Source organism: Panicum virgatum, chromosome 2K (genome assembly GCF_016808335.1).
Source record: "Panicum virgatum strain AP13 chromosome 2K, P.virgatum_v5, whole genome shotgun sequence".
NCBI lineage: Eukaryota > Viridiplantae > Streptophyta > Magnoliopsida > Poales > Poaceae > Panicum > Panicum virgatum.
In genome coordinates, this window is record NC_053137.1 from 64,053,706 (window position 1) to 64,121,471 (window position 67,766).

The 67,766-nt window shown below is 46.9% G+C and overlaps 7 protein-coding genes, 1 long non-coding RNA gene and 1 pseudogene across 14 annotated transcripts; 5 read left to right on the forward strand and 4 right to left on the reverse strand.

The window, feature by feature from the left end:
• Window positions 1-15,537: 15,537 nt before the first annotated feature.
• Window positions 15,538-20,673, reverse strand: LOC120694485 (3-oxoacyl-[acyl-carrier-protein] synthase II, chloroplastic-like). The gene is made up of 13 exons (XM_039977614.1): window positions 20,091-20,673; window positions 19,228-19,433; window positions 18,914-19,117; window positions 18,527-18,637; window positions 18,342-18,437; window positions 18,195-18,240; window positions 18,023-18,102; window positions 17,720-17,788; window positions 17,507-17,591; window positions 17,251-17,405; window positions 17,093-17,173; window positions 16,332-16,391; window positions 15,538-16,154 (listed from the first exon to the last, which is right to left on the reverse strand). The coding sequence occupies exons 1-13, from the start codon at window positions 20,278-20,280 to the stop codon at window positions 16,038-16,040; spliced, it is 1,500 nt and encodes a 499-aa protein (XP_039833548.1). The 5' UTR covers window positions 20,281-20,673; the 3' UTR covers window positions 15,538-16,037.
• Window positions 20,674-24,211: 3,538 nt separating this feature from the next.
• LOC120694486 (peroxisomal (S)-2-hydroxy-acid oxidase GLO4-like) lies at window positions 24,212-29,300 on the forward strand. 4 transcript variants are annotated; one of them, XM_039977617.1, is made up of 13 exons: window positions 24,222-24,412; window positions 26,145-26,212; window positions 26,415-26,565; window positions 26,641-26,765; window positions 26,850-26,896; window positions 26,989-27,066; window positions 27,152-27,276; window positions 27,531-27,594; window positions 27,709-27,771; window positions 28,194-28,263; window positions 28,347-28,447; window positions 28,635-28,739; window positions 28,860-29,300. In XM_039977617.1, exons 3-13 carry the CDS (start codon window positions 26,420-26,422, stop codon window positions 29,037-29,039), a joined length of 1,104 nt encoding a protein of 367 aa, XP_039833551.1. In that variant the 5' UTR covers window positions 24,222-24,412; window positions 26,145-26,212; window positions 26,415-26,419; the 3' UTR covers window positions 29,040-29,300. The 4 variants fall into 4 exon arrangements, with proteins under 4 accessions (XP_039833552.1, XP_039833551.1, XP_039833550.1 ...); XM_039977616.1 differs by lacking the exon at window positions 26,145-26,212 and having other exon boundaries at window positions 24,230-24,412; XM_039977615.1 differs by lacking the exons at window positions 24,222-24,412; window positions 26,145-26,212 and adding an exon at window positions 24,562-24,589.
• Window positions 29,301-30,469: 1,169 nt separating this feature from the next.
• LOC120694487 lies at window positions 30,470-33,061 on the reverse strand (annotated as a pseudogene).
• Window positions 33,062-35,721: 2,660 nt separating this feature from the next.
• On the forward strand, window positions 35,722-36,985 carry LOC120694490. Its single transcript, XR_005683514.1, has 2 exons — window positions 35,722-35,757; window positions 36,318-36,985. It is a non-coding gene; the product is annotated as an uncharacterized LOC120694490 (long non-coding RNA).
• Window positions 36,986-37,455: 470 nt separating this feature from the next.
• Window positions 37,456-40,571, forward strand: LOC120694488. Of its 2 annotated transcripts, none has more exons than XM_039977620.1 (5): window positions 37,456-37,639; window positions 37,943-38,788; window positions 38,873-39,073; window positions 39,652-39,847; window positions 39,965-40,090. In XM_039977620.1, exons 2-5 carry the CDS (start codon window positions 37,982-37,984, stop codon window positions 39,967-39,969), a joined length of 1,209 nt encoding a protein of 402 aa, XP_039833554.1. In that variant the 5' UTR covers window positions 37,456-37,639; window positions 37,943-37,981; the 3' UTR covers window positions 39,970-40,090. The 2 variants fall into 2 exon arrangements, with proteins under 2 accessions (XP_039833554.1, XP_039833553.1); XM_039977619.1 differs by lacking the exon at window positions 39,965-40,090 and adding an exon at window positions 40,112-40,571 and having other exon boundaries at window positions 37,458-37,639.
• Window positions 40,572-41,382: 811 nt separating this feature from the next.
• On the reverse strand, window positions 41,383-44,905 carry LOC120694491 (ethylene-responsive transcription factor ERF073-like). Its single transcript, XM_039977621.1, has 4 exons — window positions 44,548-44,905; window positions 44,382-44,413; window positions 42,892-43,074; window positions 41,383-42,567 (listed from the first exon to the last, which is right to left on the reverse strand). The coding sequence occupies exons 1-4, from the start codon at window positions 44,649-44,651 to the stop codon at window positions 41,810-41,812; spliced, it is 1,077 nt and encodes a 358-aa protein (XP_039833555.1). The 5' UTR covers window positions 44,652-44,905; the 3' UTR covers window positions 41,383-41,809.
• A 1,147-nt stretch (window positions 44,906-46,052) lies between these two features.
• LOC120694492 (serine/threonine-protein kinase EDR1-like) lies at window positions 46,053-51,390 on the reverse strand. 2 transcript variants are annotated; one of them, XM_039977622.1, is made up of 8 exons: window positions 51,074-51,390; window positions 48,413-50,638; window positions 48,247-48,324; window positions 47,787-47,939; window positions 47,320-47,631; window positions 47,075-47,197; window positions 46,673-46,760; window positions 46,053-46,596 (listed from the first exon to the last, which is right to left on the reverse strand). In XM_039977622.1, the coding sequence occupies exons 2-8, from the start codon at window positions 50,489-50,491 to the stop codon at window positions 46,421-46,423; spliced, it is 3,009 nt and encodes a 1,002-aa protein (XP_039833556.1). In that variant the 5' UTR covers window positions 50,492-50,638; window positions 51,074-51,390; the 3' UTR covers window positions 46,053-46,420. The 2 variants fall into 2 exon arrangements, with proteins under 2 accessions (XP_039833556.1, XP_039833558.1); XM_039977624.1 differs by having other exon boundaries at window positions 48,413-51,390.
• Window positions 50,975-56,967, forward strand: LOC120694493 (probable LL-diaminopimelate aminotransferase, chloroplastic). 2 transcript variants are annotated; one of them, XM_039977625.1, is made up of 10 exons: window positions 52,667-52,833; window positions 52,919-53,004; window positions 53,281-53,348; window positions 53,419-53,535; window positions 55,039-55,101; window positions 55,231-55,335; window positions 55,413-55,463; window positions 55,642-55,962; window positions 56,140-56,346; window positions 56,423-56,967. In XM_039977625.1, exons 1-10 carry the CDS (start codon window positions 52,736-52,738, stop codon window positions 56,714-56,716), a joined length of 1,410 nt encoding a protein of 469 aa, XP_039833559.1. In that variant the 5' UTR covers window positions 52,667-52,735; the 3' UTR covers window positions 56,717-56,967. The 2 variants fall into 2 exon arrangements, with proteins under 2 accessions (XP_039833560.1, XP_039833559.1); XM_039977626.1 differs by lacking the exons at window positions 52,667-52,833; window positions 52,919-53,004 and adding an exon at window positions 50,975-51,125.
• Window positions 56,968-57,664: 697 nt separating this feature from the next.
• LOC120696228 (dirigent protein 1-like) lies at window positions 57,665-58,249 on the forward strand. Its single transcript, XM_039979358.1, has one exon. The coding sequence runs from the start codon at window positions 57,719-57,721 to the stop codon at window positions 58,247-58,249; it is 531 nt and encodes a 176-aa protein (XP_039835292.1). The 5' UTR covers window positions 57,665-57,718.
• The last annotated feature ends 9,517 nt before the right edge of the window (window positions 58,250-67,766 follow it).

Sequence of the window (67,766 nt, forward strand, 5' to 3'; positions counted from 1 at the left end):
CGACCCGGCCCAAGGCCCAGTGGACACTAACTCTGAGCAGCAGCCCGCAGGCAAGCCCCGGTGCACATCCTTTTAATTCAAACTATGACACCTATATTATGTTTCTATTACTTGTGCATTAGGTTCAGGAATTATTTGAAACCCTAGTTGCATGATCCCTAGGTCTCCTCGAGTTATACTAATATGTAGATGACGATAGAAATGCTATGCTTAATACAACTCGGTAGAAGACGAGTGATTTCGGGTCACTCGCGAGGTATAGGATATCTCGTTATTTTGAGTATATGGAATATTGGAATAGGTTGGATAAGGAAAAGAAAATGGAGACCGGGCGGGAAAAGGCTAGCCCGCCTGTGTCGGTTAAGGACCGTTCGTTGCCTGGCCCTGTGATCGAGTTTGAATTGTACTAACTGCATGCCGGGAGTAGGAGGTAGTCGAAACCGGTAAGCCGAGTACTGCCTTGCTTCGAAAGTACAGGAACCCGCACCCAACTCCTGGGGCGAGTCGAGTAGTCGCGGAGAATTGGGATGCAGATGTTTACTTTTGGTGGTCTCACGTTGAGCTCGGCTGACCATATGTCGTTGGGCTGGTTCCTGTAGTTCGAGGCGGGGAGGGGAATGGTTGGCATGTATAGTCCGACGGGGCAAATACGTGCCGTGTTGGTTAGGTCCACCTTGCAAGGTTAAATCGGATCGATCCGCCGTACGTCGCATCTCGGATATGAGCACCTTGATCACGGCACCACATCGTAGTGATGCTATATGGATTTTAAGTGATGATTAGTAGAGTCTACCAGAAATTATTACTCCATGTTGTTATGATTGCTTAGCAGGTGCAAATAATAGTTAATGATTTATGAATATATAATTTGGAGCTAAAAGAGGGAAAATAAGGACTCATTTCTAGAACTTTTTCTGCAAAAGTAACCAACAGCCAAAAGCCTTGCATGTCTAGTTACGTGGGCTAAGTTATATCCACTGGTCGGGTAAGCCTTGCGGAGTATTAGTATACTCAGGGTTGTGGCTCAAACTATTTCAGGTCCGGATGAGATCAACTTCTGTCCTTGTTGTGCTAAGTTTATCCAGTTTGGAGCGGATGGTTGGGAGGTGGCCGGACCAGATGTTTAGCCTTGCTAGTTACCAAATCACACACCCGTGGGCTGAGTGTGTGATTCGATACTGCGTATCATGTATTATAGACGTCAAGTTTACTATATCGGACTTTGTTTTAAAGTAATGTTGCTCCTGTATTTTAATTATGTAATTAAACCAGGTTGTAGAACTTAATGTACGCTACTCGGTATTGTAATCGTATTTTTATGTACTCGTCATGTTTGTACTGCCTGCGCTCACCTTCGCGTGGGACTACTGGTGTTTGTTTCGATCGGAATGTCGGTTTTCGAAAGGACTGTCAAGTTAAACCGTTAAGCCAAATGCGCCTGATGTGTTCAAATGATGGCCATTTAGCTTAATTTGAGTTTTAATTTGGCGGTTCTGTCACAGCTGGTATCAGAGCCGAAATACACCAGGGGTAGTATGGATGTGACTATTTTCTAGATTTTCAAGATTAAAAATGAATTTCTAGGGTATAAAGAAAAATCGTTTCAGTCGCGCTTTACGATTAAATCCGTATTAAGCCCTACATAGTATTTGGTTATTATAAATTGGTGGCAATATTTATATTCACTGACTTCCAGCACATTTCTTTCGGTTAAACCTTAATTTCTTGCACAACCCTTACTTAATATTGTAACGACGCACCTACGCTGAGGTAAGCAAGGTGAGCAATTCTTGGTAGTCTTTAGAATAGCCCACGTGTTTCATACGTGCGCGGGTCCCGTATGATGAGCATACGAGGAGGTGATAAGGCTCCATTCAAATGAGCCTGTCGCTATCTGCCGCCTGATATGGAGCGCGGACTTCCCACCGTGTGATTGTGAGCACGGCCATCTCGTAAGGCAATGTTACGAGATGTAAATCTGTCATGCGATTGGTTATGACCGTGTACCTTGGGACACGTGTACCCTTGGGTGTCCCGTAAGGCGATTTGTACGGGAAGTGAATACGTTGCCTCGGTAACGTATGCAGCGCTGTCCATGCAGCGTTAAACGCATGGGCGCCATCTCTATAGTAGATGGTGATGTATGTGTGAATATGTGGGCAACTGCATATGCGTTACCTATGTGGCGTAGGACACATGGGGGCCGTTCGTGTGTGCTGGCACGAAGGGTCCAGTCGTGGATATATGCATATATCTGTATAGCATGTGATTTCTGCAGGTACACTAACAAACGAACGCGTAAGTTAAAGCGTGTAGAAATCGATTATATAATTGAGAGCGTATGTTGCCACCGAAAGCTCACGTATATTGCCCTATTATTGTCGGCAAATTTTGTTGGAAGGGCGACGTAGGACGATCATGCATAATACCATTCATTGCATTATAATAGTGGGTTAGCGAGTGATTTGGGTTGTAAACTTTTGTTGGAAGTTTGAAATTAAAAGAGTTTTGTTTTTCCAGAGTGTTGTAAGTATTTACCGTTTTATAAGTTATGAGTTCGTATTTTCTTTTGGGAAAGTTCCTTACCGCTGTCGGCGTTTTTCGCAGATGGCAGCCTTGTCGGACTTCCACTTTGACGAGGACGGGTGGGTGCGTTCCACTTGTCTTCACCGTGAGGGCCTTCCCGTGTTGCTGTGGGAGGTGCTCCAGGAGTTTGGCCACACCGAGCCTCCCAAGTACTACGGTCGCGTGTCTTCCGAGGGGGCCATCTCTGGTTGGGAGGCTCGCCTGCGAGTTCCGGCACGTCTCGGTCTCTTTCCGTCAGACCCTTGGGAGGTACACACTGAGGGTGCTGAGATTTTGAGCGTCTGGGATCGTGCAGCTGCGATGGCTATTACCCAGTTTTGTGAGCAGGAGCCCATTTTTGCGAGTTACTCTGCTTCGACGGTGGGTTTTCCTGTCAGAGTGACTTCTGAGTACTCGAGGCAGCGGTTCTCTCTTCTGTTGGACTCTACTCTTCCAGGCCACGTCCCAGCTTTGGCCAGGATCGCCCGCTACGCCGCCGGTATGTTGGGTGTGTGCGACCAGTTTAGGAGTGAGAACACACTCTACCGGCAGGGACTTCGGACAGCTCACGCCACAGCACAGGAGCAGACTCAGCAGATCTTAGGACAGAGCCAGCAGCTCGCAGAGCAGAGTCAGCAGGTAGTGGGGTTGGCCCAGCAGTTCTGGGAGCAGGAGCAGAGGATAGTTGAGCAGGCTCAGCAGATTTTGGAGCAGTCACAGCAGCTAGAGGAGCAGTCACAGCAGCTAGCGGAGCAGACAGAGCAGCTAGCGGAGCAGGCTCAGCAGATTGAGGAGTTGACTGAGCAGGTGGACGACCAGGAGGCTCTAGCTGACCACTTGCAGGACGCGCTTCAGGTTGCACTAGGGAACGTGCACCAGTTGCAGCTTCAGCAGCAGCAGGCCGCAGCCCCACCTGAGCCACCACCTCAGGTGTCAGGTGTTGAGTCAGGAGTTGGGCCTCAGGAGATGTCCGATGCAGCGAGTTCCGTCGGTCAGAACGACGTTCCACCTCAGGCAGGGTCCACAGCCATCTTAGTGAACGAGCAGAACGTGGGACGCCTGCAGGAGGAGCTACGCGCGCGTGGGATCGAGGTTGAGCGTGTCTTCGAGTACCAGCCGCCGCGTTGAGTAGTTGGACTTTGGATGTAGTTAGGGTTAACATAGTGTTGTAGTTTGGTAAATGTATGAGAGCCAACTAGATTTGGTAGTATGACTAGAATAACTCTGATGTAAGATAAGGACTGTGGTTTGTATATGTTTGGACTGAGTTTGTAGGTGTGTAATCCCCTTTGTAAAATATCATCTTAGTGTTCGACTTATGGTAATTCCGAGGTTTAGTACGTAAAAATTCGTGAAGTATGATCTATGCGGTAAAAGTTTTCGTAGCATCGAAGTTTAGTACGTAACAATTCGTGAAGACAGTCCATGCGGCAAACGCGCGTTATACAAAAGTTGTAGAGTATTTCGATAACCACTCACTAGCAAAAGTTATGAATTTTTGGACGTATAGTTTGGGAGGTACTGTCAAATCTATACCGCGAAGATTGGTGATATTGAGATTTAGTTGGGGCCTATGTTGTCTTCACTAGTTGATGCAAAAACGGTTGTACCTTCCTCATACATGATCCAGTCATTCTTGTTGCAATTATGGGGCATAAAAGTGGTGATACAATTATTGAGTTATTTAATCAGTGTTCTAAATTCAGCATTTTTCATGAATTGAATATTAGTTGCTATCATGATTATTTAATTTAATCAGATATTGGGACTAATCAATTCATGATTAATTGCAGAATGCCGAACACCGATAATGACTCCTCTGCGCCCAATAGCGCTAATGCGCTGCCACCGCCTCCCAATTTGGTTGAGGCAATCGCGGCCATGTTGACTGGGCGCGATGAACAGACGGAACTACTCCGTCAGCTCGTTCATCAGGGTGCTGCACCGCGGCATGGAAATCATAATCATCACCAGCCGCCTGTCCCTGGGTATCAGGAGTTCTTGGGTACTCAGCCACCGCTTTTCCATAAGGCGGATGAGCCACTGGAAGCTGACAGTTGGCTCCGGACCATTGAGTCCAAGTTCACTCTATACCAGTATAATGACAATGACAAGGCATCATTTGCAGCTCAACAACTCAGAGGTCCTGCACGTACGTGGTGGGATAATCACGTAGCTATGTTCCCTGCTGGCACTCGGTTTTCTTGGGATGAGTTCAAGGAAGCTTTCAGGGCACATCATATCCCTGCAGGGGTGATACGCAGGAAGCTCAATGAGTTCTTAGCGCTGAAACAAGGCAATAATAATGTGACACAATATGCTCAAGCTTTTAACACCTTGTCTCAATATGCTGGGTATCATGTGGAAACAGATGAAAAGAAACAAGCGTGCTTCAGGCAGGGGCTTAGCAGCAAGCTCCAGGAACGCTTGATTATGTTCAAATTCAACACCTTTAGTGAGCTGGTCAATGGGGCTATCACTCAAGAGGACGCCCGTATAGCTCACCAGGCAGAGAAAAAGAGGAAGGCACCAATGGGTGGGTCTTCCAGTCAGGCTAATCAGAGGTTTCGTCTGATTCAGGCCGGACCCCCTCGTGCACCTTATCAGCATCGGCCGGTGTACCGACCAGTACAGTATCAGGCCACATATCGGCCTCCACCACAGCAGTCGGGTTATCGGCCAACACAGTATCAGTCGGGATATAGACCACCTCAGTACCCACAGCCTCTGGGGGTAACCAGATCTCCGGTGCCTCAGCAGAATGTGCAGAAGACGGGGTTGCAGCCACAGGGTGTACGCCCTAATCTTCCTCCCTGTTTCAACTGTGGTCAAGTTGGTCATTTTGCACGTGAATGCCCTATGCCACCTAAACAAGTTCAGGGTTCTAATCAGCACAATCAGAAGCCGAAAGTGGCTCATTTCAAGCCTGGATGCGTGCATTATACCACACTAGAAGATGTACCTGAGGGAGTTCAAGTAATGGCGGGTATGTTTTCAGTTCATAATCAACCTGTTACCGTATTATTTGATTCGGGTGCATCTCACACGTTTATTAGCAAGGAGTGTGTCATTAGACTGGGACTGAAAATAGAGAGCATGTCCAAGCCGTACCATATTCACTCACCTGGGGGAAAATTAATCACCAATCAATTTGTTAAGCAAGTGCCCCTACAGTTGCAAGGGAAAGTTTTTCCTACGGCCCTTATAATTCTACCAACTCAGAGTGTAGATATTATATTGGGCATGAACTGGATGGATGGTCGAGGAGTTCTTCTAGACACTACCTCACGATCTGTGCATATTAACTCTTCCATTCATGGTTTTATGACTTTGAATCTGGTGGACCATATACCTTCGGCATCCACAGTGAATCAGGTTGAGGCCAAAAGTCTGGCTAAAATACCAGTGGTGTGTGAATATCCGGATGTTTTTCCGGATGACTTACCAGGCATGCCACCTGACCGTAAGATAGAGTTTGCCATTGAATTGCAACCGGGAACGGCACCAATTTCCAGAAGACCTTATCGTATGCCACCCAATGAGTTAGCAGAACTAAAGAAGCAATTGCAGGAGTTGCTTGATAAGGGTTATATCCGTCCTAGCACTTCACCTTGGGGCTGTCCAGCGCTCTTTGTTAAAAAGAAAGATCAAAGCCTCAGGTTGTGCGTGGACTATCGGCCTTTGAATGCTGTCACTATCAAAAACAAATATCCACTTCCCCGAATTGATATTCTGTTTGATCAGTTAGTCGGGGCCAAGGTATTCTCCAAAATTGATCTTCGATCGGGCTATCATCAAATAAAAATTAGGCTCGAAGATATTCCAAAGACGGCTTTCTCTACACGATATGGGCTTTATGAATATCTCGTTATGTCATTTGGGTTAACAAATGCCCCGGCTCATTTCATGTATCTCATGAACTCGGTGTTTATGCCCGAGTTAGATAAGTTTGTCGTGGTTTTCATTGACGACATTCTTATATATTCCAAGAATGAAGAAGAACATGCGGAGCATCTTCGCATTGTTCTCCAGCGTCTTCGGGAACACAAATTGTATGCCAAATTCACCAAGTGTGAGTTTTGGCTAAAGGAGGTTCCATTCCTAGGTCATGTCATATCAGAAGATGGAATTTCTGTTGACCCCAGTAAAATCCAAGATGTTTTGAATTGGGAAGCACCTACATCTGTTCCGGAAATTCGGAGTTTTCTTGGGCTAGCAGGATATTACCGGCGGTTTGTTCCGGATTTTTCAAAAATTGCTAAGCCCATGACTGAGTTGCTCAAGAAAGGGGTGAAATTTAATTGGAACGATAAATGTGATCAGGCTTTTCTGACCTTGAGGAAACTATTGACATCTGCCCCTGTTTTAGCCCAACCTGATATTACTCGACCCTTTGATGTATATTGTGATGCATCGGGTACGGGTTTAGGTTGTGTCCTCATGCAAGACCGTCGAGTAATTGCTTATGCTTCATGAGCACTCCGACGACATGAGGAAAATTATGCCACTCATGATTTAGAACTAGCAGCAGTGGTTCATGCTTTGAAGATCTGGCGTCATTATCTTCTGGGCAATCCTGTTCATATATATACGGACCATAAAAGTCTCAAGTATATTTTCACCCAGAATGAACTAAACCTACGCCAAAGGCGATGGTTGGAATTGATTAAGGATTATGATTTGGAGATTCACTATCACCCGGGTAAGGCCAATGTTGTTGCAGATGCTTTAAGCCGCAAGACTCAGTGCAACTGCCTGTCTATTGTGCCTTTCAATGAGACCCTTTGTTATGAACTAGAAAAATTAAACTTGGGGATCATCACACAAGGCAGTCTTGATAATTTGGTCCTTTCATCTACTCTTCGAGATCGGATTATTTCTGCCCAACAACATAATGTCGGGATGGAAAAGATTCGCCAAAGACTTGCGGAAAATGACCCGGGGGTGAAGTGTTTTCATTTAGATGAGGCTGGAATTCTATGGTTTAAGGATCGTTTTGTGGTACCTAAAGATTTAGAGCTCCGAAAACAAATCCTTGATGAAGCTCATCTCTCTAGGTATTCTATCCACCCGGGCAGCAATAAAATATATCAAGATTTGAAGCAGCGATTTTGGTGGACAAGAATGAAGCGGGAAATTGCCAAATATGTGTCTGAGTGTGACATTTGTAAAAGAGTTAAAGCGAGCCACTTGAGATCAGCTGGTCTTCTTCAACCGCTGACTATTCCATCAGGAAAATGGGAAGATATTAGTATGGATTTCATTGTTGGACTTCCCAAGACTTCTAAAGGATATGATTCTATTTGGGTTATTGTGGACCGTCTCACGAAGTCAGCTCATTTCCTTCCCGTAAAAACCATCTATAGGGCACAACATTATGCTGAGCTGTATATCAGCCGTATCCTAAGTTTGCATGGAGTACCCAGGACTATCATTTCTGACCGTGGTACCCAATTCGTTGCACGTTTTTGGGAGCATTTCCATGCAGCCCTTGGTACTCAACTCATTCGCAGTTCAGCTTATCATCCTCAGACCGATGGTCAGACAGAGAGAATAAATCAGATTCTTGAAGATATGCTTAGAGCCTGTGCACTCACCTATAGTCATAAATGGGATGAGTGTCTACCTTTAGCTGAATTCTCCTATAACAACAGCTATCAGGAAAGCATTAAAATGGCTCCTTTTGAGGCATTATATGGACGAAGGTGTAGAACTCCATTGAATTGGTCAGAAGCCGGTGAAAGAAATGTATTCGGCCCTGATATGGTCAGTGAGGCGGAAGAACAAGTCCGGGTTATACAGGAGAACTTGAAAATAGCACAATCCCGGCAGAAAAGCTATGCAGACAAGAAACGTCAAGCGATCTCGTTCCAAGTGGGAGATCATGTTTATTTACGGGTATCTCCAATGAGAGGAGTCCAACGGTTCGGTGTGAAGGGAAAGCTCGCCCCTCGTTATGTTGGGCCTTTTCCTATCATCGAACAATGTGGACCAGTAGCATATCGCTTGGAACTTCCTGCCCAATTATCCGCAGTTCATAACATATTCCATGTCTCCCAGCTCAGAAAATGCCTCCGTGTTCCAAACAAAATAATGGACATAGAGAAGTTACAAGTGGAGCCTGATCTTGTCTATCCAGAGCATCCAGTGAAAATTGTTGATCACAAGGCTCGGGTCACTCGAAATCAAACCAGCAATTTCTATAAGGTACAATGGAGTAATCACTCAGAGCGAGAAGCTACCTGGGAAACAGAGGAATTTGTTCAGTCCAAATGTCCTGAATTGCTCCAATTATACCAAGGTATATGATTTTCCGACTTCCTTTCGATTCGGCACTTTTCTCCTAAATCTCGGGACGAGATTTCTTTTAGGGGGAAGGATTGTAACAATCCAAAAATTTGGATTCAAATTAAGAAATTTCCTTACACGTGGACCCCACCTGTCATACACCCACCTCCCATCTTCCTGTGCTGCACGTCGCAGTAATGGCGCCGACGCCTTCCGAAGCCTCCCGTCGCTGTGTCGTTGCCGTCGTGGAGGCCGATCCCGGTTTTCCGGCCGTCGAGCGACTCCAAGTCGACCGCGCTCATCTCCTGAGCTCGCCACCTGCCCCGCTCCCTCCTGCGTCTCGCTCTCCTCACCTTCTCCTTCCTCAGTTTCGCCATGGGTGACGCATGAAGCTCCTCGCGCTCGCCAGCCCGAATCGCGAGTTTCCCTCCATGAATCCCAAATCCACTTGAACCGAAGCTCGTCTATCTTCCTAGCCTCCTCCTCGACCTCTCCTTCGCGAGCCCCCTCGACCAGAGCACCGGGAATCCTTGGTTTCGCGGCCGTCGGTCACCAGTGAGCCCGAGATCCACCTCAACGCCGACCACCCACCTCCGGCCGTGGTTTTCTTCGTCCAGTAGCTCAAATCGAACCTAGGTGAGGTGCTCTTGCTCGTGCGCCTCTTTTTCCTACGTTTCTTGCTTCACCGACGCCGGAACGCGGCCATGCCGCCGCCGGCCGACCCGCCTACCGCCGCCGCACGGCGCGGGCTGCGCTCAGGCCGCCCCACGCCCAGCATGCGCGCGCACCGAGGCCGCCCAACCCCGCTAACGCTCTCACCGCGCCGCTCCGCCGCCGCCTGGCCTCGCCGCCGCCGGCCCGAGCCGCGCCGCCGTCTCCTCTGCCTCGCGCCGCCGCTAGGGCACTGGAGCCGCTGGCCACCCCGCCGCCCTGGGTCGCGCGCGCGGGCCCCACCCCGCGTTGCTGCTGCGCCGCCGCGCGGGCCGCCGCCGGTCGCCGCCGCCGCAGGCCGCTTGGCCCTGCGCCTGGGCGCCGCCACGCGCTGCGGTTCGCGTGGCTGAGTGGGGAAGAAACCCCTCCCACTGACCAGTGGGACCCGCTGGTCAGTGGGGTAAGGGGGGGATTTTATTTATCTTGTGTTTATTTCGACTGTAAATTGTAAATTCCATATAAATTCAAGGAAAAATGCGAAAAATATGAAATAAATTTTGTTGGATTTGTTAGAGTAAGATCTATAGAGGAAAAATATCCACAGTGGCAAAATGACCTTTTTACCCCTGCAATAATTTAGATTGTGTTTAGTCTTGCTTAATTAATTTCTATAGATCTGTTAATCTAAAAATTATGAAAATTTTGCAGTAGCTTACTTTAAGCATGGGTGATCCACCATAAAATTTTCATACTCATAGGACCTAATTTAGTATATGAATATAATATGCAACCAAACTTAAATATGTGTATAGGTATAATAGTATTTATTTCACATGCAAATTTTTATACAAATTATAAGAGGCAAATAATATTGTCTTTGCTAGTCATATTTTATTTTATAGTGAATCATGTTCTAATTGATAATTTGGCCTTTAATTATTTCTAGCACTAGGGTTAAAGTTAGTTATCACCATACTTGCATCCTTTTGAGTAAAATTGTTAAATTGTTTAATGCTTATCATCTAATGGCAGAGTCATGTTGGCATTTACTCGTTGTATCATATGCATGACAGTTACTCATTGTTTCATATGCATACATATAGAATCCGCGACCGAGGAAGTCGTATACGAGGTGATCGCGGAGCCGCAGGAGCAGACGGAGCCAGTTCCGCAGGAGTTTCGTGACGACCCGGCCCAAGGCCCAGTGGACACTAACTCTGAGCAGCAGCCCGCAGGCAAGCCCCGGTGCACATCCTTTTAATTCAAACTATGACACCTATATTATGTTTCTATTACTTGTGCATTAGGTTCAGGAATTATTTGAAACCCTAGTTGCATGATCCCTAGGTCTCCTCGAGTTATACTAATATGTAGATGACGATAGAAATGCTATGCTTAATACAACTCGGTAGAAGACGAGTGATTTCGGGTCACTCGCGAGGTATAGGATATCTCGTTATTTTGAGTATATGGAATATTGGAATAGGTTGGATAAGGAAAAGAAAATGGAGACCGGGCGGGAAAAGGCTAGCCCGCCTGTGTCGGTTAAGGACCGTTCGTTGCCTGGCCCTGTGATCGAGTTTGAATTGTACTAACTGCATGCCGGGAGTAGGAGGTAGTCGAAACCGGTAAGCCGAGTACTGCCTTGCTTCGAAAGTACAGGAACCCGCACCCAACTCCTGGGGCGAGTCGAGTAGTCGCGGAGAATTGGGATGCAGATGTTTACTTTTGGTGGTCTCACGTTGAGCTCGGCTGACCATATGTCGTTGGGCTGGTTCCTGTAGTTCGAGGCGGGGAGGGGAATGGTTGGCATGTATAGTCCGACGGGGCAAATACGTGCCGTGTTGGTTAGGTCCACCTTGCAAGGTTAAATCGGATCGATCCGCCGTACGTCGCATCTCGGATATGAGCACCTTGATCACGGCACCACATCGTAGTGATGCTATATGGATTTTAAGTGATGATTAGTAGAGTCTACCAGAAATTATTACTCCATGTTGTTATGATTGCTTAGCAGGTGCAAATAATAGTTAATGATTTATGAATATATAATTTGGAGCTAAAAGAGGGAAAATAAGGACTCATTTCTAGAACTTTTTCTGCAAAAGTAACCAACAGCCAAAAGCCTTGCATGTCTAGTTACGTGGGCTAAGTTATATCCACTGGTCGGGTAAGCCTTGCGGAGTATTAGTATACTCAGGGTTGTGGCTCAAACTATTTCAGGTCCGGATGAGATCAACTTCTGTCCTTGTTGTGCTAAGTTTATCCAGTTTGGAGCGGATGGTTGGGAGGTGGCCGGACCAGATGTTTAGCCTTGCTAGTTACCAAATCACACACCCGTGGGCTGAGTGTGTGATTCGATACTGCGTATCATGTATTATAGACGTCAAGTTTACTATATCGGACTTTGTTTTAAAGTAATGTTGCTCCTGTATTTTAATTATGTAATTAAACCAGGTTGTAGAACTTAATGTACGCTACTCGGTATTGTAATCGTATTTTTATGTACTCGTCATGTTTGTACTGCCTGCGCTCACCTTCGCGTGGGACTACTGGTGTTTGTTTCGATCGGAATGTCGGTTTTCGAAAGGACTGTCAAGTTAAACCGTTAAGCCAAATGCGCCTGATGTGTTCAAATGATGGCCATTTAGCTTAATTTGAGTTTTAATTTGGCGGTTCTGTCACAAGCAGCTGCGCAACCCGTCTGGGCAGTGGGTTGCCGCCGCCGCTCCTGCTGGTGGCTACTACTGCCCATCACCTGTTCGTCGTCCTTATGATCTCACACCACTTGAGGCGCCCACCGCCATGGGTGGCTTGGATCAGTTGGCTCGCAGCCTCCCTGCGCAGCCACTAGGGCTGAACCTTAGCTTCCAAGGTTTTGGTGGCTCCGTGGACGGTGCCAAGGTCTGTGATGAAGATCTCTTTGGCGTTCCGTCGATCCGATTCCGATCCTCATCGCCAGCCGCCTCGTCGTACTCGCCTCCGGCAACGGGGATGGCGAGCGGCACGCACGGGTCACCGGCGGCGCTCAGCGCCGCGGAGAAGTACGACCCGCCGCCGGTGGATGCACCGGCTGCGTTCATCGCCCCGGTGCTGGACGACATGGAGACGCAGTCGACCGGCGAGATGCAGCAGGGCGTGGCGTGGTGGGGCGAGGCGGCGAGCAAGATCCTCCTCGAGAGCATGGAGGGCGGCGGCGGCGAGGTCGCGGCTGGCTGCGTGGCGGACGTCGTGGCAACGGCGGACGCGGAGGCGGCCGGTTTGCCGGCGGAGTGGCGGTGGCTGTGCGAGGCCGGCGTCGGCGCGGTCACGGGGGGCGCCGATGATAAACCGCCGGACGTCCTGGAGACGATGCACGCGGACGGCGGCGGCGATGGCATCGCCTTGCCCTGGTAAGATCTTGCCGGTGATCGGAGCTCAATTAGTTTTAGTTTCTAAGTGTACGACAAGAACCTTGGACTTCTGGTTATTGTTTACACAATTACAATATTGATGATGAGGTTGAGGATGATATGCTGAGATTGATTGCTTTGTTTCTTTCAGCCTGGACGACATTGAAGGGTGGGACGGTGAGTGGTTCTCATGCTCATCGTGATCACAACACCACTTCAAGACTCGGCTCCTCGATCGATCACCTTTACGTTGTCCGCCGCCCATTTCTGCACACAAATCATGCAGTATGTGATTCGATTCGACAAGCAACGTGATACCAACTCCAGAGCAAGTAGTAACACACATCAAACAACCAGAGTACCTGTCTAGTAATCAGACCAGTTCTCACAATTCTTCAGTATCTATACGTTTCCTGTGCGAAGCAGGGCTGCCAACATGTTCAGACAGTTGAATGACCCATCCCCACTGTATTGTTATATGAGTCTAGTCAAGCTGCAAGCCTGCAACGGCAGTTCTTAGCTCCTGAACCCCGTCAACAAGAGCAGATGGCATTCAGTTAATCTGCCTGTGAATGAAGAAAAGGAACAGAGAATGCCTCTACTCTGTAAGCTGCTGTAATGCTTGCTGGACCCACTCCGTAATGTTTTAGGGCGTTGGCTAGCACTTCGGATCGATTGCTACTTGTTTCTTTGTTTTTTTTTGTTTTTTTTGGAAAGATGATTGCAAGTTTCTGCATTGCACTTGCAAGCGCCGACATGTTCAGGCAGCAAGCATTCAGTTATATGCTGTTGAAATGTTCAGAAGCTGTTCTTTGCGAGGAAGGTACCCACCGAACGATCACTGACTGGTATCGATGAAATGAAACCGATCTGATCTGCCCTGCTGAACCCACGAGTGGCATACTGGGCGTAATCCATTCCAATAACAAGTGGGTTACGGCAAATCCAAGTCACTGTAATGCCGCGCCAGGGAGTGTGAGAGAAGAAGAGGAACAGAGATTTCCTAGCGAGAGCTCTGTCTCACCTCTCATGGCACTATGGCAGAGCTAGCAGCACCGGACAGTTTTCGCACCTGCGGTCTGCAGCAGAGCGTTCAAATGTTCAATGAGTACCGTGTTACTGGGACATCTGACGGCAGATCTAGCCTCCGGGCGACCAAGCTCCGCTCGGCGACGAACCCGCGCTCTCGTTCACTAGTGGAATCCAACCATAAACTCCGTCGTGTAAGCACACGTGTGATGTGTCTGAGCTCTGAAGCAACGACATGCCCAGCGTACCTAGGAGTAGAAAGGGGACACAAGATCATGCTGTCATGAACTTTCAGATGTAAAACTCGTGTGCTCGTCTCGTCCAGGAAAACTTTCAGAGTATGACGCCCATCTTCAGCTAAAGCTTGCAAGCCTTCGTCAGCAGATTCACTGAACTAAGGATCAGCACAGAAAAATTCAACAATTTTTTTTTCAGTTTCGGGACCGATGCGCCCAATCGGTTTGCTCTTGAATGCTCCCTCTCTCCTTTCGGCTCCGGCAGCTGTAACTTCCACCAAATGCAATGGCACCTACTGCTTGGACGCGGCGAGCCACACATGGGAAGTGGCCCTGATGTCAATGGCAGTGGCGGCCATGTGAAAAGAGGAACTCCGAATGATCCCTCACAGATTAAGACGTGTAATAAGCACTAAACAGTACTCCCTCCGTTTCAAAATATAGGTCGTTTTGGCTTTTCTAGATTCATAGTAATTGATATGAATTTAGATATAACATATGTCTAGATACATAATAAAATATATGAATCTAGAAAAATTAAAAAGACCTACATTTTGAAACGGAGGGAGTACAAGCATAGAGGCATTGTTCTGAAGGGGAAAAAAAAGACTTTGCTTTCAGGTCTGGGTCTCCTTGTTCAGTACATCATGCAGAGTCTGAAGGATTTTGGGACTTCGCTGCAGGAGACAACTCGGCATCTTGTTCTAGTTTAGGACTTGTACATGATAGGATTTACGCATTGCTGTATTGTCTCGTGTGATAGTAGATTCTGAATTAATTAATTTAATCCTGCATTTATGTGGAAAACTTTATCATAAGTTGTCATCTGCAGTGGTAAATTGCATTGTCTTCAACCTGCCTTAGCCTCCCAGGCAGCAACTCTGTGCGAGCTGCCAGGCTAGCGGACCATATCACATACTCAGGGCCGTTTAGTTGCGAAAGAAAAAAAAATATGGGTGTCACGTCAACAGTTTGACCAGATGTCGGGAGGGTTTTTCGAATACTAATTAAAAAATTAATTTCAGAACTCACTTGGAAACTGCGAGACGAATCTTTTGAGGCCTTTGACCGCAGCATTAGCACATGTGAGTTACTGTAGCACTTATGGCTAATCATGCACTAATTAGGCTCAAAAGATCCGTCTCGTCGTGTACATCCAAACTGTGTAATTAATTTTGTTATTTAATTACATTTAGTGCTTCATGTATGTATTCAAAAGGAAAGTCACAAATTTCGAGATGAAAATTTTTGGTAACTAAACGCGTTTTCAGGAAAAGGCAAGTTCAGACATAGTACAGAGAAATGGCCGACCAGCGCCGAGACACCAAACATTTCGATTCGCAATTATAGGACTTCAAACATCAACTTCGCTAAAATGGCATTTGATATGTTGGTGCTTCGATATGCATGACATTTGGGGTACCAATCACATATCTTTTAACGGAGGAAAAGCAGAAAAATGGAGAAACTGAAAATGCCAAGCAATTCTTACAGCGAAACCAGCAATTCATAGCTAATAACGACATTGTTCACAACATCAATACAACATAAAATCCCAGCACCTCCGCAGGGAGGAGGATCATCTACAGGACTCCGCCAAATCTAGGAAATAGTACTGACTGGGCAGACACGGTGAAGGCCAGATACAGTAAGTCGTTTGATAGATACCATATATTTGCGATTTTGTGATATAGTTGAACCTTGCAGAGGCCTGATGTTTTCGCCTAGTTATGTGTATGGCACATCGTTCTCCCCTCAGTTTGGACCTCCATGTAGTATGTGTGGTGTAGAGGAAGCCACAGAGTCCACTAGTCTTCTATATGCAGGTCCAGATGTATGAAGCCGTCGGACGAAGATGGTAGTTTGTCGGCCACGTTCACTTGAAGGGTGCGAAGAGAATTGATGAGTTGTGCCCACCAAATCCGAATGAGTTGGATAGTGCCACATTCACTTCACATCTCTCCTTCTGTGGTCCTACCAAGACGCCCACATCCTGTATCAAGATCAACATTGATACATTCATATTAGCTCCATATTGAGTTGATATTTGAAACTGCACGCCATTCAACTTATAGATTCCTGTAGATTCTGCTATTTCGTATCTAGCTCCTTTATTAGAACTAGAAAGCAGAAAGATGTCATTAAATCTTGCATCACTAAAGGAGCTTACCACAATATCCTCTGGATTTTCTAAATTCAAATTTGGATGGACCCAACCAGTTCTTATAGCCTGCAATGAACAACAAAGATGAGGCCCACGCTTGCATTGAAACCAATAACAAAGCACATGCATTGGCATGCTTCTATTCATGCGGATTGTAGCCAAAAACACCCAAACAGAAGGAGTTATGGTAAATGTAAATGGCAACAAAGAATGAGATACAGTTCATGGCTATATGAGAATAAACCCGAACACCTCATGTTTATTGCAAAAGCCCCATCGTATCTGCTATATCATATTTAATATCCTTGGTTTAGGATAATTGGAGTAATATCCAAATGACCAATGCCTATGAATCTTCTAAGAAAAGTATCTAAATAAATAGGAGCAAGAAAAATATATATACTTGTCTGTAAATAATTTCATCCAGACAGCCACAAAACAATCTACAAACAATGCGGATGTAGTTGAAGATAAATTTAGAATAACTTAGCTTCAGTGCCACTACATCAAACAATTATTTCAATTGAAGGGTAATATTAAGTGATGTGCTTGTTTTCCAAGGAAACAAATTGTAGCGGGTGATGTGCCAATTTTTCTTCAGTTACAGAGTTTTCGTCTTCCAACAAATTACCAATCGCACTGGAAATTACTACACTGGATAAACAGAAAAATACAATGGACATGGAGAACTCAACACCATAAATGCCTTGTGATACAATAATACCGAGTAAATATGGCCCCTGTAAGAGTAAAAAAGAATTCCTTACTTGTATAGAAGCAACTGCTTCAATTCCACCAGCTGCACCTATAAGATGGCCAGTCATTGATTTTGTTGAGTTCACCCTTAGCTGCATCCCAGAAAAAAGAGATTTAGATAGATTACTTTATAAAATTACTGTAAAATCGCTGGCACCAGGTGGCATACTTGAGGATTCTGGCCGAAACAACGCACAATAGCCTCGTACTCCTTCAAGTCACCCGATTGTGTAGACGTTGCATGTGCATTCACATAGTTGATTTCCTCCCTTGCTACCCCTGCATCATCTAGTGCCTTTTCGATGCAGAGAGTAATCCCTCTTCCTGATATTGAATTGACGAAAATGCTAGCATCAGAGTCCCATTACATTTTTAGGTAGAAAAAGAACAGGAAGAGCATGGCAGAGCCAAGATATACACTCCACCTTCAGGATGTGGCTCAGTCATATGGTAAGCATCACATGTAAAGCTTCCACCAAGAAATTCAGCATATATTTTTGCACCTCTTTCCTGAAAGAATATGCAAAGATCTCAGGAAGAATATACACTTCACCTTCAGGATGTGGCTCGGTCATTGAGCTGGAAACAAGCAACAGAAGGATATATAAAGAGAGACAACAGAAATTGTATGTTTAAACCTTAGCATGCTCAAGTTCCTCCAATACGAGGACACCAGCCCCTTCCCCCATAACAAAACCATCACGGTCCTGCAACATGAAAGAATAAATTATCTCACACTAGCACAATAAATGGACCGAGCCAGCAAGTTATTTAAACCAACATGGTGCTGATGTGCTTATAATAAATTATGGTAACAATTATCAGCCAGCAAAATTTTGTCAAGAAACTGACCATTTGAATCAAATCAGTAGGGAGAATGCACGTGAAGTAAATCATTCAACTACCTTGATAATAAGATTTGCACAGCAAAATATACTAACCATATCCCAGGGCCTGGACGCTTTTGTTGGATCACTGTTTCTCTGTGAAAGAGCCCTGCAGGCCACAAAACCTCCCAATCCTGCATTACATAAGGTTAAAACACTTGAAACTACAAAGATCAAGATATTACAGAAACCAGAGTTAGAAGAATGATGAACTGAGGCCACGAACCAATTGGAATAAGAGGTGCATCAGATCCACCACAGAGCATAACATCCTAAAAAATCATAAATAAGGTCACAAACAGAAGTTAAATCATAAATAAGGTCACAAACAGAAGTTAAGTCAAACAGAACATGGAAGGTTTAAGTTACTTACAGCTTCCCCTCTTCTGATGTGGTTTGCTGCATTGAGGATACAGAAGTTACTGGTAGCACAAGCAGTGGAAATAGAATAGTTTGGTCCCATCCATCCCTATAAATCACAGAAAGTATGAGCTCTGGTAATCGCTGTTATCCACAAATAGATTATACAAAAGAATGGATGGAGAGATCGTGTTGCACCAGATCCATTGCAAGGATTGCAGAACCCATGTTTGTTGTTGCAAAGGGAACACAAAATGGGTTCATTTTCTTGTAAGAGACCCTCAGTGCTTCAATCGCATCATTAAAAACCTGCATGAGAGTCCAGCATAACTTGTATGAGATTATAAGAAACAGGTATCTCTATGAGATTATGGGAAACATGTATCCATGGATAGTCAGAATCATTGGGATATAAATTGGGTCAGTTGGATCCATGACACTACAATTTCACGATTTTTGATTTCATGTTGAAATCCATGCCATTGAGTGGCATGATTTTCAACGTGAAACCCAATTTCACGGAGTTGTGGTGGCATGAATCGAATTTTCCCATATAACTAATACTAGTATATTGAGAATACAAACCTTCATGCCGCCCATCGCAGAACCAATGAGAACACCACATCTGGTTTTGTCCAACTCATTCCTGAGTTCTTCAGTGAGTCCACCATTTTCTAATGCCTTCTTTCCAGCAGTTATCAAATACAGCATAAACTTGTCCATCCGCTTAGCAAGCTTAGGTGCTACCCAACCATCAGTAGAAAAGGATTTTATCTCTCCTGCAATTCTCTGTATTATAGTCAAAATATCAACCATTGTGTGATAATATTAGACCAAATTGCAAAACCAACCCAGACACCACTCCCCAAAATTGAAGGAAATCATGTTCTCTGTATTACCGTCGGGAAGTTGGAGCAGTCAAACCTCTCTATCTCACTGATTCCACTAACTCCATCAAGAAGGTTGTTGTAAAACACATCGGGGTCATGGCCCAATGGTGTCACTACACCCATGCCAGTGACAACCACCCTCCTTTGTTTGATATCAGGTTTCTTCTTTTCGATAACACTTCTTTCAGCTTGTAAGGCAACAGCCATGGCCATTCCTGCAAACCATAACCAATTTTGTTGAGATGTCTGCTTGAGTGAAAAACAAACGGCAGCCTGAAGATGTGTGAACAAACATGCAAACAGTATAAAAACTAAAGGACCAAACGGAGGGAATACGTTTGCTTGATAGAAGATGGGGCAAACAAATGTGACTCTCATTGTTGATTTTTTTTTAGCATTTTGGAGTCTCCACGCCCACCCTTTCTGTTTTATATAGCAATGAGCAACACCCATTCTATCTCAATTTTCAAGTCAAACTCTGTGCTAATAACAAACGAAATGAGAACAAGCAGAGCCTGACAAGCTGAAAGAAAATTATGTTGAAGTCACCAGTTCAGCAGTAGACACAAGCGAATGCATCCCAAGCCGAAGCAGGGGAACCAGACAGCGATGCCAAAACCAGAAGCTACTACTCACGACACCAAGAATCCAATATCCTCAGCACAATCCAAGGAATAATCCTACTCCACACGCATTACGCATCGAAAACGCGTAATGACAGCCCGGAACGGGATAAAAATGGCACATTTAGCCCGGGCGATACTACCGATGCTCTGAGATTACGCTAGGATTCGAACGTACGGTCATGCAAGGATCCAGCGAAGCGAACAAAGGACATACGGCAACCGAATGCTGAGTGTGTCTCATCTCACCAGAGCGCGCCGCGCCGCGCCGCCGCGCACCGAGGCGGCGGCGCTCACGGCCCTGGCCAAACATGGCGCCGCCCCCAGCGCCGCTTCCGCCAGGGAAGCAATGCTTCTGCTTGTGCTCGTCGGCGTCGCATGCCGCGGACAAGCACGCGGCTACGAGCCACGTGCAGATAGGAGTCACCACGGCCGCCATTGCCCGTCCCCCGGTGTGTGGCGCCGCTCCCGCTCCCGCTCACCGCCTGCTGGATCCCGCCCACAAGAAGGGGCCGCACGGGTCACTCAGATTCAGCGGCGCGGGCACCGGGGCGCGCGCCAGTCCAAGAACGGCGGAGGCCAAGAACCCGGAGCACGACGAGATGCGGCGGCGAACGGGCGATGGCTCGGGGCCGAAGAAACGAATGAGGAGGGAGAATGGAGCACGTGGAGGGGGCGCGTCGATCTCACGAGGAGAGGAGGAGGCTGGCGCGCATCGGAAGGGCGTGGGCGGGAGCCGCCATTGGCAGTGCCAAGTGCTCGACGGGAGGAGTGGAGGGACGGGGACGACTGGAGGAGGAGGGGGTTGGGGGAGTTTAATATAGGAGGAGGAGAAAAATGGGAGATTTTTCGGTGAATTTTAAAATCTTCTTTCTGTTTCTTTTCCAGTATTTCTCTCAGCATTCTTGTCCTTTTTCGGCCCCTTGTGCTTTTATTATTCTTTGTTCCTTTGGTGGGCCCCATTTGATTTGATTCTGAGATGTTTAGGCTTGGACACGCCAGTTACTTAAGTCCAGTGTGGGATGGGATCATGAAATAGAATAAATAGGTTTTAAGGGGGGAAGGAGCTTGGGTTTTTGTTTTCTCCTGAGCGATTTCTTTTACTTTTTTTATTTTTGGTTTGGGTTTGGTTGGTGAGACTAGAGAGGGACTGTGGGTGTGCATGTGTAGGGGAGAGAGAAGGAGAAAGTTTTGTTTTCTTTGGATTTATTAGTAGTAGTTATTTTGGATGGAGGATGAGGACAGTTATTTTGGAATTGGATGCCCAGCATTTTTGGCGCAGCTCTAGCGTCACCCAAGAGAGAGAGGAGATTTGAGGTAACACTGGATTTCATGCCTTCATGGGTAAGTAAGAGTACTCCGACTCGATTTGTAGAAGATGTATGCAAATATTTGTATCTTTAAATATATTTATTAAAAACTAGATCAAAGATTTTGCTAATGATACTAATTATGTGCTATAAATATTAATGTTTTTAAATATATAACTAGCTAAAGTTGTTTTTCAGGAAATGAAAACGACAAATATTTAAGGATGGGTGGAGTAGAGGTGATAGTTTTCTGGATCCATCAGGTCAGACAGGCAAAAATAAATAGATAATGTTGTTTTCCGTATGGAGACATATTGGGTACACAAAACCCATTCGATACATCTGCCCATGAGTTATAGTTTGAGGTAACTTTCTATGAAAGTTTTTAGGAATTTTTCTTCTAATATAAAATTCGTATGGCCACGACAAATATTTCGTATTTTTTTATGTGGGTGGTGCGTATGCGCAGCAGATGAAGCGTCCGCCCTTTTGCCTAGTCGATCTGAATCACTCTTGCGGACCTTGCTAACCCCAGATTACGACTGGGTTGCACAGCCCACAGAATGGGCTTCGGCCTGCTCGGTGCTCGCGTGCTGGTGGGCTGATGGCCTGTTCAAAGTCGTCAGTTCGCTGTCTTGATTTGCCAAACTCTTATTTCGGAAACTTCGAAATAACAGCCTCATTGACTGGACACCATGGAGTCTTGACGAGAACCAAATTGTTGACGGGGAAACTTCGGAAACGCACCGTCCACGGTGACTCGGCGAGCGCGTCACGTGTAAGGCTCACCTCGACTGAACCAACCGTACGTCCATCGGCGGCTCGGCGCGGCGCCACCTGCTACCGAGACGGGCCAGACGTGGCAGTTGTGCTCGGTCTGTAGCTCAACACGTGGCGCCGCGGCTGCCTCCGATCTTCCTCTCCAGGCTCCGGCGCCGCGTTCCCGGCCGGCACGAGCGGCGCTCGCCGCCGGCGGTCAGGGGCTCAGGGCGGAGTGATATATCAATGGGTCTTACAAAATGCGGAGTGATGTTTGCAGTGTCATTAATCTATAAGGCCAAAAGGGCTTCCCCCATCTATAAGATTAGTACAATCTAATCTTTGATTAAGCTCGGTGCGCCGCAGAAAAAGAAGCCAAAGACTCGTACCAAAAGGACAAGAAGCCACCTAAAAGCCTTACAACAACTGGTGCACGTCAACCAACATTCCTAAATGTTACTGTTACGGTACTGTTGGCACCACGACCACATCGGCAGGACGGCAAATAAAATCATCCAAGCCAAAGTAAATAAACCCATGAAAAGTGAAAGCGCAGGTACCAAATTTAGTAGTGTGTAAATAATTTGATATTGCTAGTGCCCAGTAATAGTTATTATCACTGTGTCATCACAACCAGTGAGCAGCAGTACTACTAGTACTTTTTTTCGCCCAAAAAAAAAAGAAAAACCAAAATGCGCAGCGCTACTGTTGCAACTGCATTGATCATGCGAACCTAACGAAGCATGTTTTCAAGCAGCAATCAGTGTGTGCTGTGCGCATCCACTCCAATCATGGGCCAATTACTCTTACCGCAGCAGCAACAACAAGAGTCTCGAGGGCCTGCACTGAGGGCACAGGGGCGGCTGCGCCCCTTGCCGAGAGAAGCGTACAGGGATGGATTCACACTTTTCACAGGCCTGATGATCCTCCCAGCGAACCCCAGCAGCCCACATGCTCCTGCGAGATGCCAAGGTACAATCTCCCATTGATGCACCCACGTTGCTTCGATGCGAGCGCGCAAGTTTTGTGGGATCGAGGAGGATATTTGTTGTGGTGGGCTGTAATGCTGCATTATCCATCGATCCTTCATCCTTGGATTGGATTGTTCATCCCTTCCTGTCGCGGAATTGATATGCATCCGGATCAAACGTGCTTGATGCTAACTGCTAAGCCTTGTACACGATAGATTGTTTGATAGATTGCTAAGACATACCAACGAGATCCAGCGGAGAGTTCAGCCAGTCCAGTAGAAAGCTGATTGTTGGGTTTGGGCCTCGTTTAGTTCCGGATGTAAAGTTTTTAAAATGAAATCTTTTCACATTTGAAGTATTAAGTATAGATTAATCACAAAATTAATTACAGAACTCGTCTGTAAACTATGAGACGAATTTAATAAGCCTAATTAATTCGGCGTTAGCAAATAGTTACTGTAGCAATTTAGTGTCTAATCATGACCTAATTAGACTCATTAGATTCGTCTCGTAATTTACATGCAAATATACAATTAGTTTTTTATTTTGTTTAGATTTACTACTTCATACATATAAGATTTCCGTTCGATGCGATAGATTTGGAATTTTGAATTTTACAATTAAACAAGACCTTGATAAATTGCTACTGTTGATATGCAAACATCAACAATCGCAATTGGCAGCTTTATCAGAGCCCATCTTTTCTAGACATTTCTCAGATACGTACAAGTTTCAGCTAGATCTGTCCTACATTTCGGTAGCAGTAGTAAATTTCAAGGTAGCAGAAGAACACGGCTGGACTCTGCAGTCCCAGGAAAGGGAAATGATTCGTCAATGGTAATGCTTCTGACTGGTAGGAGTACTACAATTCTCCTGTTCAAAGGACATGCTTCTTAAAGTTCAAAGTAATGAACGGCAGGCACACGATATCAGCACCGAAGCATGTACAACACTAATCTACTACTTGAAAAGAAATTTGTCAACTGAATATGCTGGTTATTTAACTAAGATATAAGTAACTCCTTTTTGCTTGCACAGTTCCTTGTCTAATGATACATGATCCACTTAATACTTGCCCATTATAAATGCTGGCTATTCAGCTAGAATTCATTCACAGTATTTGACAAAAATCAGGCGAGACAAAAGCAAAGCCATTCTCGTTACATAATGTCTGGTATTCTTAAAAGAGTGATGTCACCAACTTCCAAGCACCGAAGCACGGTACTAAAAATAGGATTTTGCATGACCAAGCAAGACCTTTTTTTTAATGGCATGTTAGGAGAAAGAGTAAGATCGGTAGGCGGAACATGACTGTCAATTTGATTCCTAGTGCAGGATCAGGCTGTGGCCAACACTGGGGCGCTTTGTCCTCTATCGGAACTTCTGACATAACAGATCACACCGAGGAGGCAAGGAGTCAAGGACCGAGGACTGCTCATAGAAGCAGCTGCCTCTCACTCATAGCCACATCCGCTACCTCGACGGCGGTCCTTCCTCCTGACCTCCTCCTCCAAGTCCCTAGAGGCTAGAGGTAAGGTGCTGCGACTCACTGTTGTTTCATCAATTTACTCACATAGTATGAGGATTTTGCTCTCAGTTTCCTGTTTCAATCACGTGGAGAGTCCCTGTGCGCATCTTCTTGATTTTTGCGGAACCCTAGGTGGATGGCCATGTTAGACGCTGCTGCAATCTTGAATGCTCCCCAACTGTAAGTAATTAAAGGGATTGCCATGCTAGAGGGCCTGCCAATTTTGTACAGTCCGCACCACTGTCCGCCGTTCCTCCCATTCGGGCTTATCTTGAATTCAGTGGGGCACCGTTCAGTTCTGTTTAGTCAGAAAAAATATATTTCAGTTGTGCTGTGGACTTCCAATGACCACCTTGGTCTTCTAATAATCGCCGCTTCAGTTTACCACTTTGGACCTGACTATTTTTGGGACGAGCGATCAAATCGAACGATCTTGGTTTCCCTGTGCTTTGTGCAGATGCTTAATTCTTTCTAACTGTATCTGTAGTCCTGCACACGCTTAGTCGTTTCTAATTATATCAGTTTTTTAGCCTTTGCAGCAGGATATAGCAGTATGTGTATAAGATGTCTGCAAGCTTTAGTATTTTTCGAAGGACAGGTGTCTTCAAACTGTAGTAACCACATCAAGTTAAGCTAGATCTGAATTAGCTTACTCTTAACTATCTAATTGGGCCTTCAAGGTAGAGAGGAAGTTAACTCAAAGTTCAGAAAGAGTAGGTCCTCTGATGCAACTATTTCTTCAGCTAAAATCCTTCTGTTCATGTCAGTTGTCAGACACTTGAATGACGAGAAATAAAACTGTGGCATTTTGTGTTCCAATTACCACTGCTTCCCAGCAAGCTTAACCCATGTTACCCACCTTATTATTTATGTGGGGTCTGGGGGACATCTCTTGTGAAAATGGAAATATTCCCTTCCTAAGTCTTTACATATTTGACATAGCAGTGGTATACATCAAAATATACGTATTTAGCATGTCAGTGCACTTGTCTGTGAAGTATGATGAAGAACTGAACAGACTGGGTTCTGTTTCAGTGGAGATGAGTAGGACGGGTACTAGATCATACAGTGGTTTCAGAGTCATTTTAGTTTGCTTATTGCCCTTTTATTTCCCAACTGTATGTTGCAGATCATGACTAGATATCCTCATAGTCAGCCATTTTTGCCACCTTTTTGTGTCTAGTTGTAGCCGGAATCGCAACGAAAGGTATAAGTTGCAGCAGTTATTTTCGCAGTACAAAATACCAATGCAAATTAGAATGTACTGTCTTCCCTGAAACCATATGCAGATCAATCGGTTAGTATGTCTTGACATCTGAAGGCTGAAATTTTCATTTTCAATACTAAAGTCTGCTGACTTCATTGAAGCTTGTTCACAAATTTTGAGTTAGCTTCAAAACATTAATGGATGGTTATCAAGCGTGGTATTACTAGTTTTGTAACATGGCACTTCCTATTGCAGTGTTTCGTATATGTCTGTTAGTTTGCTATTGTCTTGAATTTGCATTTACAGGAGGGTTCAAATATTTCAGTTAAATGAACATGTCCTAGTGTTCCTAGTTGATAAAAGTAAGAAAGTGGGAATCTTGCATTTTGTACCCAAGGATAGTAGTTTGGTTTGGCCACACTTGGTTGCTTGTCTGAAAACTTCTTATTCCCAATATGTAGGGGTTTTTCTTGATCTATTATGTACTCCTAGAGAAAAGCAATATTGTAAATTCTAGCATATCTACAGGTTCTGGATTAGTTTGAACGGCTGAGGAACAACATAAAGTGCTAAGTGTCTATTCTAAATACTAAAAGGCAAGATCTACAATGCATATACTACTATTGTTATCTTCGAAACATACAAGTATTCCAAAGTTTTGATATGCGTCCAAAATGAAATGTTGGAGGAGTGTACTGAAAAATGAACATCTTGATGCTTTTGTTTCTAAATTTTCTGTATAAGCATAACAGAGATACTTGCAGTGTCGAGAATGACCTTTTTAACAATTTAATGTAGCAAAAATGGAGGATAATCTACCAGTCAATGTCCGGGAGTATCAAGAACTCGCCAAGAAAGCACTACCAAAGATGCACTATGATTATATCAATGGGGGAGCGGAGGATGAGTACACACTGAGGGAGAATATTGCAGCATATGGAAGAATTCTGTACGATGCATGAAACCAATAATTTTAAACCCCATTAAGAAGTAGGACCTGACTTTTTTGGTATGGATCCCACAGGTTACGGCCAAGGGTTCTTATAGATGTCAGCAAGATAGACATGTCTACAACTTTGTTAGGATATAATATGTCATCGCCAATAATTGTCGCTCCAACAGGAGCACACAAATTAGCAAATCCAGAGGGTACAAAACTCAAGTCAATCTAAGTTTTAAATTGTCTAAGGACTGGTGCTATCTCCATAACTCTTGGTTAAATGTTCATCTTAGGGGAGGTGGCCACAGCGCGAGCAGCAGCAGCGTGTAAGACCGTAATGGTAACTACTGATTGTTCTTCTAATCATAACCTGATGTACTACTCACCTTTACACCCTCCGTGACTGTTAAAACTTTCGTATATGTCATACAGGTTCTTTCCTTTTCATCCAGCTGCAAAATCGAGGAGGTCGCCTCCAGTTGCGACGCCATTCGCTTTTATCAATTATATGTATGATCTTGACATTGATGTTCTTTGAGTAAATTTCTCTTTCTGCATCTACTTTGAATTCTTTTTTTTTTGGAGTGAATCTTAGGTGTACAAGAGAAGGGATGTTTCAGCAACATTGGTGCGACGGGCTGAAAGTTTAGGATTTAAGGCAATTGTTCTGACAGTTGACACGCCTGTGCTTGGTAGGCGTGAAGCTGATATCAGAAACAAGTATGCTGCGCTGGTTATCTAACCCGATTTTCCTGAACATTCACTTGAACTGTGTTATTTTACAAATTACAATTCATTACTGTGGTAACCTATCGCTACAGAAGGTTAAATTTTGATAAGCTACTGCCTTCACATGCCATATCTTAGATCGTCAAGATATTTATGTAGAGCAGTTTGCCGCTTGAGGGTCAGGGTGTCACAAAAATTTCCTTTCTTTTGGTGATGTTCTGTAACTGAGCTGATCGTTGATGCAGGATGGTTGCTCCACGGATGCCAAACCTTGAAGGCCTGATGTCATTCGATGATGATCTTGACAGTGTGAGTGAAACATTAGCTCCGGTTACTGGTTAGAACGGCATAGGAATCTGTTGATTGTGGATGGACTTCTTTTCCTTCTGGAAGACTGAACCATTATCTTCTTATGATCATCAGGAAGGCGGCTCCAAGCTGGAAAGATTCGCGCATGAGACGCTGGATCCATCCTTGTCATGGAAGGTATGTACAGAGAACACAGCTCAGCCCGTAGCCATGCCATAAATTCCATAAATCTTGGGTTCCATAGCATGTGCCTACAGTATACTTGCCGAGCATATGGAACAGTTATGGGATGCAAAGGACGCGTCTGCATCAGGCATCATCAGATCTGTACATCGGATCCTGAAAGCCTGCTCTGAGAACAGTGTATGGCTCTTAATACAGCTTGCTGGTATAGAAATGGCGGCCTACCGGCGTCCTGCTCCTGCCCCATGGACACGTAGACGTACTGCTCTTTTGAATTGCATACGTCAGTACTTGGCTACAGCGACCTTGAATGGCCTGTTCCGGCGATAATGGCGTGATGGGGCAGATGTAGTGGTCTTGCTAGCAATTAAGTGGCGAGTGGTTGATGCTGTGTGTGTCCTGAATTGTGGTTGCAGGACGTGGAGTGGCTCAAGTCCATAACCAGCCTGCCGATCCTGCTCAAGGGCATCGTCACCGCCGAGGACGGTAATGAATTTGAATTACCATAATACCATATTATTATCTGGTATGGTCACTGAACTCGCTGACTCTGCGGCGGCGTTTGACAGCCAGGAAGGCCGTGGAGGTTGGGGCGGCCGGCGTGATCGTGTCCAACCACGGCGCCCGGCAGCTGGACTACGCGCCGCCCACCATCTCCGTGCTCGAAGAGGTAACGGCGCCGCAACTGATGATCAGCCACCGGCGCGGCCGATCGCCGGCCGCATTCATCTCCGGAGTCCGGACACGCGGCCCACATGCACTGACAGGGCGCGGCGGCGTGCTGTTACCGCCGCGACGTACGGTGGTCATCTGCGCGGAGCTGCCGGAACTGACGGTGGGCCGGGGTGTCGTTGCAGGTCGTTAAGGCGGTGGCGGGGGCCGTGCCGGTGCTGGTGGACGGCGGGGTCCGGCGGGGCACCGACGTGTTCAAGGCGCTGGCGCTGGGCGCCACGGCAGTCATGGTACGACCCGACCCTTGCCGAGCTAGTAATTCCTGCTCGGGACCATGGAAAATTCCCTTGGGAAGACGCGCGGGGACCGTGGAAAATTCTCACGAGGATCGGATCGGATTTGCTTTGCAGGTGGGGAGGCCGGTGTTCTACGGGCTGGCGGCGCGCGGGGAGGCCGGGGCAAGGCACGTGATCGAGATGCTCAACCGGGAGCTGGAGCTGGCCATGGCGCTCTGCGGCTGCCGGAGCGTCGCCGAGGTCACCAGGCGGCACGTCCTGACGGAGGGCGACCGGATCAGGGCCCTGCTGTGAGCCTGCCTTTGACCCATCCAGTCAGGGACGGTTGCGATGTGAGCGCATGCATGTGACATTGATTGATCGCTCCAAAAATTTAAGCCATTGTGCATTGAAGGTTGGCAGAATCTGTGCTGGATCAAGCTCTCTGTTCTGCTTCTGTGAGAACTTGGTCATTGTATCTTGGGATCCACCTCTGGAATAACATGAGAACATCGTGAGGCAAATAAGCAACTTTCAAACACCAAATTCTGATGACAAGTAACTCCATTCAGCTCATCGGTCGTGAGAGCAGCTAGGCGGGCTTCAGCCATGGTTGTTCACAATGGATTCTATTTTCTTTTTTCTGAAAGCCTGAACCATCATCTTTTCATCTCGATCGTCAGGAAAGTGGCTGAAGGATTCGCACGCGAGACGCTGGATCCATCTTTGTCATGGCAGGTACGTAGAAATAACACGGCGCAACCGGTAGCCGTGACATAAATGTTCTTGAACCCCATAGCATGTGCCCCGGCATCCACAATACTTGCCAAGTATCTGGAAGAACAGCTATGGGATGCAGAGGACGCGTCCTGCTCCTGCACCCACTGTGTAGAATTGTTAGGCCAATCTCAGTGAGAGCGTCATAGGAGTGTCATGGACATTAAATTTGCTAACATATACTAATAGTATAAGGAGAGAGTAGAGATAAGTGTCATGAAATGTGGGAGGAGTGTTATCACCATGACACTTCAGTGGTACAGTTCTCAAATTTCCAGTCTTGGTAACTGTGTCGATGACACTTCCACTGGGACTGGCCTTACACGTCAGTACTTGGCTACAGTAACAGTGGCCTTGAATCGCCGGCGCCGGAGACGATGGCCGATGGGGTCAAGCACAGTAGTTTTGCCGGCAATTAATTGCGATGCGTGTACTGAGCTGCGGTCGCAGGACGTGGCGTGGGCGTTGCCGGCAATGGCGAGGACGGCAGTGAATTACCACCATAGATTATATCAGTGTTGGATTTTGCTGAAACGGTGCTGAATCGTAGCACTGGTAATTTGGTAGGGTCGACTCTGCGGCGGCGTTGGACGGCCAGGAAGGCCGTGGAGGTTCGGCCGGCCGGCATGGTCGCGTCCAACCACGGCGCCCGGCAACCGGCCAGTGTTCTACAGGCTGGCGGTCCGGGGTGAAGCCGGCGCGAGGCATGTGATCGAGATGCTTAACAGCGAGCGGGAGCTGACCATGGCGGATGGCGCTCTGCGACTGCCGGAGCGTGGCGGAGGTCACCAGTCGGCAAAGTCCAGAATGAGGGCGACCGGATCAGGGCCCTGCTGCGATCCTGTGACATTGAGTGCAATAAAAACCATGCGCCGAGCAGTCAATCTGTTCAGCAGATCCTGGGTGCTATGTCCCTGTCCCCGAGCGTTACAACAATGACAATTCAGAGAAACAGAGAGCACACGATCAGCGAGCAGGCGAAACATTTTCTGCAACGAACGATGTACAGTTCTCAAAATGCGCTAAAAATAGTGCTATCCAGTTGAGCTAACAAAAAAGGGCCGGTTCACTCGCTGTCCCAGCAGAGTCAATAAGACAAAATTGATTTGCATCTAATTCGTTACTGTAAAAAAATCCATGCTACTCGAGCAGTGTCTACCAACAAATTGATTTTCAGCTCATCAGGCTTGCGTGATCAGTCTTCTACTACCAGTCAGAAGTGGGTGCGGCGACAGGGGCAGCGCCTTGTTCCCATCCTGGGGCTGCTGCAGGAGGGGCAGCAGCTGCATCCCAGACACCTTCGGCTGAAGGAGCTGCAGTTCAGAAGAAAGGATAAAAGTACTTGTAAGGCCATCACAAAACAAACCACAGCAAAGCAGTTACCGGTGTCTGAATCTGTGCACAAAACAGAAAACAGGCCAAAAGAGGGAAATCTACATAGCAACATTACTCGCAGGCCAGGTTAAAGTAAATGATTTTACTCAACTTCCTGAAACAAGAATTTGGGCAAGCATGGAAAATAGAAGAAAAAAGCAAATGCCAATAAACCTTCAGTTACCTCATAAAACATATCAAAGCTTCACCTGGTGTCAACTTCTTGCTTAGGCCCAGCATCAAGCCACTTATAGGCAAGAGCATTCAACCACTGATAATATCAAGAAAAAACTGTATCCTAGACAAAACTAAGCATATGTAGGCAAAACACTATGAACAAGATTTTATAATGTCTTATCTTAGGCAGGTATACATATAACCAAATTATATTTATTATGGAGGAAGAAGAATTAGACCTGGAGCAGAAGTCCAGTCGGCACCAGTTGGTGCAGGAGCGCCAGTAGGTGGAGCTGCAGCATCACCAGCCCCCCAATCACCACCCCAATTGTCATTCGCTGGAGCAGCATATTCTGCAACAGCACCATAGTCAGGAGCAACCAAAGCCTCTTCCTCCTCCTGCTCCTTCGTTTCCTCTGGGTCTCTGTAGAAGAAAAGATCAACCTGCAACAGGAAGCATGATTAAATGATGAAGAAAGAAATGTGTCTTATTTCTACAAGCCAAACATTAGCAAGAAGGATACTGGTTCAGATTGTGTTAGCTTACCATGACATCCCACTTGTGTCCTGGGAGAATTGTACCACGCATCTCGAGGACCATCCGGGCAAGCAACCAGAAGAGACAACCAATGCTCTGCTTCCCCTTGTTATTTGCAGGAATGCCAATATCCACATAGCGCATAGGTGAGTCAGTGTCGCAGAAGGCAATTGTGGGGATGTTTCCAAGTGCAGACTCCTTAATGGGCTGTACACAGTTTGATAAATAAAGAAGATATAAGAGCGTTTTGAGTTGGCAAACTGACCTACATACACTGGTTTAACAGATAAAAGTTCACCTGATGATCAGTCCTGGGATCAGTCAGGATAAGAAGACGCGGCTCACTGAAAGAGGTTTGCAACTGGTTGGTGAATGTACCAGGCGTGTGCCTGCCAGCAATGGCATGAGCACCAGTGTACTGCGCAAACTTGAGGACAGCCCTCTGGCCATATGGCCTAGCAGACTGCACGATGATGTCCTGGGGGTTCTCAATTGCAACAATCACCCTCGCAGCCAATTGAAGTTTCTCCCAGGTCTTGCCGAGGTTAATAATGTAAATACCTGAAACATAGTATAGAAAGGCCCCCTTGTTAACTTTGCAGTTCACCACTTGTTAGCTTGCAGTTCACCATGGTCAAGTGACAAAGAAAATTGCTCAATGTTAAGCAATTCGGGTTGCCACTATGCCACTTGACTTTCTTGCCATAAATTCCAGTGAACAAACATAGCAACATCCCCAATATAGTCAATTGATCCTTAAAATTTGATAAAATCTATGAACTCAGCCAACAGCTCATATTTATGAGATCAGATTGAGATGAACATTTATACGTTAAAGGTAGACATTACACACATGGATACCACACTCACTCCAGTGACCTCCAAATCCCCACGCTAGACGAGTCTCAAGGCCTAAGATGCTGACTACGATTTGAAACGGACAACGATCCGAAACACGTAATTCTGGAAACGCAACCAAAGGACGAGACACATATACCAACGGGAGCCCTACGAACTAGAATGTCTTACGCATCAATACTTCTCAATCAAAATACGCATCGCAGCAAAATATCTGCATACGCACGACAAGATCCAAATAGAAGACATTATGAATAGATCTATTATAAATAATATATCCAATCCGACGGGCATTCGATGCAAACAGTTGGTTAGATTCGAGAGGATTGGACTGATACCGTCAGCGCGGCGCGAGTGGGTGTAGCGCTCCATCTGGTAGTCGCAGTTTTTGGTGCCCAGGTGGACCTCGGCGGCGAGCATCATCAGCATGTCCCGCTCCCGAAGGGACAGCGCCCGCGCGGCGCCGCTTGCCGGTGCCGCCACCATCGTCACTGCTGGAGCTGAGGGTTTCTGGTGCGTGCAGTGCACCGTGCGCGAAGGGGCCGGAGCAGGACGATGGGGCACAGGTGCTGGAGGTGGCGGCGCGGGAGATGGCAGGGGGCTTGATCTTATATGGGCCGGCACGTTTGGGATAAAAAACCCTAGCCCGGATGCCTCTCTGACGTTTTTATTTTGTGGGTTTAGTTTTTTTAATATAACAGGACGAACCTTCATACTACACTTTATACGTTTTGCTAAGATAGACTTTTAAATATTAGATAAAAGGTTGATTTTCTCCTTATAATTGAGCTTTAACTGATATCATATTTTGTACTTGACACAGGTGGAAAAAAATGCATACAACATGCTTTGAAAAACAATACATAAAGAGAGTTTTTTTATACATTAGATAACAACAATAAAACATGGCACTTAGAGAATTTTTGCCTGTAATTACATGGAGAGAATTTTTCTATAGTACTAGGGGCTAAGAGTTTCCATCAAACAAAAAAAATGGCCTCATGTAAACAGTAGGCCGGCCCACTCGCCCAGCCCGTGTACTTCAAGGCCTCTCTGGCCGCGGTTCGCCCTCACTCTCGCACGCAGTCAGCCGCCGCCGAGTCGCCAACCCAACAAGAAGTGCGCGAAGGTTGGAGCCCCCGCCGTCGGCCGTCGCCGGCATATCCCCGACGTGCCTCTTGGCTCTTGCCGTCCGGCCGCTCGCCAGCCATCGACCATCCTGAACTGGGAGTTTGCGACCCTAATCCCACCAACACCACCGCCATCCACTTCACCCAGGTCAGGAATCACAACACCGCTTATCCAAATCCAAGGCTCAACGTCCTTGGCCTTGGCTTGGCTCTTCTCATAGAGGGCTTCACTTGATCCCTAGACATGCTTGTTCTAGCGGTTCTTACTGATCGGTTTTGAAGAAATCAGACAGGGCTGGACCAATTATGTAGAGTACTGGTCCTGTATGCGTTCCCTTGCAATAGATCATCCTAGTGACCCTACTTGCTCAGGGGTTCTCTGTATTGCAAAGATTGACTGATCTTCCTAGTCATGTACTGTGACGAATTGGCAATTCCGGTTACATACTTACAGTTTTGCGGGTCATAAGTGATGTAATATTTGAGAAAAAATGAGTTGTTTTTGAAGGTGCTGTAGCTGGCATTACTCTACCTAGATCTACTATCGGCCTAGAGATAGCAAATGTGCTACTAGTTTAGCTGTAACATTTTCTTGTGCTGATTTTGTGAATTCTTCAAGGATATTTTTAGGTGGCAATATCCAGTTTTAGAGTGACTGTGTTCTCTTTTGTTAATTCTCATAAGAATTTTTACATGCATAGATTCCAAATGGCTAGTGAGGACTCAAAAGATATGCTGAAGAATGTGGACTGGAAGACAGTGGGCGGTCCAGTAACTACTGAATCTAGCCAGCCAGTCATCAAGAAGCGCCTTCCAAAGAAGATCAGACAAGTCCCTGAGTGTTATTTTCTGCCTCGGCGATCTTTACCTTCTGCATTGGCAATCTATGGTGCCGTTTGTGCTGCTGGTGTTGGTGCAGGAATGCTGCTTGAGGTGTGGATAAACAAAAAGATCAAAGGTGCATGGAAGGACATACCACTTACTTTATTTTCTTAAGGATTTACAGTAGCACCATATGTTAGAAATCTAGGCAATTTTCGGTATATTTTAATTCCAAAATTAAATGTATAAATTAGCAATATTTCTATGACTTTAAGGAGTAAAATAAAACATGTGAACATGTTTATACTTATCACACATATAAGCATAAACAATATAAATAACCAAAGTTTCAGGGAGTACCCTAAAGCGGGGCCGTTGCCGGAGGCATTGGCTGCGCTGTTACCAACTGGAGTAGACATCTACTCGGTTGGCCTCAGTCGAAGTAGTCGAACTAAATCGGTGCAGGAAGAAGTTCGCAGTGCAGTCCCACGAACGGTCACCAAGATGTAGTCGACGTAGTCGTTCGGCCACCAGAATGTAGTCGACGTAGTCGTTCGGCTCGTCCACCAGGAAGTAGTCGTACAATCGGGCAAAGCCTTAGTATTTTTGAGCAGTCACGCTAAAGCGTTACCCAAAAACCTGATTGCCCGCCTATCCCGTGCAGGATCTCAAGGCGAGCAAGGTTTCGGAGGCCTGCTCACGCTAATTCTGTGGAGAGGGAGAAGAGAGGAGCCGAGTTGCCTCAGTGCTCTGGTGCAGGATGGATGAGGGGAATGTCACTCCTTATATAGTGACTCAGGTGCTCAGAATCGTTGAACCTGGACACCATCAGAGTCATTTAGGTGATGCGGTTATGGCCATTAATTACAGATTTAATTGCACGTTTAATCGCACGATTAATTGCTGTCAACGGCAAAATAGCCATCACACCGCACCGCACGTCCGGCCGCGCCTCGGCCACGGCCACGGCCACGGCCACGGCCACGGCCGGGCCGGGCCGGGCCGGGCGAGGCGAGGCGAGGCGAGCGCGCGCGCGCGTGTGGTTCACCGTCCTCCTCTTACCGGCTTCACAAGTGGTGTACAAGAAGTCCACCTTTTAAGTCGGTTGAGATCCTCCTCAATTCCCGGTACGGAATTAAACATTGATTCCCTAGCATTAATAGTGGGCTTTAAATTCTTTTAATGCTTTAGAATAAATGGGCCAAGCCCATTACTCCAACACCATATCTTGAAAACTTGCACTGCTTGTGTATTTTGCACATGTTCTGTTTCTTATTAATTGCTGTATGCAGAGGATGGTGGCATTATCTGGGAGATGGATAAATGATGTTATGGTGGAACTACTTCCGGCACTACGGTAATTGCTAGCTCTGAAGTTCTCTGCTCTTGCATAAAATATATCTGAGGAATTATGTTCACCCTTTTGTTCCAGAGGGTCTATTGAGTTTTGACCTGAGAAACAAATTCTGTTTTCCGATGTAAGCTAGCACATCCTTTCCTGTGTAGCCCTGATTCCTTGGGCACTCAAGCGACACGATGCTTCAAATACATAGCTTCATTAGGCACATGAAATTTCAAATAACAGAATCACAGTGCATTTTGATTCTAGACTATAGATTGGTCATTTTGCAAGGCACGGTTTCTACTTGAATTGTAAGAATCGATCTGAAAGTTTGCATTATGGTTGAGGCTCATGTTGCATATGAGATCTGATATTCTGTTTGATGGATGCAAAAGAATAGGCTGTTGCGATGAACTATTCTTCTGTTAATTTCAGTGTCTTTCGTTCCTCTGTTTGGTTTCTAGTAGAGATTGCATCAGTTCTTTCTTTTTTCCCCTATCCATTACAAATTATTCTGGTCTTCTGGACAGTCTGCTATTCTCCTCTTACCGAAAAGTGAATATTGTTCATTTCAGATGACTCCCTCCTTGTCCTTGGAATGGCAACAATAAAGCCTGCCCGCTGCAGCTTGCAAGATGGCAAGACCCTTTGATTGATGCTTCTCACATTGCATCTATTGCGTGTGGACCAAAGGTCCGGTGGCTAGCTCCGGCAGTGGCCGAGCTGCCCGCTCGGGTTCGAGCCCCGTCGGGGCCGAATTTCCAGGTGCCGCACGGGGTTCATCCCCAGAGGGGTACCGGGGTGCGTGTGTATAGTGTGTGGTGTGTGCGTGTGTAAGCCCCGGCAGGCGCGTCCTCGGACTTCCCGGCAGCCCATCTGCGTTGAGCGCGCGGTCAGCGTGGATGCCCAACTGAGTTCTTACATGATTCCCTAGTGCTCTGGGTGCTTTCAAAAAAAAAACATTGCATCTATTGTATGGACCTTTGCATCCACACAGCTGGAAGGTGAATATCCACTGGTAGCAAGCGTTTTTGCCTTACGTATATGCTTTTGTGGACCTTTTTATCGTAAAGGATGACCTCACACCTTTTACTTGATGGATGCAACATCTCGCTCTTCCTTCCAGATCCTATTGCTGCTAACTGTTCAATGGCTTGTAGGAGCTCTAAAAAGAGTTTTAAACAGCAGAACTTGTATTTGTATTTTTTTGAGAAATACATATGGCTTCATATCCATTTGTACTGTTCTTGTGTCTTCTCAGCTTTCTGACCAGTGTACAGGCTGCAAATACAGTTTGCAAATACAGCTTTCTGACCAGTGACCAGTGTACAGGCTTCATATAATCATATTCATATACGGAAGTTAAGAAAAACTTAATATTTATTATATTAAAAGGAAACTTTTTACCAGAGGCATAGCCAGCAGGCAACTGGAAAGGAAGGCAGCCCATCAAGCCCAAACCGTGTAACCGCGTCTTGGCCCAGCCTGGCAGCTCGTAACCGGGCCATCACCGTCTGTGAGATGGGCCCCAGAAAACACGCCTGAGGTAGAGCTAATTGCCAGCTCGGATCCTCCTCCCACGGTTCCACCTCTCACGACAGACCAGGTAGGAAGAAACCTAAAGCTCACTGACGCGCGGGTCCAAAGTCCGGACCCACGCGTCAGTGACTTGGAAGTACGCTAGAGGATCCTCGTCTCCGATAACTTGTTCCGAGTCCCATCTCTTGATCTTCCCTTCCATCCTCTCCCTTCCGTTGCCGGCGGAGGAAACAAACGAACCAGCCAGCGGACCCGATCCCCACCCCCGACGCCAAGGCCGCCGCCGGGAGCCGCTTCCTCTTCCCCCGGCCCCCCGCGGCGAGACGACCGCGCCGGCGCCCGTCCGATCCGAGCACGCGTAAGCCTCGCTCTTCTTCTTACTCGCTTTTCCTCCGTGCGAAGAGGCTGGTAGCTAGCTAGCTCCCACGCCGCGTCGTCCGATCGCGCAGGTTTGTCAGCGCTTGAATCGATGGATGTTATGTTGATTAGATCGTTTCGCTTCGCCGGGTTGATCGGCCGGCCTGCTGGTGGCTGGTCTGCCCCATCTAGGGTTCCGCGATTGCTTTCGTCTCAATCGTGAGATGTGAGGGATGTGGTGTTGCAAATCTTTTCCCTCCTTGCATCTCGTTTTGACAATTTACATGCAATCACCTGCTTGCAGGTGTCCCCCTTTGTTCTATTATAAGCTATAGATGATTCCATGGGAACTCCAGACGAAATGATGGCATACTCTTCCCTGTCCAAAATCGATACCAGCCAGAACCAGAGAGCTGCTCTGTCCAATGGAGCTGCTGGAAACAACTATCCAGCTCACGATTATCTCTATGAGCCATCATTTGAACCAGACTTCCCAGAGTACGATTCACGGGATGACCCATTCACCCCAACACGGGCTAGTACAAAAGTTGATCTGAAGAGTGTTCTTGGAGGACTGGTTTCAATCGTCACGGGTGCAAACAAGAGTGAGGATGATGCATCACGGAAGCAAAGTTTCAGCACAGACATCTCGTTTCTTGGATCTGACAAGAATGGCGATTTCGATGTGCATCCATCCGTCTGTGTTCCAAGTGCACCGCCGCTACTTGAAGCAAACGCTTTGCAATATAGTGCATACAGGGAGGTGTTGCTTGCGGATCCACCAGATTGGTTGCCAGATAGCTCTGCTAATGCGTGCCTGCAGTGCAACTTGCCTTTCACAGCTCTGACTCGTGGAAGGCACCATTGCCGGTTCTGTGGAGGTATATTCTGCAAAGATTGTTCCAAGGGAAGGTGTTTGCTGCCCATGAAATTCAGAATTCGTGATCCTCAGAGAGTTTGTGATGCTTGCTACGAGAGGCTCGATCCACTTCAGGGCTTATTGATCAACTATAATAGTAACTCCATGCAGCCAGCAAAACACGATGTCACGGATTGGACAAGCACTAGAAGCTGGTTGAACATGCCTGTCGGTGTATCAATGGAGTATGAAATATACAAGGCCACAAACACAATGAAGAAATATTGTCAGGTATCTATGGTGTTTTATTACTCATCAAAGATATATATACTTATAATCCAGAGCTGAGAAGTGTTTCTTTTTTCGAATATGTAGGTTGCAAGGTTAAACCCTGAGAAGTCCATCCCATCATCTATTCTCAAGGGAGCAAAGGGACTTGCAATTCTAACAGTTGCCAAGGCGGGTGCAGTTGTAACATACAAAGTTGGCACTGGTCTTGTAGTTGCTCGCAGATCAGATGGATCATGGTCTGCCCCGTCAGCAATTTTATCTGTTGGACTGGGATGGGGAGTACAGGTATTAGCCCCCTAAATCTCATGTCTCTTTTAATGTGCAGGCATATAAGCTACTCCATCCGTCCTTTTTTAAGGCATATTAGGATTAAGGAAAGTCTTTACAACTATACTTGACCATCAGTTACTTACACAAAATATTATCAATTGCTAAAATGTTCAAATTAAAAGATATGTGAAATGTGAACTATCGATACACCTTTCCTTTAGTATACAAATCATGCATATAATTCAAGTTATTGTTGCCTGTTGGTCAAAGTTTACAAAGTTTTAACTTTTCAAATTCTAACATGCCCTATATTTTGAAACTAATAGAGTAGCGACTGAGTGATGAGAAAACTCTAGCTTTCCTTTACCTTGCTTTGCTGTAGGTATGCAACAATGTCCACAAAATTACAATAGGCTCTGAACTCTCTGCATATTTTCCATTAAAAGATCAGCATAGCTATTCTGAACAACTTGTCTGAAAATATATCACATTATGGCCTTGTCTGCAACTACATAATGATTTTTATGCTTCACTGCATTTGTTGTTTGGATCCTTAAATTTCCACTTCATGGTGACATTTCTTTGCATTCCAGATTGGTGGAGAACTGACGGACTTTATCATTGTGCTTCATGACCGTAAAGCTGTTAAGGCATTCAGCAGTCGCATTCATCTTTCTCTTGGGGCAGGATTAAGTGCTGCAGCTGGGCCAATAGGCAGAGCCTTTGAGGCAGATGTTCGGGCCAGTGAGAAAGGTTCTGGAATATGCTACACTTACAGCTGCAGCAAAGGTAATAATCTTAACCAATGTTCAATTCTGATAAGGTTATCAAGTTGTAGGACTTATGTTTTATTAATAAAAAATGGAAAAATCACATAAAGGCTCACCTCTGTTTTTTTTGTTGCAATGTAATAATGTTGAGATGACCTGCCTATTTATTCATAGTTGACATTGAGGAGCCCTGTCTTTCCAACCTATGATTGGTACACTAGTAAGTTCAGGTTATCTTAATAGTAATCCTGAATTCACTTGATGTCCGGAAACTTGTAAACAGGTGCGTTCGTTGGGGTTTCACTGGAAGGGAATGTCGTGACAACCAGATCAGACACCAATCTTCGTTTCTATGGCGATGCTTACCTGACCACAACTGACATCCTGTTTGGGAGAGTGGAGAGGCCCCGAGCCGCCCAGCCCCTGTACTCAGCTCTAGACGATCTTTTCTCCAGAATGGTCTGCTAGTCCATTTAGATTGGTGCAATACTCTGCTGCATGCCCACGGTCGTTAGCTTGCAGCCATGAGCCATGTACATAAACAGAGCATACCAGGAAAATCCTAAAAAAAAGAAAGATGCCAGGAAAAAAAAAGTGTACAGCTTTTGTTGGATGGTTTGCACTTTCACTGCAGTACTTGATATCCAGTCGACACTTGTAAATATTAGCAGAATATTTGATATGCTGGCCTGTGTCGTTGTGGACTCATTCGTGCAATGGAAGACTGATAGATTTGTTGGTTAGTTTCTGGCTGAATTAATTGGGCACATGATGAGTATATCGTGTTATTATTTTGTGGCAACTCGGCGCTGGTGGAATGTACAAAATGTTGCTCTTGTACAGAATGAGGGATTCGAGATGGGATTGGGAAGTGGGTTTGGTGAGTGCACGGCATGCCTTGCCGAAGACGCTGCAGAAGACGAAACTCGCAGTAGCCTGCCGCCGGCTGCGCCACGCGAGGATTCAGCTGCAGGCCGCGTCGCCCACCGTCTCCCACAGCAGCCGCCCCCGGTTGCAGAACAGCAGCCGAGCAAGAACCCGCCCGCCTCGCAGCCTCGGCACATGCGTGCACGCTTGGCGCCGCCACCGGCCGCCGCGAGCCGGCCCACGCCAGGTTTCGCCTCGCCCGTCCGCCTCACCCCCCGTGGGAAGCATCGACGCAGTCGCCGGAGGAACAAGAGGGCCGTCGCGTCCAATCTAGCAGAGATTCCTCGGGTTGCCGCCCGTCTGGTCAAAACGACCCTTTGCTTGTACCGCGGTCTCGTGTCAAGGCTCCTTGGTCTCACCTTCCAAGGAATAATTTTTTGGCAGTAAAACGATTAGGTTGACAGATTCCTGGCAACACAAACAAATGGCATGTTGGTCCTTCCGTCGTCAATTAGGTTAACAGCTTCGTCTTTGCTTCGGCACCGGTCCCTCCATGGAAAACCTGGCGTGACATACAGGATATCTTCTTGGTTCAGCAAGTTGTGCATGGCGCCGCCGTTAGCACTTGCAAAAGCACGCAAGTTTTACAGCAGGATTTCGCATTATTGTGGCATTCAGACACAACCATACAAGCCCAACAGATTGAGTTGAATTTAATATTAAGCACAAACTCTTGATACAGAAAGATTTCCAGCAATCACATACACCTGAATGGTAATGGATGGAACAATGATTTGGGGGGTTGGGGACATGATATGAAACAAAAAAAACAAAAAAAAAATCACGCAACAGCTAAACATGTTTCTCTGCTCACAAGTTCAGCATGCAATGCATCACTCTTTGGGTATTCCAACCAGAAAGAACTAGGAATCATCTTGCACCACAGCTCAACAGACGTTATGTCACTGCAAATCACCTGAAATAAAGCCAGCTTCTTCCCTCGCCCCCTGTGTCGATGTAAGAGAATAGCAACTTTTCGGAAAATAGACAAAAATGTATATATTTTTTAACATCTCGATGGCTTATGCGGGATGTTGAATCAGGCTGCTGTGCTTTAGTAAACACCACGGTCCATTGGCACATCGTCGAAATTCCAGAGACCTCCGATGTTCACGCCATCCTGAGCGGCTTCACCGTTGAAAAGAGTGTCAATGTTTTCATACGAGTTACCTTCCAGGTAAGGTAACTGCATAAAATTTGGGTAAGGCTCGTAAGACGCAAAATCATCTGAAAGCCGCACTTTGCCATCGCCAAAAACCATATCTGCTGTCACTCCCGTTTCATGATCAGTTTCTTCAGTGGTTTCTCTCCCATCAGCTTCAAGGTGCCTTAATCCACCAAGTTGGTTCAGCTCAAAAGCATCAAGCCATGCGCTGGACACTGGTAGTGGAGAAGCTGGTGACTCTATCAACTCAATCTTGACAACGGTGCCATCAGTACTGCTGCCTGCTGAGACGACATGACCAGAGGCATCGCTTGACTTCAGGCTCTCTTGTGACATCCTCTTTGCTGGTCGAGCCACATGCTGCCGGTGGTGTTTCCCAGCAGCTGTGATGGTGTTAGGGAAATTCACCTTGGCTTTCTTGCCACGTATGCGTAGAGCTTCCACGTCATATGCCTTTGCAGCTTCCTCGGCAGTGCTGAACGTGCCAAGCCAAACTCGGACGCCCTTCTGTGGGTCTCTGATTTCAGCTGCCCATTTGCCCCACGGGCGCCGTCGGATCCCTCGGTACTGGGTCTTTCGCTTCCTGCTGGCGACTTTGGTGGTATGGCCGTTGAGTTCCACAAAATTCGAACTGTTCAATTGGAATTCTGCATCAGAGACACGATATAAAAACACAGGTTAAGGTAAAATAGAAACTTCTGTAACCTCTATGATCAGGTCATAAGGATCCATAACTAGAATACAATAAATATTCCACTCGTCAAAAACTGTATGCTGGATCTCCTGTTGCATTGATAACCAGATGTGAGGATATGAAATCATGACATACAAGCAAGCCACAACAAAACATACTGGAAGCATGCCATCAACATGAAAACAGAAGGATACAGCAAAGAGACAAAAACAGGAACAACATAATCAAGAACCCAAGGCCTAAATGATAAGAAAACAAGGATGGCCTAATTACAAACCTTTTTCCTCACGTACAAAATCCACCTCCTCCTCGCTACTGCAATCGTTGAAATCCTCGAAATCAGCTTCAAAGTCATCATCGTCTTCATCAAACTTCCAAGAACTCCTCCTTTTCCAGTTCTTCACATTCTTGGTGCTGCCGCTCTCTCCCCATAGGTCACCGGCAGTGACCGTCCGCCTCACTGGTGAGTAGAGATCACTGAGAATAGCCCCACCGCACATGGCGAGAGTTTTACTCAAGGATCTAACAATGGAGATGAGGGATACAGAGGTGGGTGGTAGCTTCTGCTAATGGCTTAGTGCAGTTAAGTTTGTGCTTGCATATTTGTACAACACTTGGCTTGTTCTAGGTGAGCTAATTTATTACAATTATACACTAGTAGCATTAGAGTAGTCTGCGGTACTATAGTGCAAGTGGAGTTGGTGAGTGGACAAGTTGGCATTGGTGTGCCAGGATGCAAATGTTCTGCATTGGAATATATGTGGGTGCATGAACCAAATGGAGTACCTGGACAACACGACAGGATACTATAATCTTATATGAACAAGTTGGCAACTTGTGATAAGTGAAATGTGCCAAAAGTAAATATCTACAAGGTATAAAATCTGCTTTGATTTGGCATTACAGTGGCAATTACACAGAACCAAAAGGTTTAATTTTTGCTGCTTTTGTTCATTCGCAAACTCAAATGGGTTATGCTGGGCATTTTTTCATGGATTTTTAATAACTCGCTATTATCTAACATAACAAGTAGAAAGATATCATTTTTTTAATTAAGCAATATGTATATAGTAGAATTTTGATTTTGAATAAGAAGGAAGCCAGTAAGCAAAAGAACATGTCGAACTTTTTTTGAACAAAAGTAGTACTATGCCAATTGCCAAGCACATCGAATAAAATATAACAAAAATTGACAGAAATTCAGCATTCTTGCGACCATTTTTTTGGTGTCAAATAACAAATTTTCTCATATGGAATTGTTGGATCTTGATACCTGTTTGAAGTCTAAATGCGTGGCATATGTTTCCCATTTATTTTAGCCTTTTTACATTTGGTCATCAATTGCCACAATGTCTAATAGTTCTGTTGGCCAATGTTTTATCCATCTACAGGATACTTTTTATTTCCAAGCACAAGAGTGCACTATTGAAAGATTATGCGATCATGAACCTCACAATCTGAAGTTCTAGAGCCTCAGATAAAAAATGGGCCATTCAAACAGTATAGATTTCGTCAGCACGTGATTAAATACCTCAAGACATTGCTCAACTAGATCTGATTGCTTTGCACCTATGTCCCAAGACGTCTTAAATAACACAACTAGCCGAGAGGATTCAGTCAGCATTACCAATAGAATCGACCTAACGCAACTGTAAGTCTATAACCAAACACACACCACAAATGTACAGGCTAAGGAGACCAACTGGCAAAGTGTTCAATTGGGCATAAAACACAAGTCTCCTTAACCAAGCAGATATTCAGACTTACACCCGGTCCGGTCAGAGCCTGAACCCACAAGCCTGAAATCAAATTACAATGCCATGCTTCTCAGAACCTGTCAAACAACACGCATAACACAATTCATAGAACGCACGAATGAGAAATGTATGCTGTATGCTATGCACGAGTAAGGGCCGAGCCATGAGTCGCCCACCTCACCGTGCTCGATTGCAAGAACGGGTCCTCCAGCTCAATGCTCATCCGGAACCGCGAATATCCTTGTATCCTCCACCTTCCTGCCAAGTCCAAGCTCCGCATCACGTCCTCCCTCCCCCGAGGTCGTCAAGGCGTCCACGGAGGTGGTCAGGTAGGCCCATGGGGCGGTGGGGGGCGAGGACCCGATGTCATTATGGCAGGGGCAATCACCGGCGGCGGATTGACGAGACCGTGTGGAGGTAGTGGAATATGCTTCATGCTGGGCAATCCATTGGAGTGGAAGCGGTGGCGGCAGACTGCCGGAGGGTAGCGCCGGCGGCGGCGGTGAGCGAGGGAAGGGAACGCACGACTGCACGAGTGTGTTTACTGTTAGGAAATGAGTCGGACCTGTATCTGATTAGTAGTAGTTAGAGGTGTGTTTCTGCAAACATTCCCCACCTTGAAACCTTCGATCTCGGCCGTGCAAGCATAATCCGACGAAGATCGGTGGGCTGAAATAATCGCGATCCGACTAAAGGGATGTAAACGGAAATATTAGATTGTACGACGGCGTTACCAGAATAGTCCATCCCGTGCCATTCCCACGGAGATCGCGGCCGCACAGTTCGATCCGACGCTCAAAAAGCACCCAGAATTGTATTGCGATTATTCTCCGCGATCCAATATGGGGTATTATAAATAATAAAGAAAATAGCTCGCGACATTTTCTTGCACACCGAGCGTGCGAGCACGAACCAACGGTCCAATGGGCGAAATCACGGCCCTTCTCCTGCCCGGATGCCAGTAGCGCCGCCGCCGGTCGCCGTCGCCGAGAGGGTGGAACCAGTTCACCTTCCATTGAGGAGAGCGGCCTCCGGAGAGGGTCTTTTTTCTTTCTTTCTTTCTTTTTTGCGCGGGAGAGGGGCTCTTCTCGAGCTGAAGGATGGGCCGTGCGTCCGCATCACTCACGGCTCGAATAGTAGAATTAGAAGCCTAGAATGAGCGGGGGGCGGGGCGGCTTCCCGTCCTCCGCCGATCGTGCCTGCGCGCTAAGAGGCCGCTTTTTCGTGATGAAGAGGATCAGGTATCGTGGTTCTTAGCTCTGAGATTCTCGCTTCTCTTATGCTTTTCTTATGCTGCATGCGTCGGAACTGTTTGATGTATTTCCTACGGGGTGTGCCGCGCATTACGACTCCTCTGTGGAATGGTCGAGATAGATAGGCAGGCACAAATGTAGAGTTTTTTTTATTGTAGATTATGTTAGGGGAAATGCTATGGTTTTCCTGAACTTTAGTAGCTGACCTATTTGTTTGCAAGGACTAGCTACCGTACTTATTTGTGCATGCACATTAATATCTATTTGATGCGCAATTTTTTTTATGTTCCTTGGAAAATGGTTTTGCAGTGGCAATGAGTGAGGGATTGTTAAGTTTTATGTAATGGCAAATTTATGTAAAATCATATTCATCTTAATATACACACCACATATCTGATATTAACAGTTGGCATGTGAAAGCACATAAGACTGGGATTTATTTCTTGAAGAGCACCTGAAACTGTAATATACAGTTAAAAGTCTCGCTAGAAGTTCCATTTAAATATACAGTTAAAAGTACTAAATATACAGCTAAATTACACATACAAGTACTAAAAAAATATAAGTAGGTGAAATTTGTATTTAAACATCACTGTTAGTTCCCTAACAGCATTGCAACATAGACCTTAGATGCATGATGCTTGTGCAAATGGCCCAATCCAAATACCAACACGCACACACATACAGATTGAAGAACACTTAATGTAGAAGGTTTGCTGAAACTGAAGTACTGAACAACATGAATATACACACATGTACGGTTTGCAGCATAGACAGATGGTGGTTCTTATGAAAGTTAGACCAGTGGCCTGTTCTGGTTGGCTTCTAGCATTAAACGGAGGCGGCTAACCACTTCTGTGAAGGTTGGTCTTTTGTCAGGCTCATTTGACCAGCACAGCTCCATCAGTTCCCTCCACTGCGGATCACATGATGCTGGTACTGTTGGCCTCAATGTGTTGCTCAAAATTCCTCCTGCAAATTTTGAGTTTGTAATCAGGACCTCAGATAGCGTTAGAGCATACATGACTTCATAATGTTTTAAGCACACCTATAACTCCTCCATGGTGCATGCCAGCATATGGCTCCTTGCCCGTGAGTATTTCCCACATTATGATTCCAAAAGAATACACATCAACCTGTCATAGTGTCAGATAAAGGTACATTTATTTATAGATAATGCAGATAACTGAGAAGCATTTTTTTCTTTTATTCTTCACTTAAGCAACTTTAATATGTAGAAATAAGTATTCTCTAGTTTCCATATAAACGATAACCCTCCTAAATAACAGAGTTAGGCCACTCAAATATCTTAGTACCAAAATCACAATTTACTCGGTTGGTTTTCAGCTTGTTGAGTGCCATATGAGAAACACATATAATGCCACAGTGCATTTTCTGTTTTGTAGTATTATTAATTTTTGGGATCATCAAGATACTTAGTGAGAAGTACCTTGGTTGATACCATATTGCTGCTCATTTCAAGCATTTCAGGAGCCATCCATGGAAGAGTTCCTCTCATTCCACCAGAGACCATTGTAGTTTGTTTCACCTTGGACAAACCAAAATCAGCTACCTGCAGCCAAGATTACCGGTTGCTTTGCTCACGTGAAAAGGAAGCCAGGAATGGGCTGTTTATGATTCGTCGCGGCTCATTTTATACAAACATAAACATCACATTGATGGAAAGGGGCACACCTTGCATATGGGACGAGAAGGATCATTCAGATTCACCAGCAAGTTATCACACTTCAGATCGAAATGAATTATATCCTTGGAGTGCAAGTATTCCATTCCAATAGCCACATCTACAGCAAGAGTTATCCGCCTGCGCCTGTCCAGAAATTTTTCTTTGCGCAGAAGGACTTTCTTGAGGGATCCACTGGCCATGAATTCTGTCACAGTTGCTAATGTCCCCCCAGGCCCATTATTCACAATCCCGTAGAATGCCAGCACATTAGGGTGGTGAAGTTTTGAGAGGATGGCTGCTTCTCTCCAAAACTCCTCAATCTGCAAAATAAAATTTGTTATTTGTTTTATGATGAGCAAAGCCTAGTTCACTAGATCCTGGGAGACTGATCTTGTGGTATTCTACTATTAACTGCTGAGTCTCCATTGTGAATTTTTTATTGTGACTCCAATTTGTCATGTGATTTTTAACTAACCAGTTTATCTGTCTCTGATGATGGATACATGAAGCAGCTATTCTTTATCCGTTTGATGGCAACATCAGTTCCCCTCCATTTTCCATGAAAGACAGTTCCAAATGCACCAGAGCCCATCTCCTGCAGATCTTCGAGGTCCTCATTCCTTATTATCTGTGGTGTAATTCAAATGAATAATCAATGGTACATTGGGGAAAGTCATGTGCAATAATGTGATTGATTGATGGTTCCTTGCCAGAACTGCAACTGAAGCTTCTTTTTTTCCTTATTTTTCTTTTAACTACTCCTGTCTGTATATTTTCCTAACAGTATTGTGCAAATTCTTCTTTTTTTACTGAGAACTTGAGGGAGATCCCTACAAAATGCTATGCAGATTCACACAAACATGTTGTCCTGATTGAACTAATGGTTGGCAGTTGGGACTGAAGATTCTAGCTTAAATTACAAACAACCTACCCACCTGGACATTGCTTATAATATCCATACCCAATGTTGCATTTGCAGGAAGGGATTGTTCATCTTCATTGGTTTCACGTATCTGCCATCAGAGGAAATGCAAAGACTGTCATAAAAATGCTTTCAGAGTTGCATCTCACGAGTACTTTTGTGGAGGTGATGAGATGTACCTCAAGTTCTGAGATTGATGATGCAAAACTTTCTATAACTTCATCCGATGAAGGTCCAACTTGCATATTGTTCTTGGCATCGCCTCCAAGTGAAGTAGACCTAAAAATTTGTGCATCCTGTTGAACGCTACTGGGAGAAGCTTGTTGTTTGTCCCTTGAAGATTGTACAGGACCATTTTTCTGCGGCTCAGATAACTTGCTATCTGAAGATGTAAACGGACTTGGGGAAGATACTATTTTACTGTCATAGATAACTAGCCTAGAAGGATTTTCTTTCTTGACAGCACCACTGCACATAACATCAGGAAGTGTATCTATATTCCCTGTTGTATTCACTGAAAATACTTGCTCATGGGTGTATGGGTTCACACTGATGTGTGTGTTGTCCCACAAAATGTGAGCTCCTGCTTCATTTGACTCAGATGACTGGGTAGGAGCAGGCCACTCTGTCCGGTTATGCAACTTATCTGTATCGGAATAACGAATGGTGTCTCCTTGGGAGCTATGCCTTCTTGTATCTATGCTTTCATCAGATCTCAGGCATTTGTGCACTGGTTTTTGATAATCTCCTGACGGAGATGCAAGCATTTCATATACAGCTCTTCCAACAGGCTCTTCTGTCACCAACTTCTCAAAATCAGTTGAATTATTGGGCTGGATAAATTGGATGGTTGTCTCAGTCTGTTCTCTCAGCAACATGTTGACTGGACTGGTATGTTGTTTTGGGCTGCTGTAGTTTGAACTCAGTGATGGAATCCTCAAACTGTTCTCGGCTGATGGTATGATCAGCTCTGTTCTTAATGATGTGCTTCCCTTATCTGTTTCAGCATGTTGACCTATCATTTCAATGTTGGTTGCTGTCCTTCGCAGTTCAGGAATTCTCCTTGGTGTGACATTACTACCATTTCGCTCCCACTGAGATGGATATGCGAATTCCAATGGCATAGATGAAGCAGGGTTAATATTTCTTGACTTACTGGCAGGATAGGAGCTCGCCTTGCCTTCATCACTCCGTATGACACAGTCTTGATTGGTCATTTGTTCCATGACTATGGGAGGAATTTTATGCAGGGGGATCCTGGATGCCTTTGGTGGAACTGTAACAGTATTTTGTGAACGCTTGCTCCTAATGCATGATGAAGCTTCTTCAGTCCTGCCTATCACTGATCCTTCGTCATCAATATCAAACATCAGCTGATCCAGATCACTGGCTGATGTACTCCCAGGACCTTGTGCACTTAATTTCTCACCTGGTCCAGTGTATCCATATCCATTTATTAGAGCAATGTATTGTGCTTCAGTATCTTTATCTGATGAGCTCCCTACCACAAAATGTACATGGTGCTCATCATCTTCATCTGTAAATAGGTACATAGCTGGCCTTTCTTTGCTTTCTTCTAGTACAATGCACTCATCAATCATATGGTGAACATCATCATCGGAGGCAACAGAAATAAGCACATTCACTTGTTCCCCTGGCAAGTGGTACTTGACTATGTGAGCTTGCCTGATGAGTTTGGTTGTCTTGCTGATCAGTCCTTGCCATGACATTCCCCGGCTAATCTGAATCAGATGCTTCTCACCACCAACATATCGAAGCTTGCCATCTATTGGCCTTGGTAGGAATCTGCCACCAAAGTTGCAAAGGAACTTCATTCTAGTTGATCCAGAGTTATATATCTCTTGTGGGTTCCTCTTATTTGATCCTTGACTTTTTGTTTCGCTGAATGGAGGAAACTCTAGCAGCTTCTTTGATGGTTTATCTCCAGAAATATTAGCTTCATCCCCCCAAGGAGTGAAGCTGGTGTTGATGGTCCTGTCATCAGAGATGATTGGAGCCAAAGGCTTCCTTATATTTGCCCTGTCTTGCATGAATCCAAGAGCAAACTCTTCGCCAGTTCGGAAGGAGTAATTCAACAACTGTGTGTGCCCAGTTGTAACAAAAAATACTGGAGGCCTAGGGCTGGTATTTGGGGCACTTGTTGGCAAAGCTTCTGATAATCTTAGATGTGCAGCTTCAGGACCTCCAGCTCCAATTGTCTCTAAATTGCATGGAGAATATATAATGTTCTTTGACATTACCTCTCAGGTCAACGTTTGAGAGTTCTATTTCTCATTCCATTTTTAGTATACATTGCTAACTATGATATTAGCTAGCATTAATAGTCACATAGCATCCTAATACAGGTAGTTGTAGTTTTGTCCCCAATGACCTTAGAAAACAATCTGGAGATATGCAATTAGAGGGTTAAAAAAAATGATATAACTTGTATCTCACAAGAAATTATTAAAGTTTGTTGAAATTGTAAACCTGTAAGATAAGGCAGAAAGTCAAAACTTAAAGGCTTAGCCATGATGCTTATTACAAGAAAATGAAAGCATTCAATAATTCTCAAATTGTGTATTCTTGTTTCCAGTTTCTGCTACTAGTGATTATGCAGTGTTTGCCAATATTTATAAAATTAAATAATATCTTACTATCAAGTATAAACTTTACTTCAACAAGATAATATTAACTATATTAGTAATCACTTCTGCAAAAAAGGAAACAGTGAATCATAGATGGACATAGTTTGTGAAGATTCTTGTGCTTCTGAAGGTGGAAACCACACATGCTGTGGCAAAGGAAATAGAAAGCTAAAGAAGAAGATAGGTGCTAACCCTCACGACCTCCAGATGAAGGCTGAGACGACTCGTCAAAGCTTAAGAGCTGGTATGTACCATCTACCTTACCTCTGTGATCCTTGAGAGATTGTTATATATAGATGGGTGAGGTTGATTTAGTATAATATACTAGTAGATTTCAAGATGGCTGGATTGGAGTTGGGGGCAATGGGACCTAAACCGAGTCATCTATGAAGCATTTAATTGTTTTTGTCCAGACTTCAAATTGAATGACAGCAATGGGCTGAATAGTTTTAATCAGGGCTGCTACTGGTTGAACATTTTTTAGATATTATTAGGTTATACAGTTCACAGGCAGACTAGCAGGTCAATGGTTGTTAATATGGAACTGGAGTGAAGCTTAGTGTTTATTTTCAAAAAAAACAGAGAGAAATGTAGTGTATTGTATGGTGACACGTCGATCAGCTTTAAAGATATGCACATCAATATGTATTAGGCATACTTCTCCATCCATGTAATTAATATCTAATGACGAAGAAAGGAACTCAGTTGCCAGATTATCTTTCGATTTTGTATCTGTAAGTGTAACTGCAAGTGAAACATTTATATGACATGAGCAATAAGATTGTAGTCAACTGTCATGCAATGCAGTTTTGCCCCAAAAAAAAGAAGGGAAAGGAAAGGAAGAAAAGAAAAGAAGTCATTCAATCCAGTTTTGCACACAAAAAAAATGTCACGCGATGCACAGCAAGCTCAATTCTATAAACCTCGACTGGAGATTACTTGGGGCAAGGGACTGCCTTCTGAAACTCCCATTTGTCTCTATCAGATACTGATAGATATTGTGGCTCATAAACTATATATGGTGCAGCACTGCTGCATCATATTGAGTTCTATAGTGCCATTTGTTGCCCAACTGGACTATTTTTTTTAATCTTAAAATTTATTGTTTTTTGCCGTCAGGAGGCAAGTGTCTTTCGTACGCAAACTGGACCCCGTAGGTGCAACTTGGTTTAGTCACACATTGGTCCCGCCATTTGCTTACTCGTAGTTCTTTTAAGTTGACCTGTGACTTGTTGCCTGAAGATATTTTGATTCACTTGCCATCTGATGATACTGAATCTTCTTTTCCCCCTTCGTGGTTCTTTATCTATCCACCTGCAGATGAGAACTCCATAAGTAGTTTTTCCATTGATTTCATTGGTAAAGAAGCAAGGTTTTCCTTAATTTTTTGGGATGCTAAAAATGCCTGCTTGAGTTTTGCTTGCCTAGGTACTAATGTTACGGAAGGGTTATAAAGGGCGCGCTTGTTGATCGGCACGTCAGTTGACAGTACGTGGAAGCTCAGGTCGAATGATCAAAACTGTACTGAACCGGACGGGATGAACAATGAAAGGGATTTGTCACCCAATCCTTTCCCATGTTTTCTGCAAGAAGACATGACCAACCGGCGTGCAGATGTTGACACTGATCTGATTTTTTTTTTGATATAATACTGTTGACACTGATCGCTAGGAGTCCAAGTGTCCAACCAAGAAGAATTGGGCCGGCCCAGGCCCAAAAAAAACCGCGTGCCCTTTGTATGTTATGGGCTTGGGCCTCCCTCTCCTTCTTCCCTAATTTTTCGCACGTCTTCCACTACCCGCACTGCACACTCCCCTTACCCTTTCCTACGCCGCCGCCTCTTCTGCTGACGCCATGGCCGCCGCCCCCGCCTCTTCTGCCGCCGCTATGGCCGCGGCACCCGCAATCACCGCGTCCTCCTCCTTTGTCTCGTCGTCGCCGTGCTCTCTCAGGTACCCAGCTGCACCCCGCTCCCCGTCGCACGCTGGCGTGTCTCTGTTAATCCGATGGATACCTCTAACCGTGGCACGCTTCTAGGGTGTCGAAGACAAGCCCCCGGCGACCCACGGGAAGAGTGTCCCACAAAATCAGCTGCGTCAGTAGCCCACCGGCCGCCGAAACATGTACTACCAAGCCCCTCGTGCGCTTCATTTCTAATTGTTTCGATCCTGTTCCTGAAATTCATGTTTAAGCTTTAGCCTCTGTTAGTCTTCGTTTGAGGCATCCCATCGAATGCTGCAGGTGCTGGTTCGGATTAGGGTATTATTCTAGATTGCTGCAAGCAGTAGTAGCTTCTTGTTTTGCTGGGGTTGCATTCATGTGATGAGTTTGCCTGGAGATGCTGTAGGAACAGAAATAGCGGTGTTGTTTGCTAACATTTTCTTACTTCTGTCCTGAAGCTTACAAGACTAGTGTCCCGCGCAATGCTAACATGGCCAAGCTCCAAGCAGGATATTTATTTCCTGAGGTTATGACCTTTTCTTGTTGATACTGTTCTGTTATAGTTTCAGCTTCTGATAATGTTGACTGTCAATCAGATTGCCAGGAGAAGAGCAGCTCATTTGCTCAAGTTCCCTGATGCTAAGATTATAAGCCTTGGGATAGGTGACACTACGGAGCCCATTCCAGATGTCATAACGAATGCCATGGCAGAGGTGTGTTCTTGTTGTGAAAAATAAGACACTAATGGTGCTTTCAATTGTATATCTTCAATTCACACAAAAAAAATAGTGTTACTTAGCAGTGCTTTCACTTTTATGTTTAATTCACACACAAAAAAAGAAGAGTGATAAGTGTGACCCAAAACCAATTTGGGTTCATGCCTGGAAGGTCAACCATGGAGGCGATTTTCTTAATACGACAATTGATGGAGAGATATAGGGAGCAGAAGAAGGACTTGCACATGATCTTCATTGACCTTGAGAAGGCATATGACAAAGTACCGAGAAATGTCATGTGGTGGGCCTCGGAGAAGCACAAAGTCCCAACTAAATACATTACCCTCATTAAGGATATGTACAAGGATGCGACGACGTTTGTCCGGACATGTGATGGCAACACCACTGACTTTCCTATTAACATAGGCCTACACCAGGGGTCAGCATTGAGCCCTTATTTATTTGCTTTAGTGATGGATGAGGTCACAAAGGATATACAAGGTGAGATCCCTTGGTGTATGCTCTTTGCTGATGATGTGGTGCTAGTTGACGAGAGTAGGGCAGGGGTTAATAGGAAGTTAGAGTTGTGGAGACGCACGTTAGAGTCGAAAGAGTTCAGACTTAGTAGGACCAATACCGAGTACATGATGTGCGATTTCAGCGCGACTAGGCATGAGGGGGGAGACGTTAGTTTAGATGGGCAAGTGGTGGTCCAAAAGGATACTTTTCGGTATTTAGGATCGGTGCTACAAAAGGATGGTGACATTGATGAAGATGTTAGGCATAGAATTTCAGCTGGCTGGTTGAAATGGCGGCAAGCTTCTGGCATCCTTTGTGACAAGAGGGTGCCACAAAAGCTAAAAGGCAAATTCTATAGGACAGTAATTCGTCCGGCGATATTATACGGTGCTGAATGTTGGCCTACAAAAAGGCGACATGTCCAGCAACTGAGTGTAGCAGAGATGCGGATGTTGCGGTGGTTTTGCGGGCACACAAGGAGGGATAGAGTCCGGAACGAAGTTATTCGGGATAGGGTCGGGGTGGCACCAATTGAGGAGAAACTTACCCAGCATCGGCTGAGATGGTTTGGACATGTCCAACGAAGGCCTCCTGAGACGCCGGTGCGTAATGAGGTTATTGAGCGGGTCGATAATGTAAAGAGGGGTAGAGGTAGACCTAAACTGACGTGGGATGAGTCGGTTAAGACAGACCTTAAGGATTGGAATATCTCTAAAGAGATAGCTTTGGATAGGAGCGCTTGGAGACTAGCTATCAATGTGTCTGAACCTTGAATTTATTTCTTTCGGGTTTCATCTCTAGTCTACCCCAACTTGCTTGGGAAAAAAAGGCTATGTTGTTGTTGTTGTATTTCGGTTCTCTTTTGGTTCCAGTTGTACATATCTGTAGGAGTTTTCTAAGAAAATTCATCTACACGTTTCTTTTGCTTAATACCTCTTTTGCAATTACATTATTTGTTGATTTGTCCATGTGTAAACATAGAGAGCACATGCCTTATCAACAATTGATGGCTACAGTGGTTATGGAGCTGAGCAAGGTGAAAAGGTACTATAGCTTGTGGCTTTATTAGAAACTTTCAATGCATTTATAGACTGACCCAGACAACTCATTGCACTGATCGACTTAGCTCCTTATCTTCAGCATCATGAAATGTTGTGTTGGTTGTCTATGCAGAAACTAAGGTCAGCAATTGCTGCAACCTACTATGTGGACCTTGGTATTGAAGATTCAGACATATTTGTCTCTGATGGTGCCAAATGTGACATTTCCCGCCTGCAGGTACCAAACAAACTTGCATCTTCCCTTTTAAGCTTACAGTTCATGTTAAAATTGTTTTCCTGATTCTAATGTTACAGGTTCTTTTTGGATCTAATGTGACGATTGCGGTCCAAGACCCATCATACCCTGTAAGAGAATTGTTAAATTGACTTTAACTTGCAGTTACTTTCATATTCACGATTCTGAACCTTGTGGTGATAATGGTTCTTTTTTATTTTTGTTTTCATACTGTTACTTTTGGCTTATAGCTGCTACTTCTTTTACATATTATCTGGTGAGATTAAAGGATGTCTTTCATTTTGACAGGCATATGTTGATTCAAGTGTTATCATGGGCCAAACTGGCTTATATCAGCAAGATGTTCAGAAGTACGGGAACATCGAGTACATGAGATGCAATCCTGAAAATGGATTTTTCCCTGATCTGTCAACTGTCCCACGTACAGATATAATTTTCTTTTGCTCACCGAACAACCCCACTGGTGCTGCTGCCTCTCGGGACCAACTGACGAGACTAGTCAAATTTGCTAAGGACAATGGGTCTATCATTGTCTATGATTCTGCCTATGCTATGTACATATCAGATGATAGCCCAAAGTCTATCTTTGAAATTCCTGGTGCGAGAGAGGTGGGTTCTGTGTTCCAGCTGTTTACTTATTTGTACTGCATATTGGATTTTTAGCCCTTAATTGCATTTTGCCCTATGTATATAGTGCCATGGTTATGAACTTATGATAATCAACACATTATTTTCTTCGGGTAAATTGAACTGCACTTTTTGTCATCATGGTTTGTCTACATGCAGGTTGCCATTGAGACAGCATCATTCTCGAAATATGCTGGGTTCACTGGTGTCCGTCTAGGTTGGACTGTTGTCCCCAAGGAGCTTCTTTTCTCAGATGGGCATCCAGTCGCTAAAGATTTCAACCGCATTGTGTGCACCTGCTTCAATGGCGCATCAAACATTGCTCAAGCTGGTGGCTTAGCTTGCCTCTCTCCAGAGGGTCTGAAGGTAGACTTCAGTTTGTTGAAATTTCCAAATGACACTTTTGTATTGTCTCTGCTCATATCTGTTTGTTCTCATACAGGCTATGCATGATGTTGTTGGCTTCTACAAGGAGAATACTGAAATAATTGTCGACACGTTTACATCGCTTGGATTCAATGTATATGGTGCCAAGAACGCTCCTTATGTGTGGGTGCACTTCCCTGGTCGCAATTCGTGGGATGTGTTCGCTGAGATCCTTGAGAAGGCGAACGTTGTCACTACGCCTGGCAGTGGATTTGGACCTGGCGGCGAAGGCTTTGTGAGGGTCAGCGCGTTTGGCCACAGAGAAAACATCATTGAAGCCGCTAGGAGATTAAAACAGCTGTACAAGTGAGCACTGACGCAGCTTCAGTAACGTCTTGGAAGGACGATATCAATAAGATTGCATCATGATTTGGAACACCAAATTCGCTCTGTCGAGCTACTTGGAGATATTAGAAGCGAAACTTGATAATTTCCTAGGCTTTTATGTTGTGGTAGTTCTTTCAAATAATTTCCAATTCGAAAGATGCTTGTTGTATCCCCGAGACATTTGAATCACCAGGTAGTGGTTATATGGCCTATGTTTAGGTCCCTTGCTGTTCATGTGCTGTTGCTGTTTCTGAATCTCTCCTCAAATTTTTCTATTAATACAACGACTTGCAGTTCTTCTACTCGTTCGAGAAAAAAAAATTACAGGCAGGATGAAGTGTTAGACCAGTATCTATGGAAGTTGACCTGCGCCAGACCATACAAGTTGACAACCTAGATGGCTGGATAGGAATCGGAGCGTGGTAGCGCTCTCTGCGCGATCGAAACAGCAGAACAAGGAGCTTGCCTGCATCAGCATTAACGTCACCATACGTCATAATTAATTCGGAAAGATCCACATTAATCAGACAAAAGACCAGCTCCTAATTAGCATGAGTGCATTCTGTTCAGTTCAGTGTTCAGCTGACCCGATCCGCTAGCAGGCCAGTCGCTGCCGCCGCGGCGAACTGCTACCTGCCAAGCCTTGTAAGTTGTAACGGAGCAGCATCCGGCTGGGCGGATTGATCAACACTGCAAGATCTCTTGGAACCATTCTTCGCCGATCTGCGCTCGATTTTTTCATTGTTAGTTAACCTGAACATAGTAGCTAGCATCTTGCACGCATGCGCCGCTCCATGTCCTGTCCGGTTGTCCCTCGTCGACCGATCCATGGCCGCTCCGGCGAGCCCAGACCGAGCCACCGCCCACTGGTGCTATATATACGCATTGCAATTAAGTCTCGAGGCACCAATCATTAGCACGGTGCAAATCTCCAGCTCCGATCGATTGCTCACTCTAGCGGTCTAGCCTCGCCGCCACCAGATCAATGGCCTCCTCGCCGTCGCTGCTGGCGCTCGTCGCCCTGCTGGCCCTCCTCTCGCCGGCCGCCCTCGCCGCCGGCCGCGAGGAGCGCGTGCGCATCCGCGTCTACGTGCACGAGCAGTTCTCGGGCCCGAACGCCACGGTGGGGTCCGTGGCACCGTCCCGGCTCGGCGGCAACTCGACGTTCGGCGAGGTGGGCGTGGTCGACGACGTGCTGCGCGCGGGGCCGGACCCGTCGTCCCGGGAGGTCGGCCGGTACCAGGGCCTCTTCGCCGGCGCGGACCTCGCCGACGCCAACTACTTCTCGGCCATCACGCTCGTGTTCACCGCCGGCGAGCACCGCGGCAGCACGCTGTCCCTGCAGGGCAGCTACAGCTTCCCCGGCGACGAGGTCCTCGAGCGCGCGGTCGTGGGCGGCACCGGCGGGTTCAGGATGGCGCGCGGCGTCTCCCTGCTCAAGGTCGTGAGCACCCCGCCGGACGCGGCCGTGTTCCAGCTCGACCTGGTCGTGTTCACGCCCCGCCGCCGATACTAGCTTTGGTGGGCAGAGCATGCAACTTTTCGTAGCCTTCTCTGCACTACACGTTGACAATTTTGTTTTGGTGTGAGTTCCGGATTCACGACAAGGCGATGTTTACAAATAACTTGATAATGTCCAACATTTGCAAATTATTTGAATTAAGTACAGTTCATGTATCTTGGGTGCTCAAGTTTTCTCTTAAACTGTTGTATTTGAATAGTGGTATTCAAGTCCAACTAGTTTTGAAAAAACTTCTGTATTTGAATAGTGGTTCGGGTGCACAGACCGCAGATTTCGTTCTTCAGAGATAGATTTCGTAAATGCGTTTGCTTGCTTTTGTTCCTTTTCTAGCGAGTGAAACAGGCACAGCCCACATTTATGGACCTGGGTTTATTCAGAGGACTTTTTTTCTGAAACCTCTCATCTTTCTTTTTTGAGTACAGTACAACGCAGACGCTCACAACACGCACGCACACTCATCTCTATGAACACACGTACGCAAAACCTACTCCTATGAGCATCTCCGAAGGACTGGACCGGCAGATCTGGAGATTCCTGAAGTCACCATTAACGATTCGTTGTAGACGGGAACGTCGTTTACCACTTAACGCATAACGCCGGAAAATCTTAAAATAAATCCAGAAAAGTGCGAGCACCCGTGCCAAATCGAAGACTTGAATCCGGGTGGGTAGGTTCCACCACAAGAGACCTAACCAACTGATCTGTGATCAGTTCGCTGAAACCTCTCATCTACGTAGAGCTATAGCATCCGTTCATCTTTTTGAGAGGACCTGGGTTTTTTTTTTTGAGAAAATCTGGGGATTTTGTTTGGGCAACGTTTCTGCAACTGGGCCCTTGTGCTTCTTAAGAGAATTAAGAGGCCCATATATCCCTTTCCCGCCCGCCGCCAGCCCAAGTGAAAAAGAAACGGCCTGTCAACCAGCTATGTCCGTGGCGCCCAGCCCACTGCTCTGAGCAAATGCAGCGGGGCAAAATCAGCAAACATGCAGCTGCGACTCGCACGAAATCGTGTCGCAGACGTCCAATCCAAATTCCAAACCATGAAGGCACAACCAGATTCGCATCTTGTCGCCCAGGATCGTCATGAAATGGACAAATGGTGCCCTTTCAACAACAAGCAGGGAGGCCTCCTGACGCAGCCGGCTAGAGTCAGAGCCTGCCTGTTCAAGTTAAGCAGACCCATGTTCGTATGATTCAGTTTAAATTCAAACAAACTCTTTAAAAATTATAAGCATATCCACACAAACGCTTGAGCTAGCATCCGTGCAGATTCACATTGGGGGGCCAGTTTGGCTTTGGCAGGTCAAAACTCGCACGACCAAGCAAGCAGCAACCATGCACAGACACCATCTCGGATGCTGTTGATGCAAAAGCAAGCTGCAAAAGAAAGAAAGAAGAGCCCTCTGCAGACTGCATCTGCATCTGCATCTGCATCTGCATCCACTTGTACAATCTAATCTGTGCGTGCAAGGCTGACCGGAACAGGCAGCCGGCGCGGCCCACCGGCCTCGGGGAAGGCGAAAGGCAAAAGCGCCGCGCCGAGGCGAGGCGAGTGTGTATCAGCAAAAGTCGCCGGACGCCGCCGCGGCTGCCCCCTCCCTGCCCCTGCCCCTTCTCCTTCCGTCCCTTTCACACTCGCGCAAGTGGGGAGGAGCTTTGCTTTGCCCTCTCTGTCTCTGCTAGGTCGTCGTCGTCATCAGTCATCGACGACAATGGCAGCAGCCAGCAGCATCCATCCTTCCTTCCTTCTTCCACGCACCATCGCCATTGATCCGTCCACTCCGCTGGCTCTCCTGCCGGAACAACCACGTAGTACACTCGCCTCACTCAACGATGTCGCGAGGAACTTTCGCTGCCAGGGCTCGTACGGTGCTGCTCGCCCTGCCGGCGACAAGCCGGGGCGTCGTGCGGTGCACCAGCTAGCTGTAGCTGCTGCCATGAATCTAAAGCGCTTTTTCTAGCCGGTGCTCCCGAGCCTCGTGTTCTTTGTAGACACGCCATGATTGTGGTTTATGTACATGACAAAACCGCATAATTATAGTTGTTGTTAGCAGCGTAAATGACAAAAGCGTAGCCTACTGTCTATACTGATCATGCTGTGGAAACCTCACTAGCTTTACCAAAAGCTCTAGGTACTGCAGTAGTAGAGAGAGGTCCGGTCCGGTCATCAGGAGGAGAAGAGAACAAAGTGCAGATGCATACGACCAAAAATGCGCGTGGTTAGGGTTATAATTGCTCTCTTTCAAAAAAAAAAGGGTTATAATTGCAGCCACGCCCGCCGGCCTCAAAGGCTTAACCACGCGTCCATGTGTGCCCATGAGCATGTCGCCTGCTAATCGCATGGATGCTGCTGGCTCGATCATGCAGAAGCAGAACCATCAGACTAGATGCACATGCTGCTGCTAATAGCTTCAGCACCTCTCAAAAGGCGCATGTTTTTATGCGTGCTGTTCGAATTAGGAGCGGTGTTTGGGACTGTTTTGGTAGTAGTGTGTGTACTGAATCAGTTGCGTTGGGGATGGATGTTTGCAGAACAGCATCAGGGTTGATAAGGCTGTGCCAATCTGAACCTGAACCTCTCTTCAGCTGCGTCCAAGGCAAACAAACACAGCACACCCAAGCACTTGTTTAGCGCCTCATGCTTTGGCTTTTGCAAGTACCAAGAAGGAGAAGCTGGGTTCCGTCCTTGTCTCACGTGTGACGCCAGCTGCACGTACGTACAGCATCTGCTGGACCACGTGCTGCACGTATGTATGTATCACAGTACCATCGTATCCGTATGAATACGCGAACTCTACTGGCACGCAGAGGAGAGAGGACGTCAAGTAGCCCGTGGTGTAGAGATACATGGACCTGCTTCAGGGATTCTCTGAAGTCTAATGAACAAACATTCAGAGAATAATCAGTAGCTGTCGTCGTAAAATCCTCCGTTTTTATCTGATAGAAGAACATTCGCACTAGCGCCTATTTTGTCCTGTGCATTGCGAATTGCGATTGCATTATTGCGAATCCTCCGGGCCTTCTTGGTGTGCCCAAGCCAATGAGAGGTCTCGTCTTTTGGGGAAAAAAGCTCGCACAAGCGACAGGTTAAGTCTCATGCGAGTAGTACGTACTACACTAGTAGACAGCATTTTAACGCGAGATCGATCGATTCTAATGATGATAAGGCGGTTAAGCTGGCCTGGCTGGATTTCCATTCCATGCGCGCATCATTAGAGCAGGCTGCCGGCCTCGGCTTGTGCTCATTTGTGTCGGGCAGCGATCAGCGTGCCTGGTTGCTTGTTGACCGTTTCTTCCTTAACGACCTGTTCGGTTTACTTACTTACTCCGTTGTCGCACTCCGATGTGCACGCCTTTCAACTTCTTGAAAATGAAAGCCACGGTTTTCACACCGAGAAATGCAATTTTCGGCCGGTAGCTATTTTTCTCTCGAGAGGCCATGAGGGTTTTGTCTTCCACTCTTCTTGAAAGACACATGAAAAAGAAAAGAAGAGAGCAGAGGGTAGAGCACTATGGCGGTATGGCCACAGCCGCTGCCAGCGAAAGACAAGACGCCTGGGCCTGGCCGCCTGGGCGCCCCATGCTCACGCACAATCACGGACGACAGGAGGACGTTGCCGCCGCCTCGTTCCCGTCTGGTCACGTCGCCCGTGTCTTTAGCTCTGCGCCACGGCCCAGGGCGGGGAGCTGCACGGCCCCGGCCGGCCGCCGGGGCACCGGGCGAGGGCCGTCGATACGATACCGGCGCGCAGAAAATCTACGCGCCCGTCATCGTCAGGACGTCAAGCCCCCTGCGCGCTCCTGTGTCTGTGTGCGGCGGCAGAGGCTGCCTCTGCCGCCTGCAGCATCGCTCGCCTTTGTCAGCGAGCCGTGTCTGCGACGACGGTGCGTGTGTTCTCGCACGCAGCCAGGAGAGCATGCATGGGTCGGGTCACCTCTTTATTACAGAGGAGTATCTTTGGTCCGGTCCGAGCCAGCCGATGTAGACGTGCTCCGACGTTGGTGCGTACGGGGGAGCAGCATCTTTCTCGGGTTCCGGCGAGTCTTGGATGGATGCTGCTGTCGCCACGCACCTGCTTGTGGTTTGCACGAGCCTCCAAGCAAAACCGCAGGACAAGCAAGCTCGGGGCTCCAGCTCCGCCAGAAATAGGTCCGGCTCCGGCACCTTTGACTTTTCTAGTGAAGTTGGAGTCGTTTTGAAAAATATTTGGCAGAATGTCTCCTCCAGATTATTTAAAATACATATGAAAGGTAAAATGTCAATAATACCTTTCCTTTTCTATTTTTTTTTTCATTTTTCCATTTCTTTTTATTTTTCTATCCCTTTTTATCTTTCCTCCTTATCTCCCCGTCGCTTTCTTCCTCCTCCTCCTTCCAAGCACCCGCAACCACCTGACCTCATCCTCCTCTCCTCGCGGCCCTTGCTCGCGGCCGGCGCGGCTCGTCGCCGGCGGAGCGTGTGCAGGAGGCCGTCAACTACCTCCCGGCCGGCGCAGTCTCGCCTCCCCGTCGCCGTCCCCGTCCGCCGCCATGGCTGCCATGCCCAGCCCGCCGGCGCCCACACCGGAGGCCGGGACGCCAGCCCCTGAAGTTGGGATGGCAGTCAGGACGGCCGCCGGGGAGCTCATCCACGACGCATCAACGCCCCTCCCCCTCGGAGCCTGCACCCCGTGCGCCGGCGCGCCTTGGCCGCCCGCCGAAGCTCCTCTCGGGCGTAGCCTCCCATCCGGCCCGTATGGGGATCCTCCACCGTCCCCAATCCCTGGATCGGCCTCCACCGGAGTGGATCCGTCGATTTCGCCACTCGGAGTGCCCTCCCGACGCGCCGCCGGTCGCCGGAGGGGATTCATGGCTCCGCCCCTGTTGCGTGGGGAGTCGGCAGGGAGAGAGAGCGGGCGAGTTTTTTTTTCCTTTTCCGTGCGCTGGGGTCAGGGGTATTGCGGGACGGACGGGGGGCAGAGCCGGTTGGAGCCACGTTTTTGTGGCTCCGCCTCCCGTATAGAAGCAAGTTTGGGCTTCACGTCCGGCTTCTGATTTGGAGCCGCAGCAAATACATCCGTTTGGGAGGGCTTCACCTGGATCCGCTCGCAGAGCCGCCCATGGAGCCCTCCCAAACAGGCCCTAGGACGGCAGAATTTGAGCTGCGAGTGTGGTCTTGGACCTTCAGATTCGTGAACAAGGCGAAAATATCTTATTCAAAATAGCCAAAATCCTTACTGAATGATGATGAGGCTCGACTCAATTTGATCTCTAAATTATGAAAACGTTCAATTTAGTCTTTAAATTATCCTACCCGGCCCAATTTCATCTTTGAATCCGACGTGGCATGCCACGTAGGCTCCTTCAGTCACCGCCAGTCAGCTTGGACCTGAAATACACTTTTTACCCTCCATCCATAGAGCAAATTTAACACGGTCAGCTTTTCAGCCCACATCGAGCCGACCGCTCCCTTCCTAGCCAGGTCGTCGCCCCTCCTAGGTAGCGCAGGTCATCAATGGAACGAGGAGGGAGCGGCTCGATGCGGGCTGAAAGCTGCCTCTGTTTAAGCCTGCTCTATGAATGGAGGGTAAAAAGGACATTTCGTACCCCAAAGGCCCAAACTGACTGAGCGGCGACTGAAATAGCCTACATGGCGTGGCACGTCACATTTAAGGATGAAGTTGGGCTAATAAGGATAGTTCAGGGACTAAATTAGATACTTTTATAGTTTAGAAACTAAATTGAGCCGAGATCCATAATTGAGGAACAATTTTAACTATTTTGCCTATCCTGAATAAGTTATCGATGGAACATGCCTTTAGCTGTGGGACGTCAATGGAGGCATCTCGAGACACCCAGACCCAGGGTAAGTGAAAATCGTGGGGTTTTGAGTAAGAGACAATGGACCATGGAGGTGAATAACAAGAGGAGGTGGTTTTTTTTTGCGAGAAAGATGTCGGTACACTCAGACAGGAGTACCCTCTCCTACAAGACAAGGACGAAGGCGCTCAGGAGCGGCAACCACGGACCACGGGTCCGGACCACGGGTCCGGACCACCACGGGTTCGGACCCCCGCGGACAGGTCCTGAACCTCCGCGGGCCAGACCTGGGCCTCTACAAGTGGAAGCTGGACCTCCAGGAGGCCTGAGTCATCGAGCCAGCCAAGGGACCCGGACCCAGCACCCTATTTGGGTAGGAGTCCGGAGTCCTCGCAAGCCCCTGTGGGCGCGGCCGCCGACCCCGGGGTCCGGCGCCACCACGTGTCCCACAGGGCCGACCTCCTGACCTCCGCTCCCTGCTTGGGCAGGGGTCCGAAACCGCCACATGCCCCTGTGGGCGCGGCCGCCGACCCCCGGGTCCGGTGCCGCCACGTGTCCCACAGGCACGAGTCTTCTGCCTGAAGCCGGCCCTCCTGCAGCATTAAATGCTGGTGGTTGGGGCGTGCACTGCCAGAGCAGGGCATCGGATACCCACTCACGGGTTGGACAGGCGTGACATGACAACACGGTATGCCCGCCTGTTTCCAAGGCGGCTCGTCTGTTATCGAGTCACGCAGCAGTGTCATGATGACCAGCTACTAACTGGAACAACAGTGCACGCTGCTACAGCGGACTGAGTCAGTAGTTCGGCGCTTCATCATGACCTCGACGCGCGGCTCCAGATGCTAGACTCTACTCCAACAGGACAGCTCAAGACCATCCCTGGTCAGAAGCTACGCACGGAAGCCGACGATAAGATCTCCGGATCTGAGGCATTGAAGGCCAAAGTGTAGTTTATAATACATCACCGGGCCCACCTGTCGGGGTCCCGCTCAGTGTACTGCTCCCCTTAGACTTATAAAAGGGAGAGTACGCACGGTAGAAAGGGAGGTTCCACAAGTTTTCACTCATGCAGAGACAGGCTGTAACATCCCAAAAATTCGCTAAGTTGATTCGTACGCTATTTAGTTTCAAAATTGAGTTTTCGTCGTTGAGCTCAAGTTTTTCGTAAAGCCTAACCCTAATATTTCGGGAACTCTTCCCTGTTCCGCCCGATCTCCCAATCCCTGTTAGACCCGACCCCAAAAACCAAATCCGCCGCCCTATTCTTCCTTGACCCGCGCGTCGCGCTCACGTGTGTCCGGCGCCGCGTGGCCGACCGAGCGCTGTGTTTTCGGCGCGAATCTCTCTCCCTCTCTCTTCTTTCCCTTCTCTCTCCCCTTCTTTTCCTTTTCTTTTCTTCTTTTCCTTTCTTTTTCCCTCTCCTCTCTCCTTCCCCGCGCGCTCGGCCCCCCTTCTGCTCTGCCCCGCTCCCGAGCACACCCCCGAGCGCCACTCGCCACGCGCGCACCGGCCCGACTTCCGTGACCTCGCTCTCCCGCACGCATCCAAGCCACGCTGCCTGGCCCCGCCTTCCCTGCGCTGCTCCGCGCGCCACCACGGCCGCTCCCTGCTTCCGCACGTGCGCGCCTCGCCGTGCCCACGTACGCGCCGCGACGCCGACCGACCGCGCAGCCGTGCCACGCCGCTCGCCCGCGACCCGCGCACACGCGCCGACGCCCTGGACGCACAGCACCGGTGACCTCGGCACAGCGCCGCCTGCGACGGTCGCCGCCTACCCGAGGCGTCGCGTCACCTCGCCGTCCGCACCGCCGTTGACGCCCGCACAGCGCCTCCTGCGCCGGTCGCAGCCCGCTCGAAGCATCACGTCACCAGTGGTCGCCTCGCCACCGCCCAGCTGTCACCGTCCCCGCTACGCGCCACCACAGCCCACTGCTCGCCTCGACGCTCGGGCAGCACAGCGCCGAGCCGCCCCCCCCCACCGCCATTAAAGCCGGCCGCAGAGCCCGCCAGGCCGTCACCGCCGCACTCCCGTCTCCACCGCCTTGGCCGCCTATAAAAGGGGCCGAAGGGCACCCCCGAACTCCACAACCACCACCACGAGCCACACCGCCCCTGTGCCCCTTCTCTCTGAGCTCCCAGCACCGCCGCCGCCACCATTGTCGTCGAGCTCCGCCCGCCGCCGTGGAGGGCCACTCACAGGCCGCCATCACCCAAGGTGAGCGGGGGAAACAACTCCGCGAGGTTCCCTCGTGCTCCTCCCCCTAACCCCGGCCGTCACCAGGCTCTGCAGCGCCGCCTCCGCGCCGGCCAGAACCGCCCGCCGCCCGTCGCCATGGCTGCCCTCATCGCGGGCGCCTTCCCTCAAAATCAAGGGGGGGAATCGACCCTTTGAACCTCCCTGCCCCTTTCCCCTCACATCCCGACCACCCCCGAGCCCCAGGCCGCCGGCCCTGGCCGCCACCGTCGAGCCGCTCTCCCTCCCCTGTTCTGCAGTCGGAAGGAGAGGGGGGCATATTAGTCCCAAACCCCCTCCACTCTCTTTTATTTATTAAAGAGATCTTCCACTCTTTGGATATTATGCGAAAACATCCCTGCCCTTTATGATATTCACAAACAAACCCCTCCACTGTGCAACATATTTGTAAATAAACCCCTGACCCTATTTAGAATAACCCAAATAGTTTGTAAATTACAAACCGAGCCCCTGCCTTCTCAAAAACTAATTACAAATAGACCCCTGGACTTTGATTTAACCCCTAAACCTTTATATGACCTATCATTTCATGCGCCAAATAATCCCGGATCAACCTAAAACTTTACCACGCCTCTCATAACATAGTTTTGACCGTGCCATCATTAAACCACCCAAAAATATTACTCTGCACTCCATATCTTAATTATTTCTGATTCGAGCTCAATGATAAAATTGTTATTTCTTTTTCTTGATTGTGTGTTTGTTTGTATGCGTCGTAGACCACGGTGTGAACGAAGGAGTGCCCGTTGACGAGCAGTACTGCGAGCCCGCGAACGAGGACCAGTTCCGCGACCCCGAGCCCGAAGGACAGAGCTTCGACCAGGACCTCCCCGAAGGCTTCGAAGATGGCAAGTTCAATCCCATCCTTTGATGCATGCTTTTGTCCTAGTTTTTATAAACACAACCCATTGGCCTGTTTTACAAAATTGAATATGTTTTGCTTGCATGAAAACACGGTTGGATTGCCACCCCTTGATTTGTGATAACCATTCCTTGACCACCTAGATTAATGTCTGATTTTGCTTGGACGTTAATCGATACTAGAATGCTTAGGACCTACTACTTTATACAACTTGTTTTATAAAGAAAAGGTGTGTGTGTGGAAAGGGATAAAAGTGGATTTTCGAAAGATGAGTCTAGACGGGATGGATGGCATTTCAGTGTGATTTGCCGGTTGGTGTGCTTGTGCCGCTGTGGCGGGGCAAGGAAGGGGGATATCCATCTTGTCATTCCTAAGGACCGAGTTGGTGTTACATCTCACATAACTCCACTATCGTGCAAACCACTCGATCGTTGTATGGGCAAAGGCTTAGCATAAATTCCACTAGTTAGTCTGATAGCCATCAGGAGAGCTGAGAGCAACGGGTGACTAAGGAAAATGGATAAGCCCGAGTGACTTATGCCCCGGTTAAACCTAGGTGAAAGGTCGATGACCCCTTGGTGCATCCCGTGATG

What these genes read in the sequence shown, in the direction of transcription:
- LOC120694488 (XM_039977619.1), top strand. Translation starts at nt 37,982, where the DNA reads ATGGGAACTCCAGACGAAATGATGGCATACTCTTCCCTGTCCAAAATC. An exon ending in GACTGGGATGGGGAGTACAG is followed by an intron (nt 39,074 to 39,651) that starts GTATTAGCCCCC and finishes TTTGCATTCCAG; the next exon opens with ATTGGTGGAGAACTGACGGA. An exon ending in CACTTACAGCTGCAGCAAAG is followed by an intron (nt 39,848 to 40,111) that starts GTAATAATCTTA and finishes ACTTGTAAACAG; the next exon opens with GTGCGTTCGTTGGGGTTTCA.
- LOC120694486 (XM_039977615.1), top strand. An exon ending in TCGATGATGATCTTGACAGT is followed by an intron (nt 27,595 to 27,708) that starts GTGAGTGAAACA and finishes TATGATCATCAG; the next exon opens with GAAGGCGGCTCCAAGCTGGA. An exon ending in ATCCATCCTTGTCATGGAAG is followed by an intron (nt 27,772 to 28,193) that starts GTATGTACAGAG and finishes TTGTGGTTGCAG; the next exon opens with GACGTGGAGTGGCTCAAGTC.
- LOC120694485 (XM_039977614.1), bottom strand. Translation starts at nt 20,280, where the DNA reads ATGGCGGCCGTGGTGACTCCTATCTGCACGTGGCTCGTAGCCGCGTGC. An exon ending in CTGCGATGGGCGGCATGAAG is followed by an intron (nt 18,638 to 18,913) that starts GTTTGTATTCTC and finishes ACTCTCATGCAG; the next exon opens with GTTTTTAATGATGCGATTGA. An exon ending in AAGCAGTTGCTTCTATACAA is followed by an intron (nt 16,392 to 17,092) that starts GTAAGGAATTCT and finishes TGTTCATTGCAG; the next exon opens with GCTATAAGAACTGGTTGGGT.
- LOC120694493 (XM_039977625.1), top strand. Translation starts at nt 52,736, where the DNA reads ATGGCCGCCGCCCCCGCCTCTTCTGCCGCCGCTATGGCCGCGGCACCC. An exon ending in GAGCTGAGCAAGGTGAAAAG is followed by an intron (nt 55,102 to 55,230) that starts GTACTATAGCTT and finishes TTGTCTATGCAG; the next exon opens with AAACTAAGGTCAGCAATTGC. An exon ending in TCCAAGACCCATCATACCCT is followed by an intron (nt 55,464 to 55,641) that starts GTAAGAGAATTG and finishes TCATTTTGACAG; the next exon opens with GCATATGTTGATTCAAGTGT.
- LOC120694492 (XM_039977622.1), bottom strand. Translation starts at nt 50,491, where the DNA reads ATGTCAAAGAACATTATATATTCTCCATGCAATTTAGAGACAATTGGA. An exon ending in ATATTATAAGCAATGTCCAG is followed by an intron (nt 47,940 to 48,246) that starts GTGGGTAGGTTG and finishes ATTACACCACAG; the next exon opens with ATAATAAGGAATGAGGACCT. An exon ending in CTTCTCGTCCCATATGCAAG is followed by an intron (nt 47,198 to 47,319) that starts GTGTGCCCCTTT and finishes TCTTGGCTGCAG; the next exon opens with GTAGCTGATTTTGGTTTGTC.
- LOC120694491 (XM_039977621.1), bottom strand. Translation starts at nt 44,651, where the DNA reads ATGCGGAGCTTGGACTTGGCAGGAAGGTGGAGGATACAAGGATATTCG. An exon ending in TTGCAATCGAGCACGGTGAG is followed by an intron (nt 44,414 to 44,547) that starts GTGGGCGACTCA and finishes ATTTGATTTCAG; the next exon opens with GCTTGTGGGTTCAGGCTCTG. An exon ending in TTTTGTACGTGAGGAAAAAG is followed by an intron (nt 42,568 to 42,891) that starts GTTTGTAATTAG and finishes TCTCTGATGCAG; the next exon opens with AATTCCAATTGAACAGTTCG.
- LOC120696228 (XM_039979358.1), top strand. Translation starts at nt 57,719, where the DNA reads ATGGCCTCCTCGCCGTCGCTGCTGGCGCTCGTCGCCCTGCTGGCCCTC.